Source organism: Coptis chinensis, chromosome 3 (genome assembly GCF_015680905.1).
Source record: "Coptis chinensis isolate HL-2020 chromosome 3, ASM1568090v1, whole genome shotgun sequence".
NCBI lineage: Eukaryota > Viridiplantae > Streptophyta > Magnoliopsida > Ranunculales > Ranunculaceae > Coptis > Coptis chinensis.
The window spans coordinates 36,224,341-36,289,213 of NC_141458.1; the positions used below are offsets into that span (position 1 = coordinate 36,224,341).

A 64,873-nucleotide genomic window follows, 5' to 3' on the forward strand; every position below is an offset into this window, starting at 1 on the left:
GTGCACCCTAGCTGGTTTATTGATGTTTACGTTAGAAAATGTTATTTTGGGATGAACAAGAATAGCTTTATGTACTATTTTAGATTTCGTAAACATAAATAAACTCTGTAAAGTTGCTGCTTATGAGCTCCACCAACCACAAAGCCTAGATTTTAAACTAGGAAATCACACTTCCTTGAAAAAAATATTTCATCCCTCTCACTGATTGTGATCTTCTAAGAGATTTCTCTACATACGATGGAAGCAGAAAATGAAGATAATGAAGAGATATTCCAATTTAACCTACAAGACATACAAACTAAACTCCAAAAAAGTCTTGTAGAGAGTCAATCACACAAAGACATTACCCTCAAACCACAACCACTAGAAGAACAAAAAACTGGAAAAAAACAATTTTTGGAAGACTCTTTGCGTCACGATATGTTACAGAGGAGGATATTGCCGGGAGTTTGAGTTAAAACAAAAATGGAAGATAAGAGGAAGTTTTGAAATCACAAAAATGGCAAAGGGATCCAACTTATTCAAATAGTTTGGAATCAGATAAGGAGTTTGTTATGGAGAATAGACCATGGAGCATCCAAGGCTACCTCCTCTCTTTCAAGAAGTGGGAGCCAAACATCCCCCTAGATCAGTATAAGTTCTTCCTCTAGGTTCAAATCTTTGACCTCCCCCTGGAACACCATAACAAAGAATATTATGGATATAGGGAAGACTCTAGGCCCGATACTAGACACAAATATTTATGGTGAGACTAAATTAAATACCCCATAAGTTAGATAGATACTTGGTGACTTTCAGGGGTTGTTTGTTTTTTTTTTTTTTTAAGCATTGAGCACTGCTGAAAACTTAGTTTTCAGCATTCAACAAAAGTAAGTTGTTTGTTTTTGTTGGGTCTTCAGCATTCAAAGGTATCAAACCGACTTTAGCATTCTGTGTTTCTTTTCTCACTGAACGTTGAATAAAGAGTGGCTCAAGTTAAGTTTCCACATCTACCATTCCATAACTTGATACCCCTTTCCACAACGATAACTCATCTTTTGTAAGAAGCATTGAGTCTCTGGTAAAGCACAAATTCAAGATATCATGTTTGTTTGTTTTTTTCGTGACACCACTTCTATCTAATTAGTGTGTTAATGTTTCTTGGAATAGCATTGGGATGGGTCATGGGAATGGTGCGAGTCTAGAACTCTAGATCAACTCACGAAAATATTAAGAATTAAGAAATGTAGATTAAGGGGGGGTCCTGTTCAACTGTTGGTTGGAGAGGGAGATACATGCCAATCATCTTGTGCGCGAGTTGTGGTTTAATGGAATGGCTTTGGGCCTTTGGCGTGCCTTCTAAGTTATCACTAAACATGTATCTTGTAGTTCACTATTGTTGCCCTGCGTGCATTCTGATGCAATGATGTAGTTCAGGCTTCATGGTTCAGGTGATGATTTTATTTTATTCTCGATCTACTTTTGCAAGAAACATTCAATCTCTAGCTTGTGTAAATTACAAACACGCTACGAGCATATTGTATATTCTGTCTTTTAGCGACTTTTGCCTAATTAATGACTTTTGCTTATGAAAACTTTTGACTATAACTAGTTTCTGCTGCATATATTTCTTTGGTTCACCTAGTAGACATCTCTGACAGTTTGGTAGACTAACTGAGAAGAACTGTCATGAGGCAACAGAGTGCTTTGGTACATCCAATTGACCCCAAACCATGTTATACCATTTTACCTGTGCTCTTGGTGTTCCTAAAGCATCGTCTGCAAACTTTGTAGAGAACTCACAATTAGTAGCTGGAGATAATATAATTTTGTCCTCATTTACATAGTTCTTTATCTCTGTACCCACAATAAGTGCACTTACTCAGTTCCCATTTAGGATATGAAACTGCACGGAATTTTTCACCATGAGTTTCTTCTTAGTGAGTAGACTATGCAAATATTTGTTTTTATTCAAAACTGCATTCGTCTATGCTTCTATGTATTTTTTTATTTTAACTCTTTTGTTTTACAAGTAATCAAGTTAGTGTTCAAAATAGATTGCAAGGGTAAAAATGCCTAAATGATTTATATTTCAGCATTCAGAGTCGTCATTCTGACAGAAAACAAACATGTTTTTCTAAGTTCAGCATTCAAAATGTGGGTCATTCAGCATTCAACATTCAGAATTCAGAGGCTTAGAAAAACAAACGACCCCTCAGTGTTAGAAAACCAATCATTGCAGAGAATACAGTGAATCTAGGAGGGGCAAGAACATGCAAGGTAACTTTTAGATATGAACGTATTCCTTTTTTCATACTTGAAAGTTTGTGCGCCAAATTGTAAAAAAAATATACTTAATTAACTCATAAAATCTTTTGAAAAGATGGCAGGATTTTCCATCTTAAATATGTTTATACGATGTCCACCAGTCGCCGCCACCTCAACCAACTAACTCTAGCAACACTAATCTACAACATCACAATGTAAATAACTGTGTGAAACGACATCATATCACTGGACTATAATAGATTTATGTTGCACGTTTTATAAGGTGCAAACTAGAAGCAAACTCCCATGCCATGCCAAACATAATAAGGTGACCATTTTTGTATAACATTCAAAACTATTTGGTTTTTAAGCTATATGAAAACAGTTGTAACAAAATTGAATACTATCTTTTTAATTTTAACTCACCTGTAGGACTAAGCGTTTCCACTTTCGCCTCAAAAAGCTCGAAAATGCTTTTGATAATGACTATAGTTTTGAAAGTCTATAAAAAGAAATTTTCTAAAAATTCATAAATGTTACAAAACCTAAAAATAAATTTTGGGACTTTTGGAAGGATGGTGCGGTGTGATCTTTATGTTGGGTGTACTCTATTCTAGTTCATTGATGTTTAGGTGAGATGTTACCTTTGATGTTTCTTTTGTGTGGGAGTGTCAATTTTGGGATGATCAGAGTAGTTTTATGTACTATATTCAGACAAGATGGGTGCACACACGTTGTGCGTTTTGTTTAAAGCATAAAAAGAGGTAATTAAAATCATCAATATAGTAAAAGAATAGGGCAAAACAATCAAAACAAAAAAGTGAGATGTGACAACTCACTATATCATTTACATTTTTACCCTTTCTCCCAAATTTAATTACCATTTTTTATATAGTTTATTGTGTTGGAGTTTAAATGTTATTGTCATGGTCTTATACAACTATGACCTTATGGTGACTCTGATATTCTTTGTGACGACTCGACACACTATTTTGTTTTTTGATGAACTTTGGCTTTTCGATAGACTTTTGAAAATAGACATGTTGAGCAAGTTGATTGAAACTAGAATAAAAATAACCCTACCCATGTCTGCAAAAAACAAGAAACTATTAATATTTATTTAATAACTAACGCTGAAAAACCATTAACCCACTATTAACCCATTAATCTTCTACTACTTAATTATTGGAGTTCAAGTATTTTTATCCCATGTTCTTCCAGTTTTGCTAACGCTGAAAAAAGAATGAGATATATATTATTATTATTATTATTATTTTAGCTATATTCCAAAAATTAAATTAAGGCTAAAAAACAAATTGAAAAACTATCTCTCTCTCAAACATTGTCATGAAACTTCAAAGTATTCGGAAACTTTCTTTTAAGAGCCCATTAGGTCCTTAGTCTAAACTTGAAATATTTTTGCTTCTTGTATTTGTTGAATGGTTTACACTTTAGTTGCAAGCTTATAAATTTCTTGTGTGTTTCTATATAAAAGGTGGTAAAGTGATTGCTTGATAAAAAGCGTAACAATCTTTTCTAATTTTTATGTTGTTTTTTCTAAAGGGTGCAGAAGAATAGTGTGACAACCTTTTTCTTTATTGTTGAGTGAAATCATACAAATTATCAATACTTTTATAATTTTGTGTATTTTACTATAGCTCTCCATATTCCCAAATAAACTACATTAATCCCATATAAATAGATTAATAATTCAAAATAAGTTGGTGGGATCATTAAAAAATCAAACGCTACCGAGCAAAAAAAAATCATTAAAAAATCAAAAGCATTCCACTTTCACACGCCTTTGGTTTTCCAATACAAACACTAATTATACGTGGATCTACTTCTTCCAAACATTAATTTGATTGCTAGGCAAAAAAATATACAATAGTTTTTTAATAATCAAACTGCAAGTAAAATATAAGGGAGAGCAACAGATTGTGGGGATTCAAACCACCATCTCTTCAGATGTAGTTGTGATTGATTACCGTTCTCAAACATTTTATTCTTTGAGGTAAAGAAATTATCTGATTATCCAAAAAGATGAATTACATAGTCTTTGAGTTATTTACAAAGAAAGTAAACGATATATACAACAATGTGCAGTGTCAGATTCTATTTCAATGTGGAAAAAAAAACATGAATGAATTGAAACAACAAAATATTCGTGCAAGTGTAGCATAAAAGTAGGTTTATGTTTTGTATTTTTACCAATCAAGTTTATTCTCTACTAGTTGTACCAACTATGCGCGGTTTTTCCAACTTTTCCGCTCTTTTGTCGTCTGGCCTTGGTAGTGTTTAGCATTGTTATCTTGCAGTGAGTAACATTCCCTACATGTTTACTCTTATAATTTTTGTATATTTTTTCTTTTTCTTTTGCTAGGTAATTTGAAACTTGCCTGTGTTCTAGAGGTATTAAACACCTACTATCTTGTCCTTATACCCCATAGAAAAATGGTATAATTGACTACAAATACTGGCACAAATAAAGTTGAGCTTCCTAGAACTATTTTTTCTCAATCTAACGTTTCTCTCAGGGTTGTTAAACACTTCTGTGTTTCTTAATAGACTGCCTACACGATGAAATCAGGATGAAGCACTTTTTCTGTTGTAGAGTCGGCTGCTCTACTAAAGGAATTTCACTTTCTATATACTTGAAAGTATGTGCGTCAAATTGTAAAAACATGTACTTAATTAATTAACTTAAAAAATCTTTTGAAAAGATGGTAGGATTTTCCATCTTAATTAAAAATATTTACACGATTGATGTCCCCCACTAATCGCTAACCAATCGCCACCACCTCAACCAACAAACACTAATCTACGGTAATCATCGTTTAATATAACAACACTTCAAACAAATATGAAATTGCAAAATTTCAAGGGAAAAGAGCCCACTCCATGCTCATGGATCAAGCCAACTAAAAATGCAGTCAAACTAAATTCTGATGGGTTTATGAATGACTTTACAATAGGTATTGGTGGGGCAATACGAGATGCAAATGGAGAAATCTTACTAGCCTATACTGGAGAAGGAGGCATGAGATCCGTATTATACCAGGAACTCCAAGGGATTCTATATTGTTTGCAAGGTTGCACTTTGCTTGGGAAGAAGGAGATTGTGTAGCATCTGACTCTCAGAGTGCCATCAATATCCTAAAGGGAACATAAACACCACCTTGGTACTGTATGAATACAGTCCTAGCTATTAAAGGGTTAACACAGGGGTTATGCATTTCATACATCCATGTTTATAGATAAACAAATAGAGTAGCTTACTACCTAGCCAGCATGTGTAATGGTGAGAGATGTACCTTCTTTATACCTCCATTGGATGAGAAACTCACGATGTATGCCAAATAAGATAAATAAGGAAAAAATTTCATGAGCATTTAATGCGAGGTCAGAAAATATATATATGGGGGTGGGATATAGGCACGAACCTTTGTAGCCACATTCTAACCACAGTCTATCCAAACCCCTCTACTAGATAAACAAATAGATGGGATTTGTTACTGGAGATGAGTTTGGTTGGTTGTTTGTACTACCCATTGATTGCACAGCTCTAACATGCTTAATGGAGGTGAAAATGATGGAGAATATTGGATAGACCTACCGATGATGACCGGAATGGTTTAGTGTTCATGTGAAACCAGCTTTTAGGAGGAACTTTCACCGATATAGTTGATGTTGGTGAAGTTTGGATGTACCTTCTTTATACCTTTCCATTGGATGAGAAACTCACTCAATGGGTATGTGATTTGGAAGAAGATAAATAAAGGTTTAAAATTTTCAAGTAGTCCATTAAAAGAGAATTTAATCTGTACAAGTGCTCTTTATTGTCCTTGAAATCCTCAACCCTAAACTATGTTCTAAAATATATATATATATATATATATTTGAAAAATTGCAAAGATTTTGGAGAGAGAGAGAGAGGTAGAGGGAAAGGAGTGGTTCAAAAATCACACATGGATTCATGGGATAACACTAATAGGTTTACTCTTTCCGCTGTAAAATAATGGGACGACACTAATAGGGAAATGATGGCATAACACAGATAGAGAAAATGCGTACAATTTATTTTTTTATTTTAATATAAATAAATAGAGAAAATGAGATGACTGACGTGGTTGAGTGGGATCAATTCCAATGGCTTGGGCCAATCACATTTTTCCAGAAATTCGCTCCCATGCTTAAATAACCCGCAAGGGTGTACTTAGTCAACAATAACTTAAAATACTTGTTTTTACAAAAATGGAAATTATAATAGAAATTAAAAAAATTAACTGAGTCCTACCAAACTACAAATAGTCAACATTCATCACAAAAGAGCTATATGTTGCCCTTGTTTGAGAGCTTTTGTTTTTGGGTAATCTTTTGAGAGCCCATTGGTCCTTGGGCTAAACTTGAAATATTTTTGCTTTTTGTCTAAACTACGTAAAATGCGGCACATTGGAGCTAACCGTGGAGCTGTCACAGTGTCCGACATTTTTTTTTACCTCTGCTAATGTGGAATGGTTTTACACTTTAGTGGGGTGGGTTAGCAAGTGCTCAATGTGGAATGGTTTTACACTTTAGTTGCATTGTAAATTTCTTGTGTGTTTCTATGTAAAAGGGAGCAAATTGATTGGTTGATAAAAAGTCTAACAATCTTCTCTAATTTTTATGTTGTTTTTTCTAAAGGGTGCACGAGAATAATGTGACAAGCTTTTTTCTTTATTGTGGAGTGAAATCATAAGAATTATCAATACTTTTATAATTGAGAGCGGTTCCTCTATAACCGGATATAGAGATTGATCTCTATACCACACACACACATTTCGTATCTCGGCGCACACACACAGGTATCGAGGCACACACACATTTCGGATTTGGATCAACGGCGAGATAACACGGTTACAGAGATGATTTCTGTACCCGGTTGTAGAGATCTCAACTCCTTTATAATTTTGTATATCTTATTATAGCCTCCATATTCCCAAATAAACTACATTGATCCCATTGATCCCAGATAGATAGATTAAATAATTCAAAATAAGTTGGTGGGATCATTAAAAAATTAAAAGCTTCCACTTTCACATACCTTTTGTTTTCTTTGGGGCACTAAGATGTATGAATCACAATTATTTTATTCTAATCATAGTGATGGCAGTTTCAATGGTCTATATAACACATCTTTACATGTGATTTGTTTAGTGATCCAAGAGATTTTTAACTTTAAAAAACATGATTTTTTTTATTAAAAGTATAAATGATACTTATTACATTATATTATACAAAAGTGCACGTTGGTTTTTAACGAGAATAATAATAGTTTTAATGAAGTAATTATCTGAATGGAAATGGGTTGGAGTCTTGTGGAAGAAAGAGAAAAGACTTGTGTTTAAATAAAAAACAAATCCACGATAAACAACAAATTAATGTGTGTTTTAATATTACCATTTAAAATCATCGAAATTAATTATGAGTAATTAAGAAATAATTGTGTACAAGTGTGGGTGGAGACTGTTTCTTGTGCACCACTCAATCTACTAAACTCAGAATCTTTTTCCTCCATAAATAAATTTCAAAAAAAAAAATGATCCCAACTATTTCTATCAACAAAAGACCATCAATTAATCTCTCTCTGTTCACCAACTTTTCTGATGAAAATGGCTCAAATAATTCAAGCAAATCTCCAAGAAATTTTGAATATGGAGTTGTTGGTCTTGGAATAGTAGCTGCTATGAATGATGCCCATCAAGATGTTATTTCATCTGTTAAGACTACTACTAAACTCGATAAAATGTCCAAATCAGAACCGATTCCAATAGTTTTAAGTAAACCCGTTGTGGAGAAAGATGAGGTGATGGAGTTATCTGAGAGTTATACTTGTGTGGTTTCAAATTTGGGTCATGGGAGAAAGAAGGAGTATTTTGATGATGAGAGGATTTCGGGGAAGTCTGGTTATAGAGGAGGAGGAGTGTTCTTTACGTCGCCGTTAAAGGATACTGGACAAGGAATAATGTTGTTTCAGTCTGCTGATTTTTTGACTTCTTGTTATCTTTGCAAGAAGAAGCTTCATGGACTGGACATTTTCATGTACAGGTATAAAAATGTCTAAAACTTAATGTTTAACCAATTTTTTTTTAATCAATTACTTTCTGATTTTGAGTTGAATGTGGAAAATATAATGTTTAAGCATATTTTTTACAATGCTTTTTTCCATCATGTTCATTGGCTTTTATTTGTTTGATTGGATGCCAATACAATCTTTGATATCAGATTTTGCCTACCATTATATTTAAGGTTTTTTTGTGCCAGTCTGATTATTTGTATATTTGAAGAATCACTACATATGTACTTGCCAATCCCGTTCTTCTTAAGCTGTTTTTGGAAGGCTATAATGCAAACAGAGCAAATTGCGCGCTATTTCAAGCAAGATCTGATTTAATATTTTAATCAATGTTTGATTGTTTATTCGATGAGTTTGTAGCTTGGAAATTTCCACGAATTTGTGGAACTATGAATAAGATTAAGGAATACGTCATTTATTCAGGTTAATACCTCTGTTCTAGTCCCTGTCGATTGTCATGGTTTTAATTGATGTTGAAGTGATATGTTCCCAATCATCCATACACAGTTGTGCTTTCTGAAGTTATTACCCATTGGCATTGACAGCTTATCACTTCCATAAGGTAGGCTGCCGCTTGTCCAAGAGAACGTATCTGCACTTGTTGTTTTTCTACTAAAAAAAGAAAAAGCTTAGTAGTCCGAGTTATTTCGTTGTTTTGCCAGTTTACTTTTCTACTACCGTAGTCCAGGAAAAATGAAAATGTGATCTCTGTCAGTAAGATGTTCTGTTCTTTCTGCCATAAAAAGGCCTAAATTGATTTTATCCTTGTTCTTTAGCTGATTCGCTTGACTCGGTTTGGCTTGGTCCTGTTGCACTCGATATGCCGAATCTTCTTTTTTGTTATTTTCCTATTTACAGCTGTATGATTTTAAACTTCGTTGTTTAGTTATTCACCTCATTGCTAAAGTTCTAAATGAAAGTGTAGCACTTTTTTTTTGGGTGGTGGTTTGGGGGGGATGGTGGGTGAGCTGAGCTCAGTTTTCATTCCGAAGGGTATTCAAAGTTCTGTAATTGGTTTGTTAGTCTTCCCATCTTCAGTTCTTTTATAGCCTGTGATCGATTGGTTTGGAGCAGTGAAACCAATTACTTCATTTCAACAATGATATTCTGTTTGATTCTATGTGAAAGTCTCATTGAGAATACGGCTTCATTACCAAGAGTGCTAGTTGCCTGCAAGGGAAGAGCTGTAAATGTTTGTTAAAAATGTTCTCTTTAACCATATGGTCGCGTGTTATCATTGGACTAGGTTTTGTGAACCTTAGCTGGTTTAGAAATATGGATGTTAGACGGTCCGATTGATTTGAAGTTGAATCTCTATGCTGACTATCATTCCTTGATCCTTGGAGTTCCAGAGATGAATAACCTTGATCTTTCTCTTGCCTCAAGTACTTCAAATTAATTTTTGTTGCATGAAGTAACTAGCTTTCTATATCAGGAAGTAACTAGGGTAACAACTGTTCCTAAATTGCCGTGCATGAAAATTCTAGAAAGAAAACTATACTACTATAGTCACGTGAATGCTTTTGTACCGTGGACATCATCTTGATTCTTGTATTCTTTGTGGACTTATGCTTTTAGATTTGTTTATCAATAAGAGTTGTATCAGATGGTTGATCTTGGTGTGATTCATTACCATAAGATTCATAAATCGACGCAGTGGAAGTTCCAGAATTCTTAATAGCTTAGAATCTTCCTTTACTGAAAAATATAAGCTAGATTGAACGTCTGACGGTCATATAATTTTATGTCCTGATCACAATCTTATCCTGTTCTGTTTTAATTAGTATTCCGGGGTTGGAACATGCAGAAATTTCGTAATGTGCAGTAGATCTAACTCCTAAAGTTCTTTCCTATATCCTTTCTCTTCCATTGCTAACTGGGGTCTGTCATAGTTGGAACTACTTGGTGCTGTTGGCTTTTAAATTTACTTATCGTCAATTATAGCTGGGAAGTTTCTGGATTTCGTTTGCCTCTTCCTCTTCCATGTGTTTTAGCAAACTCTTTAATGTATTACCTATTAATTTTGTTTTTGTGGATATTTGGTGTCCTCTTCTCTCCATGGACACTATGCTAATATGGCTTCTTCTCCGTTTGCAGAGGGGATAAAGCCTTCTGTAGTGCAGAATGCAGATGCAAACAGATTTTAAGTGATGAACGCAGACAGAAGAAATGTGTGTCAGGAGCACTGAAGTCATTTGATTACTCTTTATCTCCTTGCTCAGCTCCAAGGATCTTTTCGGCAGGGGTGGCAGCAGCTTGATTCTCCCATACGTCCAGTACAAATAATGGTAAATAAGACGGATAAGAGTACTTAGTATAATACTCGGCAGTACAGGCATGAATGACAGAGGAAAGGATTTGGTCAGGTTATCTGTTGATCAATTTCTGCTAAGTAAATCCTCAATGGTGAGAGGATTATTGAATTTGTTGAAGCCAAATAGAGGGCATAATAGACTTGAATATAAAGATCTCTATTATACTAGTATGATCGTGTACTTGTCCTAAAATACAGCCTGGCTCAAACATGTGAGGCAATGAGAGGCATCATGGTTATCATGGTTATCTTAATGACCAATCAAACTAATATACATTTCCTTCTATCAATTGGTCTCAAGGATATAGAATATGTGAAATGGTAGGTGATTGAGTACCATACACAATCTGGATATATTCCAGTATTGTTCTTAGAGTGTAAAGGTATCTAAGACCCTCTTCAGGTCGTAGAAAACTAGGTAAGTATTTTGGAATTAAAACTCTGGACAAGAAGAAGCAAAGGGTAGCTAATGCACAAAGCAATTCGACGAACATTGTTGTGTCGTCCGTAGAAAGAAAATACTATGTATAGAAAAACGTTACAGCTCATAATAGACTTAGTAGTACAAGTGTACAACTTCGAGTTACATAATAGAGTAGTTAGTAGTACAGCTTTGAGTCGTATTCATGCTTCACTTTCTAGTTTCTAGACATGTTATATATTTGTAAGCGGAATCTCTTGGCTTGCTGTCACAATTATGAAGCACTAAATATAAACACTCTACGTTAGAGCATTGTTAGAGCATTTTTAGGAGTGATACTAATTTAGCATCAAACAATTTTCAACAATTTGGTGTTTTTTCAATTTCAGAAGAGTCACATGTTGATGAAAACACCAAAAAAACACCAAACCAAACACCAACTCGGCCAATATTTGGTTCTAGTTTTGGTGCTGTATCAAATCACTCACGCGGTTTACCGCGCGGTTTTAGTCGGGCTTGGGCTAGATTGTGGGCTTCAATCACGTGGTTTTGCCAAAACCGCGCCAGAAATGTTTTGCTGGGCTTGGGCTAGATTGTGGGCTTCAATCACGCTAGAGATTGGGAAAGAAAAATAAATAAAAAAGTTGATGCCGTGGTTTTTGAAAAACTGCGTGGGCTTGGGCTTTTAAGATGGGCTTCACTAGCGCAGTGTTGGAAAAACTATGTGGGCTATATGGCGCGGTTTATCCAAAACCGCATTATTTGATGTCAAAAATTTGATGTTGTTTTTAAATATGGTTGGTGTTTTTTTGGTTTAGTGTTTGGTTTGGTTCAAAATTTTAGTGTTTTTTTTGTTGCTATTATAAAGATGCTCTTTTTCAACAAGAAGTAAACTTAAAGCACAATCTTAAAAATGCATATGTTTGGCGTATTTTCAGCTCATAATTCTTTTGTGGCAACTGTTTTAGGCGACAATTAAAAGGGACAATCAAAGTTGACAGTGTCACACTGTCACCTACCGCTCTCCTCTCAATTGTAAGCTATGCTACATATTATTATAGAGGTAACTAATATGAATATTAAATTACCATCGACGCTACTGTGCTTCTCTGATAAGTGATAAGTGATAAGTGATAAGTGATAACCGACAAGGGTCTCAGTGTACTGTGATAATCACTTCTGTTTCTGTTGTTAGATCTCTGATTCTCAGACTGGCTTTCTTTTTCAGGAGGAATAAATAAGCAAAAGGGAGAAACAGTTGTCAGGTCTTTTTTAGTTATAAAATATTATTCCACTTTTTGTACGATTTCCATACTAAGTAAGAAAATGAATCTGCGATTTAAATTTGGAATTGATTTTTTTTAACTTGGAAGTCAGATCATTTTTATTATGAGACAGAGATATTGCAATATTTGGTAGAGATTGCATTTAAAGAGGTAGAGATAGCAATATTCAGTAGCTAAGTATTTTACAAAAGACCACATGGGCAGTAGAATAGATCCCTTAAAATGATATATTAAATAGGGTAGACTTTCAGATGATCACAAAGCAAGAGTAAAGGGTGAAAAGGGAGAAAATGGAGAAAATGGAGGGAGAGAATGAGATCAAGAGCTTAGTCAAGGTATGGATAACAGTTTTTGCATCTCTAAATTTCTGTTACTTTATAGTTAGAAAGATCCCAGCAGGAGCATTTAGACTTGTTTTTCTACTTCCTATAATCTTTTTATTCACCGTTCTCCCATTAAATCTGTCATCTGTGCATTTAGTTACAATTACCTCATTTTTCATAACTTGGCTTTGCAATTTTAAGCTCATTCTCTTTGCATTCAATCAGGGTGTTTTATCACAATCATCTGATTCAACTATGTCTCTCCTTAGTTTCATTTTTATAGCTTGTCTTCCCATCAAGATAAAAGACAAAGAACACACATCTCATCAAACATCCAAAAGAGGCCTCAGATCACCTTTAAACTATGCTATAAAGGTCTTACTTCTAGCTTTGGTGATCAAAATCTATGACTATAGACAATATATTCATCAAAATTTGATCCTAGCCCTTTATTGTTGCCATATATACTTTGCTGTGGATATTGTATTAGCCATGAGTGCTGCCCCTGCTCGGGTCATATTGGGATTCGAGATCGAGCCACAGTTTGATGACCCATACTTATCGACCTCTTTACAAGATTTTTGGGGTAGAAGATGGAATCTTATGGTTACCAGTATTCTACGACCCACTGTATATGATCCTATACGCAGTATTTGTACGCTTATTGTAGGGAAAAAGTGGGCCTTACTGATTGGTATGGTGTCGACATTCATTGTGTCTGGGCTAATGCATGAGCTGATCTACTACTATGCAACACGAGTGGCTCCCACGTGGGAGGTGACGTGGTTTTTCTTTCTCCACGGAGTGTGTACAGCATTAGAGATTGTAGTCAAGAAAGCGTTGGCCGACAGGTGGCGGTTGCATCCGGTAATATCTACGCCATTGACTATTGGATTTGTGGGGATTACCGGTTTCTGGTTGTTCTTCCCTCAGATTGTGAGAAATGAAGTGGACTTAAGAGCAATTGAAGAGTACAGTTTAATTGTTAAAATTATGAAACGCATAGTGCAATTATAGAACAAAAGATCGCAATAAATTCCAATTTTCTGTCAAGAAATCTCGCACTATATGATAGCCTAGTCATTCGGAAGTCATTCGGAAGCCTCCTCAACTTCTGAGTAGGCAAATTTAAATCTCCTTATTTATTTAAGTTTATGGGTCTATTACTGCCGGACCCCAATTTGTGTTGTGCAGACTCCTAAAAATAAAACAATTATTACAAGTGTGCCATTGGTTTCAAAAAATCTATAAAAAAAAACAATTATTACAAGTATGTCATTGGTCCCCAAAAAATTGAATTCAAAACCCCAAACTTAAACGATCCGGCTAGGTCGTTTGGACTAAGTCCCAAATGATTTGGCCACACCGTTTGGGACTTAGTCCAAACGATTTGGGCACACCGTTTGGGACTTAGTCCAAACGATCCGGCCACACCGATCAAGAGCCCAAAAAACAGAATTTTATATTTTTTTTCAAAGTTCAAATCCCAAACGACATGGCCACATCGTTTTTGACTAAATCCAAACGGTGTAGCCATATCGTTGGAGACTTAGTCCAAACGGTGTGGCCATATCAATGGGAATTTTTCTAAGTCCAAACGGTGTGACCATTTTTTTCTAAGTCCAAATCTCAAACAACATGGCCACATCGTTTTGGACTCGATCCGCATCGTGTGTAGCCATATGGTTTTGGGATTTGAACTTTAAAAAAAAATTAAAATTCTGTTTTTTGGGCTCTTGATCGGTGTGGCCGGGTCATTTGGACTAAGTCCCAAACGGTGTGGCCAAGTTGTTTGGGACTTAGTCCAAAACGACTCCAAATTCGGTCGTTTAAGTTTGGGGTTTTCGAATTCAACTTTTTTGGGACCAATGGCATACTTGTAATAATTGTTTTTTTTTAGATTTTTTAGGACCAATGGCACACTTGTAATAATTGTTTTTTTTGTTGGAGTCTGCCCAACACAATATGGGTTAGGGGTGGGCAATGGGCCGGGTCGAGTTAGCCCGGCCCTAAACATTTAAAGCCTTTCAGTTATTAGGGGCGGCCGGCCGCCCCTAAAGTCCATAAAGGCGGGTCGGCCTAGGGTAATAAGTCTAAATTTCAAGCCCTGATCCTACCCTAAGCCCTCTTTAACAGTTTAAGGCCGGGTCGGGCCGGGCCTATATATTTTCTTCTTTTTACTGCATCAGTTTTAAAACTCATTTATATTACAAAAAAATTTCAAAGATTTGCAAACTCAAAGTCCCACCACTTTGAAATTTGAATAACAACCAATCTAGTAATAATTCTTGATAAGTCCAACAATTTAAAATGCATATCCACAATCTAATAAACTGAAGTACATAGAGACTCATATTTATATTTCAAAATTACAGTTAAAATGCACAAGACACATTTTGGAATGAGCTTTCACTAACATAAATTCGTTATTTTTTGTACTCAAATCTCACCAAAATTACATTTAACATTGAATAACACAAAGACAAATAAGAGTATGGAATGAGTTTTTACTGATGTCAACCTATTTTTCATTAGGCTAGTGCCCAGTGCCTAGTGCCCATTATTGTTCTTGGCGACTAGGTTAGACGGGGAGTTGTGAGGTGTACGTGAGTTGTGAGATAGAAACAATTAGGTTTACAAGTTTTTATGATATAAGACAAGTTATTAGAAGTACCCATACGGTAAGTGATAAATTACAAAGGACAATGTTATTTTAATTGAAAATATGTAACAAGGAGTTGGATAGTTTTAGTTGTGTATTTTATAGTGAAATTATAACTAGGGCTTAGTTAGGGTCGGACCTATGTTTCAGAACCTTAGCCCTGACCCTGCCTTAGAAGGCATTAGGGCCGGGTCGGCCCTGTCCTAAACTCTGTGAGGGCTTTAGTTGTAAGGGCTTTATAGGGCTTAGGGTCGGGTCGGTCAGGGCCGGATTAGGGTCGTTAGAGCCAAATTCCCACCCCTAATATGGGGTCTGTCAATAACAAATACCTTTATTTAATTTAGAAATACCGAATAAGTTCCATTTTTATTAATATAATTTGAATAAGGTCTTTTTGTTTATTAATAATTTAGAAACACCTCTCTAATGTCACTTAAATTAAATAATTACTCCTATTTTTCACATTGAAATTAAAACAAGTCCTATTTTATTATTGATAATTTAAAAGAATCTCCCTAATATCACTTAAATAACATAATTATCTCTCATTTTGTTTAAATAAATAAATAAATGAGTGTCTCATATATAATTACGATTACCATTTACAATTAGAATCCAAAAAAACCATGCTAACTATCGACCTGGAGGGACAGGTTTCGAGACTTAAAAAAACCGATGCATAGTAAGGTTTGCATACTTGTCTCTACACTATAACCCACTCTCCACTATCGAGTATGCAAATTGAAATCTCCCTATTTGCTCAATTTATAAACACCTCCCTCACAAAAATTAGAAAATCCCCCTTTATTAATAATTTAGAATAACCCCTAATGTAATTTAAATTAAATTATATAATTATTTTCCATTTTTCTCCTTGAATTTAGAACAAACCCTCTTTTATTAATAATTTGAAAAAAAAAACTCCCTAATGTCACTTAAATAACATAATTATCCCTTATATTAAATTAGATGTGCCTCCCTATGTAATTACAATTAGAATCTAAAATAACCATGCTAATTATCAATCTCGAATGATGGGTTTCAAGACTTCAGGAAAAAAAAAACCTCGATACGTAGCACGGTTTGCATACTTGTGTCAATGTAGTAGTGTAGTACTTACTGATTTTAACGGGAGTTATTTCCCATAAAGCTGGGTGCAATGGCTTCGCATTCCCTTAAAATCGGTGGGAGTTGCGGTGGTTTTCTCCTCCTATCTCTATATAACTTTATATATATTGAGAGTATTATTTAGGAATGAAGAATGCATTCCACGTGAGTTGAAATGGCGTGGTTTGTAAAAACTCAAACGGCACCACTTGAAGTGGCGTGGAATATAAAATATAATTTTATACCGCGCCATTTGAAGTGAGTGGTTTGCAAAGTGTCCCCACCAAACCACATGTTAATTATGAGAACAACGAATTACTACACTACCCCCACAATTTTTATTTTATTACGGATGTATCGTCTTTTGCTAGTTATGTTTAAGAGGGCGCATGGGTAATTTCGTCTTTTGCAAAATTTGGGTTTCTATTCTACGCCATTTGAAGAGATGCCGACTGGTTTAAATTATTATTTTTTTGTTTTCATTCCGCGCTGGTCGAAGTGGCGTTGAAAAAAACTTGGGTTTCAAACCGCGCCAGTTCAAATAGCGTAGGATTTGTTGAAATTGGAATGCAGAGAAACTTAAAGTAGCTGGAAGGAATCTCTTATTTGATCAAAGTAAACTGGGGCTATTTATAGCCTTTACAGAAACAGAAATGAAATAACTAACCACATTATACAAGCCTCTAAATCCTCCTGAAGACTAGGACTTATCTACTGACTGAAAGACTAATTCAAACAATTATATCTAACATTCCCTCCCTTAAGCTAATACATCTGCACTTAGCTTACTTCAGTCACTCCAAGCATTCCATGAAGCTTCTCAAACTGCTCCAGCTTTATTGGTTTTGTCATAATATCTACAATTTGATCTTGAGATTTGCAGTAGCTCAGCTCAACGACTCTCTCGTTCACCAAATCTCTTAAGAAATGGAATTTTACATCAATATGCTTGTTTTTCCCATGAAACACTGGATTCTTAGACAACTGTATAGTGGAGCTGTTATCACACATAATCATAGTGCTTGATTTCTCTTTAATTCCAAGCTTCTCCACCACCCTTCTGAGCCAAACACACTGACATGCACACAATGCTGCTGCTATATACTCTGCTTCCGTAGTCGAGAGAGCAACCACTGGTTGTTTCTTTGAGCACCAAGAGACTGGACCAGACCCCAACATAAACACAAACCCAGATGTACTTCTCCGATCATCTAAGTCACCGGCGTAATCACTGTCTGTAAATGCCATGAGTCTCAAGCTGCTTTCTCCTTTCTTATAAAAAATCCCAAGATCAGTTGTACCTTTTAAGTACCTCAAAATTCTTTTTGCCGCAAGCCAGTGTGATATAGTAGGACTGGACATGAACCTGCTTATCAAACTAACACCATACATCAAGTCAGGTCTAGTTACAGTCAAATACATGAGGCTTCCAACCACCTGCTTGAATAGAGTTTCATCAACTCTAACTCCTCCCTCATCCTTGGACAGACCTTGTACACGGTACTATTGGATTCTTCAACTGCATTAGCACCCTCCATATCGAACCTTGCTAATAATTCTGGTCGTATTATCTTCTCGGCGGATGAAAATTCCATCCGTTACCTTCGTTTAACTTCTATTCCAAGAAAGTATTTCATCTTCCCAAGTCGGACATATCAAATTCCAGCATCATTGAATTTTTAAATTCATCAAACATGCTTCTATCATTCCCAGTAAAGATCAAGTCATCAACATAAAGACTTATCAGTAATATTTTACCTTCTTTCGACTTTGTGAACAGTGTGTGTTCACTGGGACACCTTTCAAAACCTTCGCGCACAAAATACGTTTCAATTCTGTTGTACCAAGCTCGCGGCGCTTGTTTAAGGCCATATAATGCCTTCCTCAGTCTATAGACTTTCTCTTCTTCTCCTTTCTTCATAAATCCCTCGGGTTGCTGCACAAACACTTCCTCCTTGAGCTCCCCGTGAAGAAAGGCGCTCTTCACATCGAGTTGAAAAACCTCCCAACTGAATTGAGCAGCCACTGCAAGTATCATACAAATGGTATCAAATCTTGCCACTGGAGCAAACACTTCAGTGTAATCTACTCCATGGCGTTGTGCATACCCTTTTGCCACTAGCCTTGCTTTGAACTTTTCCACATCCCCATCTTCGTTAAGCTTAGTTTTGAACACCCATTTAACTCCAATAGGTTTAACTCCTTTAGGTAACACAGTGAGTTCCCAAGTTTGGTTCCTCTCTATGGCTTCAATTTCTACTGACATTGCTTCCCTCCATTTCTTGCTTTTAATTGCTTCTTTAAATGAAATTGGGTCATTCTCAGTCACCATCATTGCATTCAAGTTTTCATCTTCAAATGATCCCTCCCCTGTTTCATAATCCGCCATCCAACTTGGTGCTCTTCTTCCTCGTATACCCCTCCCTTCAGCTAATTCTCCATGTACATTAGAGTTTTGCTCATTTGGAGGTGACTCTGTCGGGTTGCTACTCAAACTGTTGGAACTGCTGCTGGAATTGTTTGAACTTTTTCCATTGCTGCTCGAATTGTTTGAACATGTTCCACCATTTGCTTCTTCATTCTGGTCATCCTCTCCATCACTTCCATCTTCATCTTCCCATTCTAATATATCTTGCTTGATTTCTTCCTCCGTTCTGCCCCAATCCCAACTTTCTTCTTCTTCAAACACAACATCCTTGCTGACGAAGATCTTCTTTGAGACTGGATCATATAATCTCCACGCCTTGGACTCATCACTAACTCCTAAAAAAACACATTTTCTGCTCTTATCATCCAACTTACTCCTCCTTTGATCTGGTACATGAACATATGCTATGCATCCGAAGATTCGAAAATACTCCACCACTGGTTTCTCACCACTCCATGCCTCTTATGGAGTCTGGTTTTCAATTGCTGCTGTTGGGCATCGATTCTGAATATGCACACACCATCTCACTGCCTCGGCCCAAAAAGCTTTAGGAACTTTCTTCTCAATTAACATAGATCGAACAGCATTCATAATTGTCCTGTTCTTTCTCTCGGCAACTCCGTTCTGCTGAGGAGTAAAGGCTGCCGTCAGTTGTCTACTGATGCCCTGTGATTTACAAAACTCTCTAAACTCATTTGAGCAGAATTCACCACCCCTGTCTGTCCTCAAACAAGTTATGTAAGCACCTATCTCCTTCTCAACACAAGCCTTAAAACTTTTGAATGTAGCAAAAGTTTCCGACTTTTCATGTAAGGAATAAACCCAAGTTTTACGAGTGAGATCATCAATAAAGCTTAAGATGTACCTCTTGCCATTATTTGAAGCTGGCTTAATAGGACCACATATATCCGAATGCACGAGCTGAAGTCGCTTTGACGCCCTCCACAAACTCTTTCTCGGTACAGGCATTCTATGTTGCTTGCCGGTTAAGCATATAGTGCATACCTTCTTTGAAAACTTCAGAGAGGGTAAGCCAACCACCATCTTCTTATAAGAAAGCATTCTCAGTCCGTTGTTGTTTAAGTGCCCAAAACGACAATGCCACATATGAGCTTCTTTCTCCAATATAGCTTCAGCTTGTAAACACAGAGAATTTCCTGAATGCCATAGAAGCTGACAGATAAAACATTCTAGTTCTACTCATATCAGTTTGCATAATCAACCCCCTCCTAGGATGAAATACTTTACAGGTTCCATCCCGAATTAAAATGGCTAATCCCTTCTCTTGAAGTTGTCCTATGCTTAATAAATTGTTTTTAAGCTCAAGAATATAATAAACATCAGATATTACCTGGGTTATGCCATTCAATTGCACCCTTACCCTTCCTTTTGCTACCACTGCCATTTTCGTGTCATTCCCAAGTTTCACTGTCCGACTGAAATCTTATACCAAATCTGAGAACCATTCTTTGTTCCCTTCATATGATTCTCGCCAGAGTCAAGGAACCATACTTCTTCTTTGTTTGTTTGATGAAGCTCTATATAGGACATTAACAACAGCTCATCTTCTTCCTCTAGCTCAGCATAGTTTGCCTTTTTTTCCCAGGTCAGGACACTCGTCTTGAAAGTGTCCCAATTTATGGCATTTGAAACACTCGATCATTGCTTTGTTTAGAGGTTGTCTCCCTCTGCCTCTTCCACGTCCTCCTCTAAACACACCTCGACCCCTTCCTCTGCCAAACCTATCTTCCTGAGCTACTTTCAACACATGTTCCTCCTCTTGGTATCCCTGCATTCTTTGTTCATGGACAAGTAGACTTCCATGCAATTCATCAATGCTCAAAGTACTTAGATCATTTGACTCCTCTATTGAACAAACAACATAATTGAACTTGGCCGTCAATGATCTAAGTACCTTACTAACCACTGTACTCTGCTCCATTTTCTCATCATTTGCCTTCATCTTGTTCACCACAGTTAAAGTTCGTCCCAAGAAGTTGTCTACCTTTTCTCCTTCTTTCATGGCAAGCAACTCAAACTCCCTTCTCAAAGCTTGAAGTTGTGCTCTTTTCACCTTCGTGGACCCTTGATACTTCTGTTTCATTGAGTACCAAATTGCCTTTGACGTCCCCTTGTCAAGAATTGTTTCCAGGATTTCTCTACCAATCGCCTGGAACAAGTAGTTCTTGGCCTTCAGATCTTTGAGCTTGGCCTCCTCCACAGTCTTTCTCTGCGCTTCACTTGCTGGTGATGTCCCAATTGCTGGTGTAGAGATCCCTACTTCCACTAAACTCCACATCTCCTTGCTCCTCAGAAAATTCTCCATCGTCATTGACCACCAATCATAATGGCCATCGAAGTACGGAATGGACGGTTTCAGAAACTTCTCTGTGGTTGACATTTTTGATCTCTCTGTGACACTTCTCACATACACACGCTCACACTTTGTTTCGCTCACACTTCTCACAAAAGCATCCACTCTAAAAAAAAACTGTTTCACTCACACTTCTCACAATCACTCGCACACACTCAACCGGACCCTTACGGTAGCTCTGATACCAATTGTTGAAATTGGAATGCAGAGAAACTTAAAGTAGCTGGAAGGAATCTCTTATTTGATCAAAGTAAACTGGGGCTATTTATAGCCTTTACAGAAACAGAAATGAAATAACTAACCACATTATACAAGCCTCTAAATCCTCCTGAAGACTAGGACTTATCTACTGACTGAAAGACTAATTCAAACAATTATATCTAACATTATTCACACCATTGATTTAACAAAATCTACTCTCTATCTGTATAACACTATTTTTTGGAGGGATAGACATAGAGAGTTGCGGACCATTGGACTCAGCATAAGTCGACTAGGGGCATTCAGATAGATTTTCACTAGACAACGAGTTACAGAGATCCAAATATCCAATAGCAGATACGGGTTAATGAGACATTATAAACAGTCCTTAATCGATAGCAACCAAACAAGTCATCATAGCCATCTATCATACAATAAATCATCCCAGGAACCATCTATACCAAAACCTCTTGCAATCCGAACTGGCTGATAAACCAAAATACTATGTTTAGAACGCAAAGAATGTCAAAAATGTTGTTATCGTGTACATTAGTGAACGTATGACAAAAAGTTGTTTGGACACCAACCTTTTTCTTCATTTCTCAACATATGATGGAAACAAATGTGTAAATTTGAGAATGCACCCATCACGATGCCAGAGTCCAAACTCAGTGCATAGATTGCACCAATGTTCAATGTCGAGTCTATCTTTTCTCATATCAGCAAATAGCATACCCCGCTTGGCGTCTTGGAGGCGAGGACCCAGGGAAGAAGAAAGAAAAAGGTGGGAAGAAACACACGGAACACCTCAGCAGATGCGAACTTAAAGCGCCAACCAATATATATTTAATAAAAAATATACTGCAGTTGAGTAACAATCGTTCTTCTCTAAAAATTACATAATGTTGACTTTCAGAATACATATTTAAAAATGAATAAGGATCTCATCCTCATGTACAAACACAATAAGAAAACAAAAATTGTTCACTAAAAAAACAAAACACTTGTGTAGATGATAGATATATTCTGTTGACCTCATCCTCATGTCGTTTTAGTAGTACATGAGTTGCTGATTTGATGTGCTATTGGGGTATGCACTGTACATGTTCTGTGATCCACCAGAGGTCAAACCTGCGGAGGCCTGAGCACTTGCAAGTCCCTGCTGTCCAACCATCTGCAGAAGTGATTGGCCTGATAAACCAGATCCAGCAACCTGGTTTAAGGAGAGTTGGCGTTGATAAGCCAACAATTCAGCTGCGGAATACCCCTGATTCATTCCAGGGCCAGCAAGGATCTGGTAAGATGGGACAGGAGGAGGAAGTGGGTTTGAAGCAGTCCCTGCGGGAGTAGGCTTGCTACCCCATGAGCACTGCAAACATAAACAAATAAGCAATTCAAATTTGAACTTCATAACCAAACTATGCAACCAATATTCTTGGCAGGATATATCTTTACTATAAGCAAGCCAATCACATCATTCAAATTATATTATATTCACTAGGATACTAGGACCAAAAACTGAGCAGCCCCAACCCACTCTAGAGGGGATAACCCCAACTAAATATGTTCTTTGTAATCTGGGCTTAGTTGAGAAATAAAACTAAAGTAAGTCTACTAGAACTCAGAGCAAACAACTGCATTACCCAGTTAACCTTGAACCAACACATACATTACCAAATGTATTGCATGGCAACAATCTCTACATGTTAAACAAAAAAAAAGAAGATGATGAGGCGATAAATCAGCATCTACATAAAATGCCTTTTCGCTGAAAATACCCTTACAACTTTACAAGTATAAGAAGAAACCGAGTCGGGCCTGGCCACCTGGGTCCATAATAATAGTATAATATATTAAGCTTAAGTAAGTCCAGTAGACCTAATATTGAACAACTGCATTACCCAGTTAAACTCAACCACAACACATACATTACCAAGTGTATTGCATGGTAACAATCTCGACATTTTAAACCAAAAAAAAAAAGGAGAAGACGAAAAAAAGAAGATGATCAGGCGATAAATCAGCATCTACATAAAACGTCTTCTCACTGGAAGATATGGCATTACAACTTAACAAGTATAAGAAAATCTGACCTACCATTCTACGAAGAATGGACTGAGTCAGGCCTGGGATCGTAGTAGTATAAGCTAGAACCATTTCAACTCAAAACGGAGTGCAATTCAGCTTCTAAACAAAAGTGCCTTCTTGCTAAAAAAATATGGGCTTACACGTACCTAAACGCCAAATCTAACCGAATCAAAAGAACCCGAGTCCGGGCCTGGGTTTTTCAATAGTAGCTCAGCCACTCAGATTTGGTGTTCCTAGCGGCACTGTTGTGTTTGGTGGGGCAAGCTTAGTCATTTACATATTTGGCTTTGCTCAAAGTAGCCTCAACCTGAATCGACATGCCCGAGTAGGACCTCAACAACGGCTAACCATTAGAAGGTTGTGATCATCTTATCAAACTGGATGAACTCACTATTTGCCTAAAATACTGATTTATCACCATTTCAATTCATTAGTTACACTAATACTGTGTAAGAGTCATCTGACTCTCCGCACAAACACTAAGCTAGAAGCTGGATGAACTCACTATTTGCCTTAACTGCTGAGTTATCACCATTTCAATTCATTAGTTACACTAATACTGTGTAAGAGTCATCTGACTCTCAGCACAAACACTAAGCTAGAAGCGTTTCAACTCAAAACAAAGTACAGTTAGCTTCTAAATAAAAGTGCCTTCTTACTAAAAAAAAGATGGGCTTACAAGTACCTAGACACCAAATCTAACCTAACCAAAAGAGCCTGAGTCGGGCCTGCGTTTTCTAATAGTAGCTCAGGTTAGGTGTCCTAGCATCACTCGTGTTTGGTGGGGCCAGCTTAGTCATTTATATATTCGGGTTTGCTTAAAGAAGCCTCAACCTGAATCAACGCGCACGAGTAGGAGCTCAACAACAGCTAACCATTAGAAGGTTGTGATCATCTCATCAAACAGGAAGAACTCACTATTTGCCTTAAATGGTGGTTTATCACCATTTGTATTAATTAGTTACACTAATACTGCACGAAAGTCATCCGACTCTCCGCACAAAAAATATCTCTGATGGCAATGCCACATTGCAACCAGCCATAGAATAAAGTAATAGCTCCAGTTAGGTGTCCGTGTTCTACTGTAACTATTGTGTTTGGTGGGACCATCTTAGTCAATTATAGTTTTGGGTCGGCTCAAAGTAGCCTCAACCCAATCAACACACCCAAGTAGGAGGTCTACAACTGCTATCGTTTAGAAGGTTGTGGTCAACTCATCAAACTAGAAGAAGTCACTATGCGCCTTAATGGTGGTTTATTCAGGCTTTCTCTTAAACGGTTCATCGGAAGCTTATAGTGTCTTCATAAGCTTATGCAGTGTCATCCCAAAACCTTTTAGTTTACGGCTTATTAGCTTGTTTAACAGACGACACTGTATAAGCTTAAGAAGACACTATACGCTTTCGACGAACATGTCCGTCAACGGACATGTCCATTTAAGAGAGAGCCTGGTGGTTTATTACCATATCTACTCAGTATTTACACTAATACTGGAAACGTAATCTGACTTTATGCACAAGTTCACAACTAACATCTTGATGGGCATTCAACTAGTCATAGAAGTGATAGAACAATAGAGAACATGCTGACCATTCATCTGTTCTAGGATATGAAGTTTGCTTAGTGCTTACCTTCATGGATTTTCCACACACTATCCGTCCATTGGCCAATTGAATTGCCAAGGCGGCTTCTTCATGGGTATGATATCTGACAAATCCAAATCCTTTATCTCGCTGAATGCGCACTTCCTCAATGACCCCAGCCCCCAGGCTATGAAACTGACGATGGAGTTCAACTTGAGTAACCTAGGAAAAGACAAAATCATCAGATACATAACGAGAAAAAAGGGATTAACTTGAGAAGATTATGCTTTACATGGAATAGAAAAAACAAAGGCTGTGCTCTCATTTCATTTTCCTTTTCAATACCTCATGAGCAAGGTTTCCGACATAGACAGTAGTATACGTAGGATTGTTCTCTGGAGCCTCCATGTTTGTGTTATCCTGAGCTCCATCTGCATAATGGAATTCAAAGATCTAGAAGTTAGCAGCATGAGCTTCACAAGTGGGTTTTTCACATGCATAATCAAGGTTGTGAGTTGTGACATAGATCTATAAGCAAATCTATAGATACAGGCTAAGTTTTGTGAGTTATATCTACGAATCCTCAAGATAAACTGTCAAATGTGTAAATTAATCACTCATTCAAAGTCTAACGAATTCCTATTACCTGCTGTGCCATTGGTAAGTATGACAGCATTTTGGCTATCACTTCCCTGCTTGTCTTCATTGCCTGCAGCTCCTTTAGATGCCCAGTTGCACCTTATTTGCCTATTTCCTAACCATTTACCTGCAAGACAGAATGTCAATCTAAGGCAAAGCTTCAAGTTTAGAAATAACAAATTGCAACTACGAGAAGTCAAAATTTGCTTAGATGGGTCACCACTCACCAGTCAAATCATTTATAGCACTTTGAGCATCCTGCAATCCAAGACAAAAGGCAATCAGTATGAAAAACAAAAACGCAGCTCTTAATGTTATAAACTTATAATGGCACCATGGATCACCGGCAATAGTCAGCTCTTTCAGTGAGATAAAAGATGATCATGACAGTCATAATCAAAATTTCAGCAAATGCATGAAAATATATTGAGAAATGACCATAAAATTGTAGTTTGAAAGTGGACGGGCAGACATGCTATACGAACATCTGAATTTTTTTACCAAACAAGCTAAATGGAAGAATTTCAAAAGAAATCATTAGATCACCTATGCGGTATGGCACTAATAGCCTAGCAATCAAGATCCCAATGTATTAATTTCATAGAAATTAGGAGATGAACTGGATGATGGATAAGAACATGTAATAGAGGTAGTTCTTACACAATCTAGAAATGTCACTCAGAAAATAGGGAAAAAAAAGGTGGAGTGATACGTTGCAAGTTCAAGGCTCTATAAAGAATGATGGAATGCAACAAGCAATATAAATTAAGGTTGAAAGAAGCTATGAAATCCTTGCAGGATAAAACTGGTCTATCTAGATTCAAGGCGAGTACAAGTATGACAACTATATCTGACTATGTGATAAAAATGATACCTGCTGATTGCGAAACGAAACAAAGCCGAATCCTCTCGATCGCCCAGTTTTATGGTCCCACATGACCCTTGCATCCCTAGATAAGAATTTCATTGTTTACCAAGTAAGTCGACAATTACAAAGATTATATAAATTGTTTCAACAACAGCAGGAAGGAAAGACTTTAAGTATCAACTCTTCGAATTAGGACTGTGATAAAAGAAAGTAGTATACCACATCATAACAAAGAGAAATATCAGCCACAGTTAACGGAAAAAGTAAACATTAGAAATATACATCAAATATTTGGAAGAAAAGGACTTACGAACAGCTGGGATAGACAGAGAAACATGCATAAAGAGTTGCATCAGTAACCTCAGGACTTAAATCACCAACAAATATATTGAAGTGGGCTGAAAAATAAAATAAAAAATATATATATTCAGTAAAAAAAATATAAACAGAGATGCACATAAATCTAGCACATGAAAATCCATACAGGAAACAATTGGGCAGTGCAATTTCAACCAAAAAGATGGAAGACTTGAGATGTAAAAGTTTAATAGATAAATGTACCTGTAGTGTCCTCCCTCTGGCCGCTTGCATAAGCCCAATTCACCTTAATGGCCTGACCGTAGCTGCAAATACCAGAGTGAATAGGTAATCAATTGGCACCCATTTGATAAACGAAAAAAAAAATGGAGAATCACTTTTTTCTAGTTAAACTAAAAAAATCTCTATCACAACTGATACATAAACAGATGCACTTACAGCTGCCTTCCATGCAATGTCATTATAGCAAGAGCTGCCGACCTCCGATCATGGTAATCAATAAATCCAAAAGAAGACTGCAAGAAAAAATGATTGAAAAACAAAAGGTGAGACTATGACCCAATAAGCGAGTTGGAGATTTCACTAAAAGGATTATGATTATCTCTTAGATTTAATTTACTAAAGGAGCGACAAAAGTACCTAGAGGCAACTAGAACACAGAAGGAAGACAGGCATGGCCTCGCAACATAACTCAATCCATGTTGTCACAGCAAAGACTAATTCACAAAACATTCCATTATTCACAAGCACATATGTTATTGGACTTATTAATACAGACAACCCCACCTTATAATCAAGTTTCTCTTTTCGTTTAATCATATAGGCAACAACCCCCCATGGCAATCGATCCTCAGACCTTAGGACCCAACCCCAAAGGCTTGCCCAGCAGGCCATGGGCTGACCTTCACAAACTTGATAAACAAAACTGACTGACAGGCAGTGAAGTACAATCGAGACCAGACTCTATGATGCGGATTTACCTTGTCAGCTACTTAGCGGCAAGCCTGTTTCATATAGACACGTGTATGTTTCCGAAGTCCAACATGGGTGTGAAGAATCAGATAACACAAGTGAAAATAAATCGATCAGGGGCTTTCAGAGTACATAACTACATATTCATACAGCGTTTAAGGGGACGGACAGGAAATGTAATTGCTAATAAAGGAATAGATATTATTGTATTGAAAAGAGAAGTGATAGTTTCTAGTTCTCGGGGACGGACAGGAAATGTAATTGCTAATAAAGGAATAGATATTATTGTATTGAAAAGAGAAGTGATAGTTTCTAGTTCTCTTCGTGTCGCGAACAGATTGGGAGTGATGATCTCCCTCGCCTCAACATGTTGTTACCCCTCTATGTAACTCTCCCTTTCTCCATCAATAAAATCTACTTATAAAGACAAAACAAAAAAATATATAAATAAATGTTATTGTAATGATCATCATTTATTTTTTTTCAGTAAAAGGTATATATTCATTCGAAAAAAAGTTACATTGCAGCTAAACCTTAGCAAGTTGCTAATGGTGATTAATTACAATCCCGACTAGACAACTCAATTACAAGATTTGACTTGCAAAACTAGAGTATACCAATTACATGAGATCTTCATATCTACGTTCCCTAAAGAGATTGACGCCCCTCGACCACGCGTTATAGAAGCTCCATGATGCCCACCATTGTCTTATGAACTTCTCTCTCCTTGTTTTTAGAGACTCTCCGGTTGCGCTCATTTTCCATATCCCCTACAATATTGCCTTAGGAAGGTGCTTTGCAATACATTTAGGTTTTGGTGCAAAGTCCTCAATGACGATATTGTAGCTAGCAATCGAATTCCTAATCAATATCTCAAATCTAGAAACTTGAAGAAACATAAATGAAGGATTCTCTCTCTCTCCTTAGATAGTAGTTACAATTAGAAATGATATGTTAGCCTTCTTCTCAAATCAGTCTCTCTGTTACAATAATGGAGATTTTCTTCGTTCTTACAAATTACAAATCAGTCTCTCTGTTACAATAATGGAGATTTTCTTCGTTCTTACAAATTACAAAAGTTAGTTAAAAGTGAAAAATCCTTTTTTCTCTCTAGTTCTTTTTTTATACTCAAACCCATGTAACCTCAATCAATCAGCGTCTAGCACGTGTCCCTTCCATCTATTCATGTTTGTGATTCATTTCATACCTACAAAATATCATGAAATATCCCTATATATCGGCATATATTTAGTAAAAAGTTATGAAATATTTAACAATAACGGTATTTGGCCACTACATCGCCTCCTCTCGAAATTTTTAGTTGAACAAAGAAATGTTTAATCAAACAGGTTTCAAAATTAACATCTGAGATATATCTAATATATATCGATTCAACTAAATATTTACTTATTCAATAGAAAATTTCGAGAAGTGGCGATGTAGTGGTCAAATATTGTTAATATTAAATATTTAATAACTTTTCTACTAACTATCTGCGTTTATGCCGATATATAAGATATTTCATAATATTTTGCAAGTATGAAATGAATAACAAACAAACAGACAGAAATGGAAGAGACGTGTCATGTGTCATATGTTGATTGATTAAAGTGATGTGGGACTGAGTATAAAAGAAGAACAGATAGAGAGATAAAGGGATTCAGTTCATTTAACTGTAACTAACTTTTGTAAGAAAGGAGAAAACCTCCATTATTATAACAGAGAGATTGATTGATTTGAGAAGACTAGCAATTCATTTTCAATTGTATCTACTTTTTGGGAAGAGTGAGAATCCTCCAATAATGTTTCCTTATTCTAGATTTGAGATATTGAGTAGGAATTTGATCGCCACAGACAACACCCCCCCCCCCCAAAAAAAGAGGTTTATTATTACCATACAGTACATAGAACAAGAATATAACCACTTCCTTGCAAAGTGAACAACCATTATTCAACTTCATACCTCTCATTAAAATAAAATTATCGATCGTTTGGATGCGCCCAGAATTTTCCAACCAAGAGAAAAAAAAAACAATTGGTACTTGATACGGGATGGAATTCACTCATATCTTTTTGTAAGGAAAGTTAAGAATGGTCTCATGCGCGTTAAACTCCTTTAGAGCTTTTTGTTTAGATAACACCCCATATAGAGAATTCACCATGAACACCTCTTTGTCTTGATATATAACTACCAAGAACTCAAAAAACTTCAGATCATTCAGATTCCACCTTGACGCCATGTACCACACCATTCTTTCTATACTTTTAGTGAAGTAATCCTCTACTTTAGCATTCTTGTTTGAAGCCAAATCATAAATAATAGGGAATTAAACAATAACACCCACCACACCCACTCCTCTCCCACCCAAACATCATGCCAAAATGAAAGATTATTGTCTTCCCTAGGATTGTATGTTATACCTTTTCATTATGTGACTCCAAAAGGCCCACTTGATATTTTAGATTTCCATACACTCTCCCCTCTCCGTACTTCCCCACAATAACCCTTCTCCATAGTTGTTCCTTCCTCTTCACATACCTGATACCCCACACTCATTTAGACAATAAAGTTTTGCTCATTAAGGAAAACATAGTTGCAACCTAACCGCCCCTCCTCTTTCTCAATACAAAGCCTCTCCCATTTTACCCAATGAATTTTCTTTTTCTCGCTATCGCTCCCCCAAATGAACCCCCTAAACTCCTACTCTAGTTGGTTGAGTGGTTGACAACACATTGAGGCATAGGAACAATGAAATGGTCTTTATAATTTTAAAACACGAAAAAGATAGAGTTACTTTTTATCAAAGAGTTCCCCAAATTATCTTGTTGTTCAACACGAGATCATCTTGTGTTATGCAAAATAGTGAAACCAGATCTAAAACTATATATGAACTATTAAGGACATAACACCCTAAACAACAGCCATAACTTCCATCTCTCTCCACTCTCCACCTAAGCAACTGTTGTCATAAAATCTCATGATGTGTACTAGTCATGCATCTTTTAATATTGTTTGGGTGCCACCATCAAATATCAAAAAAGCCTTGGGCAAGAGTTTCTTTGCAGGTCCACTCTCTAACAAAGCCAAATGGTTAGCAAATCATATACCTAATGCTATTGTATGGACACTGTGGAAATAAAGCAACATGAGGATTCTCGAATGAAAGGAGAGGGGGATGCATAAGTTAGTAGGGGAGTCGACGAGTTTCTATTTGATTGGGCACTTGCTACTCCATTTATTATGGGTGTCAAGTTTGTTGATTTAATGTGTAATTGGGATGGGCTAGTGAGATGAGCGAGCTGTGTAATTGGGGATTTGGGGAGGTTGAATGTGGTGTGGTCGAGTAGCTCCTTGCTACTTACACTCTCATACATTGTAATATTTATTATGTATCTATGACTACAAAGTGAACTATACCAATCCAAAAAAAAAACACCATCATACAAGTGAAGTTTATTTTTCCCCATCGATTAATGCATGGACATAAATGACTGTTTTCCATTTTCAAAGACTTAAATGAAGGGTTTTCGTCAGTAAATTCCCCTTCTTCAAGATGTCGATCCTCTACTCCAAAATGAGATCCATAAAAATCTTAGACGCCACACACAATTTGTAAGAAGCAACAGAAAAAGGCAGCCACACATATGATTCAAATTTGCATTGATATTTTATCTTCAACTATTTCTTCTAGCTTACAACTCATGAGTAGTAGTGTCCTACGGCCCTCACATAAAGGACTAATCATGCAACACAGGGAACCGCAAATTACATAGTATCCTTTTGACCACATGAATCCATTTTCCAGTTAACGGCTCTAGAAGCCTTAGACATATCATTGTCACCATTGTGTCCTTATCCCTAGTCCCACATGATGCCTGATAATCTTAGTCAATAAAATCAGGTTAAGAGTTTCTTACATGTTATTACTACGGAAAATGAATATACTAATTAAAAAAGAATCTATAGAATAAAAATGAAAATGAACTTCAGTGAATTGGTGGCGTTCTTTACTCAAATTTTTCGTAGATAGCCAATTTAGATCAGAACGGCCATCGTTAAAATTCAAAACCCACAATGCTATGCGGAACAAGACTTGAAAAATAAAATAATGTACCATATCATCATTAAAATCCAGGAGAATCTAATACACTAACTCACTAAGATAATACACAAAACTATTACAGCATAGCAACATAGCAGCGAATTAAAAGGAGTTTCAATAGGAGTAGCACAAACACGAGTACTGTCCACAACTATTTCTAAAAGTTGGGACTGGACTCTCATGGTATAGCTTAGTTTCCCCTTCTTTAACATGATTAATTAAATATCAAAAAATAGTAACTGAAATACCATAAAGTCTATTTTAACAAACCTTATCTTTTCTAATAAGCTTGCATCCTTCAAGTGGACCAGTACTTTGGAAAACCTCTGCCAGAAGGGTCTCAGAGACATTGACATGTATATTGCCCACATACCTAAGTCAGCAGATAAATGTCAAGGTGAACAGTATAGCCAGAAACGTAGTGCAAAAAATACTTGTGTGCCACATCATTCAAAATAATTGATATAACAGAAAAATAAATATGGTTACAATCACTCACACACTACGGCATGAAGATGGGTCAAAACCAGGAGGCAGATTTCCACTTGGAACTGGCTCAATCTGCAAACATTGAAGTAAATAATAAAATTAAAAATAAAATCCCATAGAATCTCCTAAATATAAAAAGGATTAAAAGATGTAAACGAGAATTTCAGTGAATTCTAGCTGAGAAGCCACACACTGAATCCAAAGAATTAAGATAATATGTCTTGGATGATAATTAAACTTTGTGTTCAATTACATTGTGGTATGCGACTATGGGCGCAATTCAAGTCATTTGGATAAATTTTATCGACTGAAAAAGGGCACTAAGTAGTTTGTTACTGCCAGTTTTATGTTTGTTAGCTAGTGCTCTTTCCTTCTATTTGAACACTTTAGACTAGCACACTTCTTGTAGTTGTCACTATTGTCCACATCTTGTAGAATATGTTCACATCACTCATCTTCCTTGCACTTTATATGTTCTTAAAAAAAGGAATTGACGCTACACTCAGGATAGCCTCAGCTTGGAACACCTGACGTCAAACACCTCTAGTAGCCTCTTAAGGATTCCCTAAATCTTGTGCAAGGACAACTCATTTTCAAAATATTTGTCATATTATGCACCATGTTAATATTTATGGAGTCAAACACCTGAGAGCACAATTCAAGAGGGTCTGTCCATCAAGTTTATGTCTCTCAACACATCAAGCACTTCATACTTAGTTGGATACTGGCACATGTTTGAGTCACTGAAAAAAATATCTTAGACAAAAGTACGAGACGAAGTCGCAGCTCCACTTTTACAATACCCTAACCTAACACCACCTAACCCTTTTCAAATTACTCAGAATACTTCCCTTCTTCCCCAACCTTTGAAACATAGAATACAGAAACAGAAGCGGACCTTACCTCCAAAAACTTTTGTTTTGAGAAAAAAGGTAAATCTAGCTATCAAACTTTCTACCCCAGCTCCCCATTTGAGAAAAATTATCTTAAAAATTGTATGTTGCATAGGATTTGAGTTCAAAAAGACATATATAACCTTGCATCTAGCTATAAAAATAATACAATTTGTCAGTGCTCTAAACAATGGCCTAGGAGGCCACCTAGGCCTAAATTGGTTTAAAAATAATTGTGGACCAAGTAGTCGGGTCTAGGAGGGCCGATTAGTCGGGCCTCCAATTTTTTTTTTTTTTTTTTTTTTCGAAAAATGATGACTTGCCCAAAAGAAAAGACCCGAGAAGGCTTAAGAATTTTAAAGACTAAACCCCAATATGAACTAAATGGAAAAAAAACCTACTACAAGAGGCTAAAAGATCAAAACAGAGTATGTTTCACTTCAGCCCTCTCAAAATAGATTGTATTCTTTAGTATTCTCTCTCGGTCTCTCTGTTAAACTCTGGCATCTCACTTGCTATCTTCTTCAACTCTTGTGCCTTCTTTTTAAGAAGTACTTTTGTTTGAGTTTATTTGTATTATGGAAAATGTATGGTTGGATCACTCAATTGCATTTTGGATAAGTACGTAAAATTTGTTTGATCTCTTCATTTCTTAGTGTTGGTGTGTGTGACGACATATAGCTTATATAATAGCAAAAACAAAGAACCGCCTAGCGCCTATCCTGTCTAGGTACCTCCTAGAAGGCGCTCTCCAACTGCCCAGCTACCGCCTCGCTTTTTTATAAAATGCTATTTGCAGCTTAACCTTACAAGGGCATAATAGCTTTTCATAGAATCAAAGCTTATTGGACATTTACAAACTTTTTAGTCAATCACATACCCAAAACAATTTCTGCGGTATGTTTTGACTTTTTAGCGAACAGTCAAATATAAGGAACCCACAATTTAGTACAAAATTTCATGAGACGAGCAAAGCGCGGAATTTACCTTCAAGTGGCTTTCATACAGTATTCTTACACAAATATTCCCCATGCCCTCCCTATGTAAATTTCCCCATCAAAAATCATTCTTAAGTTGGAGAAAGATTACTTTGCCTAGGTCACAAAATTATCTACCAGTAAAAAGCATGGACCAAAATATCGCCGATATTTCCGATATATCCAATATATGTTGGTTTTTGGGTGCACCGATATATTCATCGATATCGATATTTTAGGCCTTGGTAAAAAGAACCTACTGAAAATTGGGTTTCTCAGGGAAAGAATTCCATGTGCACCCAAAAACAAGCCCAAATTTTCTATTTCATTTTCACATAGAATGGCGAATCTATTCTTCTTACCACACCATGACAGCTACAGTACTCTGTAAAACCTTACTTGTGCTCTGGATGAACAGTTGGGAGATCTGGCCACCCAGTTTCCAATTACCAAAGAAAAAATCTTCTAAATTTCTCGAACATTTTCTTCCCCATTGCTCACTTGCAAATTTCAGAAAAAACTTGGCAAAGAAAAAATTCCAAAAACATACAATTGCAAGTAGAAAGACAAACAGAAAATTACATTCCTTCTCATATAAACTTACTCTAAATCTATGTAACTCTAAATCTATGTAACATGGACACGCCATATTTTGAAAATAATTAGTGTCAGATACGTATCCATGCGTCCGTGTCGGACACATATTGTATGTGATATACCTCAATGTTTTATATTTCGGTGTCATGCACTATGTACCCGTGTCAATGTAACTTAGCTCTAAATACAACTGAAGGACAAATGGAATTCCACTAAACACCCAAAACAGTGAGAAAAAAGGCGTAAAATTGATAAATTGTAATGAGTACACTAAAAAATTCATCAATTCATAACCCCTTTCCCTCTCCTTTCAATTGCATAAAGAACAAAAGAAATTGAGAGAAATGGAAACCTAGGGGCTTGAAACACCTTAGGTGGCCTCTTATGGATTCCCTTAGACTTGTGTAAGGGCAACTTATTTTTATGATACTTGACATATAAGATACCATGTCAGACCACTTGATTCATATAACTGCAAGCACAAATCAAGAGAATTTGTATATGATGTTTTTGTCCCTGTATTCTCAATATGTTAAACACTGTACTTTAGCAGAATATATACACATGTTTGTGTCATTGTAAGATAGCCTGACAAAGTAGCAATGAGGCAACATTGCGGCATCATCCTCTACGTTTACACTATCCTTACACTGCCTAAACCTTTTCTGATTATTTTGACTTCTTATGTTCTTCCCACAACTCAAAAGCATATAATGCAGAAAGATGAGCAAATTTTCCAACAAAAACTTTTGCTTTGCAAGAATACCTAATTCTATCTATCTAAGTATCTAAAGCAGCTTCCCCCACTTGACAGAAATAATCATAGAAAGTGTAAGTTTCATAGAATTTGAATTCGGCAGTCAAATCTTGCATATGGCTACAAAACTAATATTTTTTGGAGCTTGACCTCACCAGCTTGGAGTTTCAACTTGGATGTATTAGGTCATGACAACTTTTCATAGCTTGTTAGGCAACCCATTGACTATCTTTTAGTCAATCACCAACTAGCAGCTAATCCTATGAAGATTGCATGTGGGAATTTTTCCCTTGGAAAACCCAATTTATAGTAGCATTTCATGAGACAGGAGTATATAGCATCGAACATTATCCCACGTTGAAGAGCCTTCATGAAGAATCCTTCCATGGAAATTCCCCATCAAAAATGTTCTTTAAAATGGAGAAAGATTCCCTTGTGTGCTCCTAACTCACGAAATTATACACCGATAAAAGAACCTACCAAAATGTTAGGTTTGACAGGAAAAAAAAATCGCATGTGCAATCAAAATACACCCCTTATTTTCATAATATTTTTCGAAGAGGCTCTGTTTGTACTTTCTAGTCTTACTATTATCTCCAGCATAGCTACACTACTCGAAAATACATATCTTCTGTTCTGCGCTTAACTCTCGTCTGTCACTCTGTTAGTCACACAAGTTGAATTTACCAAGCACATACATCTTCTAAACTTCTTATATATTCTCCTGCCCTGTCACTCGCACATTTTCTCTAGAACTTTAGCACACACAATAAAAAACAAAACAGAACAAAAAGAAAACAAAAAACATGTTGCGGCACTTGTCGTATTTATTCACTCTAAATACCATTTCATGGAAATGGGATTTACTTCAAAGACGCCCAACGTGGAAGCAAGGCATAAAAGTTACAAATTGTGGTGATTACAATAACAACAATCTTCTACTTCAAAACCCTTTTTCCCCTTTCCTTTCAATTGCACCAAAAACACACTTTTCGTTTATCGACTGAAAAGGGGCACTTAAGAAGTGTGTCATTGACAGCTTCATTTTTGTTAGGTACTGCTCTGGTTACTCCTATTTTCACAATATCTGTAAGAGATTCCCTAAGACTTGTGTAAGGATAACTTATTTTCGAAAAAAATGTTCATAATAGACACCATGTGATACCTATGGAACAACTAATTTCAAAAAAAAAAAAAAAAAAAAAAAAATCATATTACACGCCATATATAAAATATAATACGTGTCGGAGACACCACAAGCACATTTTGTGTATGCCCTCAATTCTTGATATCTCGCCATGTCAAACGTTTCGTATCTGTGTCGGAGACAGACACACATATCTGTGTCAATGTAACTTAGCAATGGAGTCAAACACTTGCGAGCACAGTTCAAGAGGGTCTGTGTATAAAGTTTATGTCTCTCATCATGTCAGACACGTCATACTTCATTGGATATTGATACACGTTTGTGTCAATGAAAGACAGCCTCAGACAAAAGTATGAGGCAATGTTGCAGGTGATGTAGCCTCCACTTTTACACTACCCTAATGCCACCTACCCCTTTTCTAATTATTTAGACTTCCTTCTACCCCAACCTAAACATAGAATGCAGAAACGTAAGCAAAACTTACATCCAAAAAGTTTTGTTTTGCGAGAAAACATAAATCTAGCTATTACTACCCCAGGCTCCCACCACTTGAGAGAAATCATCTTACAAGTGTATGTTCCATAGGATTTTATTTCATCAGATTGTATATAACCTCGCATCTAGCTGTGAAAATCATACTATTTGCAGCTTAACCACACGTCCACACCAATATGGAGTTTCAGTTTGCACATATTAGGTCATAATAACTTTTCATAGAATCATAGCTTGTTAAATAAACACTATATTTAAGTCAATCACCTATCCACAACTATTTCTGTTGTATGATCTGACCGCACATTCGACTATTTATCTGAGAACCCACATTTTAGTACAAAATTTCATTGGACAGGAGCATAGAACAAAACTTTTTCCCACCTTTGAGGGTTTTCTTGAAGAATTCTTCAAAGAAATTTCCCCATGTCTCCCTATGTATTTTTCTTCCTTAAAAATTGTTTTTAATTTGGAGAAGGATTCCCTTGTCTAAGTCACAAAATTATCTACCAATAAAAAGAACCTAATGAAAATTTCATGTGCAACCAAAAAGACACCCCTAATTTTCTAACTCTTTGTCACATAGAATTGTGTATCTATTCTTCTTACCACTCCACGACAGCTACAGTAACAGTCAGGTGATCGGGGCACCAAAAAACAATCATCTTCTAAACTACCTTCATGATCATATAAAGTTTTACTCTAAATACAACTGAATAACAAATGGGGATTAACAATTTCATTAAACACCCCCAAAACTATAAAACAACATAACACACAGCCCCTTTGCCCCTCTCCATTCAATTCCACAAAAAGAGCACATTTTTAACACAATCCAAACCATTAAAACAAATTCAGATAAGGAGGGCCCAACAAACCTGAGACATGGCAGCAGCAGCAATAACAGGATGATGATACATCTGTTGTTGTTGCTGTTGTTGTTGTTGTTGTTGTAGTAGTAATGTTTGTTGCATCATAGCTTCCCTTTGATGCTGCTGCATTGCCTGTAAATAAACAAAACAGTATATAAAAATCAAAACTTTATTATACAGAAGAGAAAGTTAAAAAAAAGTTTTATTTACTAACGTTAAAAAAAGTCGATTGGTGATGATCGAATTTTATTTGTTTGGGTTTGGTGGGATTTTGAGAGAGAGAGAGAGAGAGAGTGGGAAACGTAAATAGAGTTTTTGAGGTGTGTTTGTCTTTTAAAACTCCCGAGTTAGAAAAAAAAAAAAGGCTTCACTCGGTCACGTGAGACCGAGTGCTGTCCTCTGTACTGTTTGTAGTTTTGTCCAAAGTGACCAGACCCACATATCTGTGCTATTCTCTCGCTCTAGAAATTTATTTGGTACTCGCTATCGGCACAACCTATTTTGTGTTAGGCGGATCCCAAAAAAAAATTAATTTACAAATTTGCCAAAAAAAAAAAAAAAAATTACAAATTTGTCATTGACCAAAAAAATCGTGATTTGTGTTGGGCACCCCTAACTAAATACAAGTAATCTGGAGCCAACCTGTTTAGCTTTCTTCTTCTTCTTCTTCCTCATTTCTAATCCCTAATCTCTAAACTATACCCTAAGTGGAGGAACTTCGAAACAGTAAAATAGAAGACCATAACTTTTTAGAACACGAAGAAGAACAATTTAATGAACACATGAGATAAAATGAAGAAGAGAGAGGAATGAAAAATGACCAAATGAGGAAAAATATTCAAACTGAAAAAGTTGCAATGAAAAGTGAAGCCAAAGATGATACGGATATGGAAAGAAATTCTCGAGGACACAAGGTAAACCTAGCTAGTTTTTAGAATCTACGCGCTAATGTATTTGACCCGAGTCCCCAACGACCCCACCACATCAAAATTGGGTATCCCCAACGACCCGGTCACATCGATAGCTATAAGTTCCAAATGACCAAACTACATCGATTAACTTCAGTCTAAACGATATGACCACATCGAATTGGGTGAGTCCCAAACGACCTAGTCACATCGAATGAGAAAAAAAAAATTAAAATAAAATAAAATTTCACCAAATCGATGTCGTACGTAATTACAATTCTAATAAAATTGTATAAAAAACCATTTGTATAATACATCACTTAATAATTGTTTTTCATGCAGGATCCTATGTGGGATTCTGAGAACCCTGAAAACTCGAATGACGTGGATGATATTCAACCCCTTTCAATTGATACAACAGAAATATTTACTACAAATGAGGTACATATTAGGCATTGATTTTATTTGTTTTTATTTTTTAAATGAAATTATATTAGTGTATTAATTGTTGTTTTCTTTCATATCTTTAGGTATTTCATACACGTAATGAGGTAATTGGTTGGGCAACTGCTAAGGGAAAACAATGTAATATGGTTGTGGTAATTGGGAAATCGTAGTATACTAACGGGAACTGAGTACCAAGGCTGGATTTAACTTGTGAGAGTTCGGGTATATTTCGTTCACACAAAAAGGTGGGTCAAGATAAAGCTAATAAGAGAAATACGGGAACAGTAAAATGTGGATGTCCATTTAAATTAAAATATTGTTTTCAACGCAGCACTGTGGATAGTTGGAAAATTGTTGTTGTTAATGGTATTCACAACCATCCACTGGCGAAGACCCTCGAAGGACATGCATTTGCTACTCAGCTAACCGTTCCACAATTCAAATACTTGTCAGAGATGACTCAAAATTTAGTTAAGCCTAAAGAAGTTTTGAAGTCCATCATAAATAGGTATCTTAAAAACCTATCTAGCATAAATCAAGTCTATAATGCGAGGCACAAGGTGAGGACGTTGGATATGAATGGTCGCACGCAAATGCAGAGATTGTGTGAGATGTTAGCAAAAAAACCATTATTTCGAGGAGGTGAGAGAGGATACGAATACGGATGAGATAACGGAGTTGTTATGGGCCCATCCAGAGGGTGTTAAGTTGGCTCGGACTTTTCCAAAAGTTATCATCATATACGCCAATAGGTATCGGTGGCCTTTTGTACAGTTTGTGGGGATGACTTCAACCTGGAAATCTTTCACGGTTTGTCAAGTGTTGCTTCGGTTTGAAACAACGATAGACTATGAGTGGGCTTTGCGTCAGTTTAACGGCTTGTTAGGTGACGAAAGGCCATCCGTATCGTGTTTGATAGAGAGTTGGCCTTGATGTGTGTCACTGATATTGTGTTCCCCAACGCACACAAGCATCTCTGTAGATGGCATATCGCTATGTGTGTCCTTCATAAATGCCTTGATTTTTTTCCAACCACAAAACTTGTAGAGAAAGGCCAGTTCTCGTGGAATACTGTGGTCAAATCGAAGACAGAGATTATTTTCCAGCATAAATGGGATGCTTTGGAAAAATATTATAGGATTGAGTACTCCAATTTTGTTAGTTACTTGCGAGAGACTTGGTAGCCTTACAAGGATCAATTCATATGTTGTTGGATAGACCAACACATTCACTTTGGGAGTACAACGACCGATAGAGTCGAAGGGTCTCATGCTCAGGTGAAAAGGGTTCTAGGAAACACAAACAGACATGATTTTCTAGGCATGTATTACTTGATTCACCCGATTTTAGAGATTCAAATGTCCGAGATTAGAGGTACTTTTGAGAGGAGTCTGATTTTAACTCAGCACCGCCACAAAATTCCATTATTTCATGAACTCAGAAACCTGGTCTCTATAAAATGTTTAGACTTGCTTTTTGAAGAACTAAATACCTGCGTAATGGATGCTGCTAAAGACTTTGAATTCATTTGTGGGTGTTATTTGCACACCAGCCATAGATTACCATGTGCTCACGAAATTATAGAACTTCAAAAGAAAAAGCGGTTCATATCTTTGAGTGTTATCGATCCCTTTTGGAAAACTTTGTCTGCTTCTCCAAATGTATCTATGGGTGTTGGTCCCGATTGTAAACCTTCGGTGGATATGTTCCATAAAAGGTATGAAATGGCTTCTGAAGAAGAACATAGGGTTATAGTTAGGAAACTTATGGAGATTGTCGTACCAAAAAGTACATGGCTAGAACCGCCTCAGGAGGAGGCGAAAACCAAAGGTCCGCCTAAAAGTAGTTGTAAGAGAAAGCTTCAAACTGAGGATGATAACTCTTCAAAGCGAGATCCATTTGGTTTTGAACATTCCCAACGTGAGCATGAAGAGTGGGTCTCGTCGTAACAATCGGAATGTACGCCAAATTCCAAGCCTTCTCATAAAACACCCACACCATCTAAATACGCTACTCCAAACCTACATGCAGAGAAGTCTTCTCCGAAACCACCTTTGCCACCCAAAAAAACCACACCATGGAATAACTCTTCTAAAAATCACCTTTACCACTTAAAACAACCACACCATGGAATAACTCTTCTCAAAAATCACCTTTACCACCTAAAACAACCACACCACGGAATAACTCTTCTAAAAAATCACCTCAAAAGTTAGACATTGGCATCCTAAGGGGGCCAAAACATTACGGTTTGAATATTCCAGAAGAACTGCACAAATATTTTGTTAAAGTGGATGACCCTGCAGGTGATGGCAATTGCGGGTATAGAACAATATGCATTGCACTGGAAAGAAGTCAGGAAGAGTGGCCGTGGATGAGAAATGAGTTGTTACAATAACTTAATGACAACCTCCCCCTATACTGTACATTGTACACTCACAGTGAGGTTAGTTTTGTGAAACCTACAATTTCACATACATGTGGTTGGGCACCCTATAATAAGTGGATGGTCATGTCCTTTGTTGGATATCTATTTGCTTCGAGATTTAATGTCGTCCTCGTACATTTAGGAAGTACATATTGCCATTTTATCTTGCCACTGAGAACCCAAGCAAATCCTGATAAAGTAAAGAAAGTGTTGGATATCGCTTACGTATAGGGATGTCATTTTGTCTATGTTGAACTTGTTGATGATTGTCCGGTTCCAAAACTGATGCGAAGATGGCGTAGAGCTCGACACTTAATTGTAGATAGTTGGGCTACTTCATTACAAGCAAGATAAGCGCAATTTATGACATTGAACATTCCCAATTTAGTATTGGAAAACGAGCACACTAATGATGGGTCCGAAATACCAATAGTACATGTTATCGAATAAGTCTATTTAATTAATGTTCATGTGGTTGGAATTGTAATTTGGTTTTTGATACAATTTTCTTAAATTTGATGATATTCTTTGGTGGAATTTGATGTATAGATGTATGTTTGCTTGATTTGGATGGTTTGGATGTATATTATTTTATATGATTTTGTTTGGATATGAAAGTCCCAAAAAACCAAATGAATTTTGCCAAGGTTATATCCCAAACGACGTGGCCACATCGCCAAAGCTACTCCCAAATGATCTAATGGGATCATTCGAGAGCCAAAATTCCAGCAGAATCATTTTTTTTGTCTTGAACGATCCCACCACATCGCCAAAGCTACTCCAAAACGATTTGATCAGATCGTTCGAGAGCCAAAATTCCAACTGAATCATTTTTTTGGTCTCGAACGATCGTCCCATCAGATCACCAAAGCTATTTCCAAACGATTTCACCACATCGAAGCACTTTAGTTCCAAACGATGTTTTTGTCTTTAGTTTGAAACGATGTGACCACATCGATAGGCTTTAGTTCCACTCAGTAGGGTTTTTGACATATATATTCAACACAGTTTACGCTAATTGAACATTACAAATTGTGAAATTGATTGAACTTTATAAATTCAATTAACAATACTTAATTTGAACAATAATCGATTAAAACTGATCAATTATCGACCAAATTACATCGACTCAGTGTATATCTCAGTACGGATAGGGTTTTGACATATATATTCAACACAGTTTACGCTAATTGAACATTACAAATTGTGAAATTGATTAAACTTTATAAATTCAATTAACAATACTTAATTTGAACAATAATCAATTAAAACTGATCAATTATCGACCAAATTACATTGACTCAGTGTATATCTCAGTACGGATAGCATATGTATTCAACACAGTTTACGCTAATTGAACATTACAAATTGTGAAATTGATTAAATTTTATAAATTCAATTAACAATACTTAATTTGAATAATAATCGATTAAAACTTATCAATTATCGACCAAATTACATCGACTCAGTGTATTAGGGTTTAGAAATTTCAGACTAAATTACGTACCATAGTCGACTTGACAAAATTTTATTCTATTTGAATTAGTTGTTCTAAATAAATATCTTAATTTCAAACATATTTCATTCATATAAAAATTACTTGCACTGGATTTAGGGTGGGTTTATGGTTTAGGGTTTACGAAGAAGTGTTTTCGTAAGAAAAATTCATATCCAAATTGAAATTTTGAATATATTTCATAGAATAACGATATTAAAATAAAAAATATTCCAATCATAATAATTTTAAATTTTCTAAAATTATTTGAAAATTTGTACAAATATCAATTCATTTGTTAAAGTTTAGGGTTCTGGGTTTATGGTTTAGAAATTTTGGACTAAATTACGTACCCAAGTCGATTTGGCAAAATTTTATTCCATCTTAATTAATTGTTCTAAATAACTATATTAAAATAAAAAATATTTTAATCATAATAATTTTAAATTTTCTCAAATTATTTAAAAATTTGTACAAATATCAATTCATTTGTTAGGGTTTAGGGTTTAGAAATTTTAGACTAAATTACGTACCCAAGTCGATTTGGCAAAATGTTATTCCATCTTAATTAGTTGTTCTAAATAACTATATTAAAATAAAAAATATTTTAATCATATTAATTTTGAATTTTCTCAAATTATTTAAAAATTTGCACAAATATCAATTTATTTGTTTAAAAGTATCAAAAGTTCGAACTAAAGCCCATCAAAATCCCACCTCAAAAGCCCACATCAAAAGCCCATCGATGTAACAAACACCTATTGATGTAGTCACATCGTTTCGAACTAACAACTATAGATGTGGTCACATTGTTTCGAGCTAAAGCCCATCGATTTAGGTCACATCGTTTGAAACTAAAGAGTATCGATGCGGTCAGATCGTTCGAGACAAAAAAAACGATTCTGCTGGAATTTTGGCTCTCGAACGATCCCATCAGATCATTAGGGAGTTCATTTCACAATGTGGCCATGCCATTTAGAACAAAAATTTGGCAAAATTCAGTTTGTTTTAGAAACTTTCATATCCCAACAAAATCATATACACCCTGTCAAATCCAAAACAATAGCGATCCAAAACAACCACTTTACTATAAAACTCAAGACAAATCCAAAACAACCAATTTACTATAAAAATCAAAACAAATCCAAAACAACTAATAAAGATTAAGACAAATACAAAGACGTCCGTTTCGAACTTAAAAATACATCAAGATCTACAATTACATATATCAATTCTCATAATACATTAAACACCAAATATATGCCAACACAACCAATTTCCTATCTAAGATGTATCAATCAGCGCGATATCGTCCACCAAAGAACTTGCACTAGGTCAAATTATATGCATTCATGAACTCGCCCCGTGCTTCCTCTGGAATCGCAGTCCCACTCAATTGTAAGCTTCTCTGGAGCAAGCGAGTAGTTTCATCGATGATGGGGTGCTGCCAAAATTAAAATGCAAAACTACATTAGTATATACATTTCCAAAAGACCAAAAGAAAAAAAAAAAACTAAAGTTCGAATATTAACTCACCATATTATGATATGGACGACTCTGTAGGGATAAGTGAATAGGAAGATCACGGTTAATCATTCGAATATGAGTTTGTTTTTCATACCAATACATGTACTTATTCTCACAATTCCATGGATAAGTAGCAGTAGGTCCTCGATTTTGGGGTTGTATCACGTGATTTTGACATCTACCCCAGTAGGCATGTGCAATACTATATTTCACGTCATAGCCGCGTCCAGAAAGGGTTCTCGTCGAGGTCTTTGGTCTTGGGGGATCTGAGGGTACAAACTGAACATATCCCAACTGACGCATAACCCTAGAAATATTGTAATGCTCCACAACATCAAGAAAACATATAAATCCCTCGAAAAAATCTATTTCATCTACCGGGCGTGTGGCTCGGATATTATTATAGGGATATCATTCAACCTGTCGAATAGCATATGATTGAGGAAATCAATCACTAACCACGTACCTCAATAATCAATTAATAAATATAATTATTTACAAACCCAAATACTTACATCAGAATAAGTCAAATCATCAAGTATCGCTCGAGTATAGTTCAATGCTTCTGTTGTGTTAGCATAGCTCAACTGAGTAACTGAGTGCCTATGAGTACGTGACATGCTCAAGTTATATTTCAAATTTGGGAATGGCCTGAACCTCGGGAAGTACTCATAAATCCATGCCTAGATTAATATAGACACCCGCCCAGTTAACATTCTAATAGATAGATAAAATTAACATTGAAAAGAAAAACGAAAATACTCATACCTGTAGGAGAGTTAAATAACCTGAAACACCCTTCACCTTGGCACTTGTTGCAGTCCCAAAACCCCTGTATAAGTATGCCAGTAAAGCTGCACCCCACGCGTAGTCTCTGATCTCGTTAAATTTCAAAAGCAGCCTCAGATAACAAACGGGAACTGCAGTTCCAGACGTGTCGGTGAATGCGGTCATCCAAAGAAAAATAAGAGATAAGCTCTCACTGTAAACTGCAACTTTTTTTGGGTTGACTCCTTCTTCACAACAACCCCATTTCCATCACGTAAATCTTCATCCGTCACCTTCCCAGCAAATTGCTTCAAAAAGAAATCCATCCTAACTCTGGAAGTGAACTTATTGGCTTTCATCTCTGCATTTATCTTGTCCATGGGTATGCCAAGACCTTTGTGGAGGAGTTTCTTTGTCTGTTCTAGACTCAAATCAGTGTCCCCAGTCACTGCTTTGCCTCTGATCAGTACTCCAAAGAGTTGGGAAACATCGTCCAACGTGATTGTCATCTCGCCCCATGGCATATGAAAGGTGTTGGTCTCTGGATGCCACCTGTCTACAAACGTAGAGACCAACACATGATCCTGATGCATGTATACACCGAATACTATAGCACATAAGCCTGTCCTTTGAAGCTCCTCATGGAAATTTGAGCAATCTGAACACTCTCCGATGATATCCCATTATACCAACTTGGATAAGTGCCCATTGCACTTCAACACTCCTCGATCCGCCTAAAACAACAAAAACTAAGTATTAATGTATGCACAAGGTTTTATAATAAAAAACTTAAATACTAATAGATACTATATGATATTACTTGTCTCTCCCAAATATTACGAGCCACGTGCACCGCATAGTCATACAAAAGATTTGTCCCATAAGGGCCACCTCCATAATTTCTTCTCTGGAACTCCAAGTCATTCTTAGACTTTCTCACAATAGCCTATGGAGGTACAGGGGCTACCTCGACATTGTCCTCCTCCTCCTCACCCTTCTCTTCATCCTCACCCTCCTCTTCTCCATCATCAACCATTTCTTCGTCATCTTCTTCACCATCCTCTTCTTTACCACCATCATCATTATCTACAACTACACTCTTCCCACGATCTATATTTATATCTTCTAAATCTACATCTTCATCTAAATCTATATTAAAATCACTATTCGTATCACTATCGCTTAATTACATCACTTGGAACACTTCCCTTTCTTCTATTTTTCTTTTCTAACTCTACACCACTTACAACTACATTGCTGGGATCATCGGCTTTTTTATCCCCTCTACGGACTGATGCCGAGGTGTTACTTCCCATTTCTCTCTTTTTCTTAGGCGCCTCATCGCAACCTGAATTACTACTCCCCCCACCTAACAACTTCTTAGCACCCGTGTAGAAATTTTTCGCTAAATTCTTTGTTCGAGGCATTGCTACAGAATAAATAGGTAAAAAAAACAAGTATTAGTACATATAACAAAAGTTCAATCAATAGATGGAGAACTAGAATGGCTTCATTTTCCAATAATAATCCACCCATGATTTAGACCAAGTAAGGCATATAACAACTCTCGTATCAATAAAATGAGAAAACACAAAGTAACTCATTATTGACACTTAACAAGTACTCCTACTACAAACTGAGTCACTTTCCCTGTATCCACACAAAAATACTTAAGCCATCTTTTGAGATATTAACATACCTTATTTACATGCTTTGAGATATTAACATACCCTATTTGTAGCTTCTATTCATGATTTAGTGAGTTGCTTCACTGTAGTCACTTTACATGTGTATATAGAGAAGCAAATACAGCTGTAGGTAGGGGTCTGCCTAATATAAGCCTAAGCCTTATTATAACAAAAAAAAACCTATTAAGTATTTTAACTATGGCTTGAGTATTGGGTTAGCGGTCGTGCATTTTGCAATGTGCATTAGGCAAACCTTACGTACTTCCAGACTTACAAAGTAAAAGCTCTTTCTAACAAAACATATCTCCTTATACAGTCAGAGTCTATTTGTTTCGTGGCATCTACTACCACCATCAACAAGAAACATAATGTAATGAATTCTATTAAACTTCACAGCTTAATCACGCTAAAAAGTTTGGTAGAGCTTTGCACCAATTTCATCTTGTCAGATTGCATTTGACTCCTAAAAACAGAGAAACCATAAAGGATGGGTGATATAGCTAGAACTCCATACCCTCAACACCCAGATATCCCACCATACCCTCAACAATCACATCTCACCAGATCCCACCCGAAACAGAAAAGTATACCATCCCAACAAAAACATTCATTACTTTGAATACTTGGGTAAGGCAAGCATTTCCACTCACAAAGAAAAGCCTCCCTTGCCCATTACTTAGTTTCGTAGTAATCAAATAAATCTCAATTCCTCTCAACAACTCCCTAAGATGCACAATAACGGCCGAATAAACCTATATTATACTCTCTACAGAACAAAAACTAATAACCTACAAGAATACTTCTAGTGAACATCCAATTATTTAAATGTGGCACTAGCACACAACTAAACCTTTATACTCCTTTAGCATAAACCTCTAGACTCTAATAGTGTGATCAGTATTTTCCATATAATCCACAAGTAGGGCAAGTTTATCCCACCCCCTCAAAAACTCCCCCTTCTCCCTCCCCATACACACTTTCATGCCCACTGTGTCGCAATAATCTAGAAAATGCTATTGTTGATCCCTAAGTCCTAAACCAATTCCAATGACCTTAACAATTCATCTATATCATAAAATACCAACACAAAGTAATCAACCAACCTCTAGACTCTAGTAGTAAGAATCCAGTATCTACAAGCAAGTATCTGAAAACTTTGCTGTCAATTTAAAAATCAAAACTACTAAATTTGAACAAAGAAGATTTAAAGTGTTTAAATCCCATCACACTAGTTGGTTCGTTTGTCATCACTTGAAAAATTGAGATAGAGAGACACTGCCAACAGGAGATGGTAATCATAGGCGAGATACTTTAAGCATTCATCACTTAAAATCTAACAATAGCAATACCTGAAATAGAGAAACGCTGCCAACAGAAGATTTCTTTAACCTGGTCACCTGGAAGAAGACATTGATAAAGCAAGTGAAGAAGACGATATCTCTAATCTATAATCGGCAAAATATAAAAAAACACTAATTTTTTAGAGAAAATACATTTGAAAGTGCGAGAAGAAGCTTGTGGAGTTCAGTTTTAAATAGACTTCACCGTAACAAACCCAACTATTCACAGTTGAAGTGAGGATGAGAGATCGAGAGAGAGAACACAAACGCAATTTTTGGTTTTTGGTTTTGGTAGGTTTTTGGTGAATTGGACGAAGGGTGGTAACTGGTTATCTCGGGTGTGTTTGTGTTTGGGTTTGGTTACGGGGTCTGCCCAAAACTTTCGGTTGCACCCAACATAAATACAGACCCCAAATTGGGTCGGGGTCTACCAATAACAGGACCCATTTATTTTCCACCTGTTTTGTGTTTTGTATATGGAAAAAAAAATCTATGAAAATGTAGCCACATACAAACTATCAAACTAACGTAGTCCATAAATTTTGACCACAACTACAAATAGTCACTCCACTGAATACCAAATTAATTGCAAAAGAGTAAAAGAACAAGTCTCGGACCCTTGGTTATGAAGTTAGTGGGTCGGACTCAAACAGGGACTGGATTAAGTCATGTGCAGTGCAACCCATACGTAGGGCAGTCAGGGTGGGTTCAAGTCATCAACTAAACCTTTATGGTACACTGATTGACGATTTTGGAGACTGAAATCCAGCCAGGCGAGGTTACTACTATATGGCTTCATCAGAGATATGGTTGAAGCGGCTGATGAGATTGAGTTAACAATCAAAGCGGACATGATACCCCCTACAAAGTCAATTTTCTCCGTTTTCTCTCTTCACAAATCTTGTCATTTTGTTCTGGCCCGGACTTTTTACAAGTGTACTCAGCATATCTTCTCTCATTTTCACATGTCGAGCACCTTTATTTTATTTTTTATTTTTTTATTATTTTTTATTTTTTTTTATTATTTTTTCTATTGCCTCCCGTTTTGAAAATCGAGAGACATACCCCTCTATTTAACGCCCTCCCACCAGTTGGTCAATTGTCAACTAGGTCAATGACATGTATTTTATATAAAGTCAATGGCTAATTAACTAATGAGAGCGCCATTAAGTAGGGAGTATGTCTCTTGATTTTCAAAATCAAGTGGCAATCTCAAAAAACACATTCAAACACAGGGGTATGTATCTCAAATTAACCTTATGTTTAAGTGTTGTGTAATGAACCAATGCGTGTATCGGCAGTATTCTAAGTTTACATATATCTTCAACTAAAAATGAGTTTTTAAAAATTGTCGCAATAAGGCATGGAGAGAATGATCGAGAAATGGAAGACCATTAATTATGAATTGGAATTTTAAGCAAAATTCCAAATTGGAACCTTGGATTACTTAATTGACAATCACTAAAACACTTTGTTAGTCACTTGCGCTAGCACCATTACCTATAAATACGGGTTGGCACCTTAATCACTATTTTCACAATTCATTCTCCGTCATTTTCTTGTTGCCTTCTTTTCATCTTCTTAGTTTTCCGAGTAGTAAGTATTGCTTGAGAGAGATGGGAAAAAATAAAATAGAGATCAAGAAAATTGAAAACAAAGATAGGCGTCAAGTGACGTTTTCCAAGAGACGACACAAAATTTTCAAGAAAGCAAAGACTCTCTCCACACAATGCAACGCCTAAATTAATGTTCATGTATTCTCTTAACATGGTAGGGCATACTTATTTTGTGATCCATCAGTCGATGTTGTTGTGGATCTTTATCCTAAAATTTCTTCGAACGCAAATAAACAAAATCTTGTAGTCGATCTTCGATTCTAGTAATGCCAACAAAGGTATTGAGAGAAGGATGTTGGTGGGAGAACATTGATTTATCAAAATATGATACTTAGGAGAAGTTATACAAACTAGCTAGAATTTGATTTAAAGAATCTCCAAGAGAATATTTCTAGTCGACTTGAAAAACACACATCGTCGTCATCGTCCGAGGTCGTACACATGAAAAGTGCCGATGATGGGAGTAGTGTTAGTAATGTTGTTGGTGAAGATATTGGTACTTGGGATGGTGGAGGTGGAGACTTGAGTAATGATGACTTTTTCTAACATATTTTTTTAGATGATTTCACGTTTGACGTTGATGACTTTGGGGATTTTAGGTATGATGTTGGTGAGTGTAGTTTGGTGAAGGAGAGCGAAAACGGGCGTGTTACATGGATGAGGAGATTGTAGCACCTCTATACGATCTCCCTGGTCCTTCTTACTTGAATGATATTTGTGTTTTTAAGTCGGTTTTACTTTGGGATTCTTTTGCCCTGATTTTTCTGGTTTTAATTGGGTTTTTTTTTTTTTGTACATCATATCCTTTAATATTTATAATTGTTACTGTAAAGGTATTTGAATTATTATTGACTTGTACTTATTGATTCATTCACTTTTACTGTTTTCAGTTCCATGTATAGTAGTACTATGGTTCACAGATAAAAAAAACAAAGAATTGAAGTAGTATTTCTGTTTTGTGCATATCAATGTCAGGGTCCCCAAAAGTGGATATACTACACTGTGGTGAGAATGTGAGATGTCCCCCCTCCCCAAACTTGTCTTAATATCACTAAGGGGTGATATCGGTGCGTACGTTGATTTGTAAGCCACTTAAGCCCTAACAAACAGGGATGTGTTATGTGTGCGATAACATATTCGTGTTCTTAGGGCTCAAATATAATGGCAACGCAATGTTGTTAATAATCCCATTGGAGAAGACTAAAGAGGGTTTGGTGAATTGCCAATGTCTGTTACTCAAATCCTAAATGCACATGGACATGCAGAACAAAATATTTGTTTGTTTAGGACTGATATTACAAATGCACTATGCAATGTCTTTAATTTTACAATATGTGTGTGATCCAAAGGAATTTTTTTACTTTTCAACATTGAACTGTTCCTTAATGATTTTCTTCTCCCACGTCATATCTAAACTTGAACCAAAGTCCAAGAGCTTTCTGGGGAGAGTTGATTGGTATGTTAAGCAACATAGACTATATAGAGAATGAAGCAAACATTCCATGTTGCCATCAACTAATTGCATAGACTCCAATTTTCTTATATGCGACCCCTAATCGTCAACAATGTGTTATTTCATCCCCATAAAATCTGGTCCAGGACTAGGTGATTATTCATGCTCAAATATATAATAGGGAAATAGCTTGCACATGTATAAAAAAGACGATTCAATATCATCTGTGATAGAACTTGAGCAGGCCTGCAAATAGTTTCTCTTGTTTAAGACCCTTGATATAATTTCCTTTGTTTCTGGTTGTACTTGTTTTATATCATAGGTGGAATGGAACACTACGTCACCTTGCAATTATGGGCAATACCAGTTATAATTAAGTTTTGATAGATGTAAAAAAAGTGTTTCTAAAATACTAAATCATGGTAATCAAGTTATTATAATACTCTCTAAGCATGTTGATATACAGGAGTAATCGTTTTCGATCCACTCTTGCTTGTACGTACTTGACACGATTTTAGACTGAACAACTAATAACTAATGAGAAAGCAATGTGATTTATGAAAACAGTAGAAATAAGTGCTAATATAGTAGATATAATGATGATAAAAAGGATTAGAGAGGGGAAATTCTACCACGCGATTCGATTGACTATTAGTTAGTTATCGAATCGCTTGTTTGATCCCTAGTGAACACCAAGGCGGCTCGGATCATGACTTCAATAACATGAGAATTTAGCTCCATCACAAATCTCTTTGATGGTGGCTCTAAACTCTAGATCTCCGTTATGAGCTCTATCTCTAGACACTCACAACAAAAAACTATAAGTTCTTATACAAAACAATAACTAAACTACTAACAAATCATCCTCACGTGTCTTCATTAACCCCCTCTAATGGAGGTTTTAGCCTTGTATCATTGGATTAATTAAACTAAAACAATAATAAGAAGACATTAATAAGAAATAACTTAAATTGAATTGAGGTTTGGAGGCTACAATTATAAACCCTAATTACTTAACTAAACCTAAGCTAAACTAAAGAGGGAGAGAGAGAGAGAACTCTAATTACAACTAAACTAAATAGAGAGTAGCCAAGTTTTGTTTAGCCTTAACCCTCTTTATATAAGAAGATAGTTACGGTTATATTTTCGTTCATGGGCCCAAAAGGGGGACTTTGGGCTTCTAATGTAAGCCCAAAGTCCATTAGGTTAAGTCTAAAGAGGTTACAACTGCTGGCAATTACTTCAGTGCCCCTTTCATTTATTTTGACATCTTTGATTGGGGCAATGCTGAGTCTATTGGAAATCTTATTCTGAACCGGTCATTTTGACATAAAGTAGGCCCAATTCGAGTCCCGAGTCCAAAGATACGTCCATTTGAAGTTCTATTGACTTTTCTGATCTTTTTCTACCCTAATTGACTTTGACATCCCAGCTTTAACTGGACTTGAAAAGGCTTTTTCTTCTTGATTCTTGAGCTTTAAACATAAAACTCTTCTACCAATCATCTTGACTCGTTTTCCACGCAAAATGACATCTTTAAGCACATAAACAATTTCAAGACCTGAAATACACAAAAACACGTAAACAATACTAACTCTTATTTATTATAAACAAAATTGGGCATAATGTAATACTATTAAAGATTTTAAACTACACTTTTGGGTGCTTATCAGCCAGTACAGAGAATTTTGTCCAGTAAAGAGAAGTGGAAGCGCCTTAGTATAAAGATTGTATCCCAGGAAATTAAGTAATTATACGTGGCATGGATCAATCGATCTTGCCATCATCATCCCAAGTTCCCTGTCGTTGTTCAGCTACTAACCCAGTCCTCTAGAATGTCACCTCCATTGTATGGCTTCAGGAGGCCCATTGCACCCTAACCTGCATCCTCCAGGCTTTTCTGATCCCCATGACACTATACTATAATACTACTATATGTGGAGTATACTTTTAATACGACATTTCTGCCACCTTTAATTTTATAGTTGGATACCCTCGCCGAGTTGACTTGGAAACTTGGCCGAGTTTACCCGAGTTTGAACGAGTCTATTCTTGATATAACTCAGCAAGTAAATTCCCCGAGTCGATTTTTGTGTTTTTGAACAATTCTCTCTCACTTGCATCATCTTTTAATCCACTTTATTTACTCCTTCTCTCCTCTTTTAACTTTTAATCGACGTTTCTCTGCCTTCTCTTTCTTCCACATGACACACGAACGCGGGCATGTGGTGTGCGCACACTCTATAATATATATATATATACTAGTTAGATTAGGATTTAAGGCCGGGTGATATGTATTAAATTGGACTTACTCCAACTTACACTTATATCAATTACCTTACTCTCGAATCATGTTGAAATATAGTTTGAGTAAAGGAATCGTCCCATGCCTAACATTGAAGCACTTTTGGTTCACAACTTAGCTAGACTAATCGAGAGAAACCTTAAATGAGAGAAAGCTTTAGGTGGAAGTTTTTACACTGTACTACACTTTACTTCTTTTAATTATAAGTTACAAAAGTTACTATTAACAAATTTATTCTAAAATGACTAAAGAAGATAGAAGAGAGAGAAGTGTGGGGGATTGATTTACCGTGTGATTCAAACTACTAGTAATGAAAGACATATTTCAATTGTTAGTTTTCATATTCATTTTGATTCATAGACAAATCAAAGTGAATAAATAAACTTTGATCTCTAGTAAAATTTCTAAATCTCTAAAGAGATTCTACTAGCATGATAGATTAAATTAGCACCATATCTCTAGATCACTTCTACAACTTCTAGTTTGTTTTCCACTTCTAACTATTTTGTAATTGAAGTAAAAATCAAACTTGTTAAATTTTAAGAAATTGAGTTACATCTTCAGTAGTAGAGTTATCCTCACATGGGTTTACCTAACCCTCCACAAGGGATGAGTTAGCTCATAGTGAGATAACTACAACTAATGAAAATGAAAAATAAGAAGAAGAAGAAGAGAGTGAAGGGCTATAAGGCTACAAATCACAAGTAAATTGGCAAGTTTATTTAGAGCACCACCCCTCCTATTTATACTTTCAAAGGAGTGAAATGGGTGGCCAAGATTACATCTTACATTTTAATTTCAATCCAAAGGTTACAAATTAATCAACTTTTATAATAAAATTTATTTCATCTAAGTAGAGAAAGTAGGTGAATAGTAATTCCCATTACAAGATAAATAATTAGGAGTGGTTTGTGTACTTATTAAGTGGAGAAAGTGGGTGATTACATAAGTTTCCACTTAATAACATCATGATGAATAGTAATTGGATTTTTACTTTGTCTTAGTTTGAACCTATTTTAATTCCCAGTCTAGTAAATTGATATAACCGATATACCATTGTGTAAAGCTTGTTACGTTGATCGTTTTGACATGTCACATTCCCAAAACGGAGTTCGGAGTCAAAAGATATGATTTTCTGAAGTTTCGTTGACTTTTCTACAAGATTTGACTAGGGTTGATCCGGAATTGACTATTTTGACCAGGCTTCATGGGCTTGATTATGATCTTTTTTAGCTTCCAATAGGCTTCTTTTGGACTTGATAAAAAGGTTTTGTTCCCAATTAGCATATTCACCTTGTTTCCATGCCAAAATGCCAGTTTTGTTTAAATTTCATCGTTTACGTGTCGAAACCTGCAAAAGCATGGAAATACAATTAATTTGCATTTATTACACACATAATTAACCAATATATAATGTCTTTATAGGGTTTATATTACAGTTTTGGGTGCTTATCACCCCCCCCCCCCCCCCAACAGTATTTTACTTGTCCTCAAGCAAAGAAGGGACACTAAACAGATAAGTGGCAAAAATGTGTAGTCTAAGCTAATTCTCGTTTCGCATAGTGTAGTTGCATTGACCATATGCAACAAGGCCTTAAACCACTAGAAATTCCCTAGTAGACGAGTTATAGCCTCGTGAGAGTTTTCCAGAGAAGATACTCACAAATTTCACCTATACTACAATGACTCAGTAACAAGGGCTTGTTCCCTTAGTTGATCTCAAATATCTATACATCTCATTAGCGGGGAGCAAGAACTAATTCCTATGAAACTTAAGTTAATAAATTCGCAATAATTAAAACATCTACATATGATCATGTATGTAGTGAATTTTTACAATGAACTATACAAGTAGGGCCGTTTCTGGATCCTTTAGGAGAGCATCCTTAAGTAGGTTCTCGTAGGTATGATTCGAAACACAAATTCTCTCATAACTTTTCTACTCAAGTTTTGCTAACTCCAGTGTGCAGTGCGCACACGTTTCCTCACATACTTAATGATATTTAGAAGAGCTGAGATCGATTGATCACAACTACTACTTATTATAACACTACCTTATTCCTAGTTGAACTATAGGTCTTTATTAGGTATTATAGGGATAAAGTAGTAATGTAGAAGAAAATGGAATGAAAACTCAAAAATATGATAAGTATGAGAGAATAGGGTCTTCAAATTTTAACACTAGAGAAATTTTTTGGTCTTTCTGCTTCTAACTTATGTTTCCATTCTCAGCCCTTTTTGGCTTGTGATTCATTTTGATTTGACTTGGAAGGTTCTAACTTTCTTTTTATTTTCTTTTTGGAAACTTATTTCTATTTTTCTTTTCTTTTCTGAAGCAAGTAACTGATTTTTGTTTGGACAAGTCTTTCTTTTCACTTTTCTGCATTCATCATATTTCTCATACTCATCAAATAGGCGGGTTTATTTTATTTAGGGGTTAATATATGGCTAAGGAAATGTTGGTGAAAATGAAAATGGCTAAATGAAAGGTTCAATGGGGGCGACTAGCGGTAAAATTTGTACAGGTATATGTATTTATGGCTATATCGATCCAAAGAAAGCCTAAATTCTCTTCTAAGATTCGGATGGTGATCAAGTAAGTAAACATGTGATTTCTCTACTCGAACTAACTACTTTTCTGTGTCATTACTCATAAATCACTCCTGTCGAGGCTTTTAGGGTAGATTCTCACTGGATTTGAAATTAAGTAGTCTAACCGTGGGTCCCAGAAACTTACTGCTAAGTACAGTCAATGATACTCATTACATGAATGTTCATGAAAATATGTAAAAACTATTGCCTACGTATTAACCTAAGTTTCAAGGAACAAATTCTCATCCTAGTGCTAAGGTGAGATTTCTAGACAATTTTCATCACAGAAAAGGAAACAAGACTTTATCACTAAATACGTTGAAAAGAAAAGAAAGTAATACTATAAACAAGCTAATAATATGCTAAAATTTTACAAAAAAGGTTCTAACCACCCCCAAACAGAAGGACACTTTGTCCTCAAAGTGTAAGAGAGAGAAAGAAGATACCTGAGAAGCTTGAGCAAAGATTTAGTGAACAAACTGCAACAAAATGTTATTCGAGCACAATATACAATATACCAAAAGAAAACTGAAATTATCACATTAAGCAAAGAAAACAAACAACATACAAAGAAACAAACAAATATTACATAACAAAAAGGGAAGAGCACACCAAATACATATATATACTGCCCAACATGTAAATTTAGGGCGCATCCAATCTAGGATAATCATATGTTTTTGTCTGAATACTCTGACATGGCATTCACGTGAAAGTGAGTAGTTTTCAAAGTGGGTCTTTTAACATCAGATTCCCAAGATGAAGAACAAGTTGTGCAAAAATATTAGAAAAAATAGAGGAAGGTGTCACAATGAAGTTAGACCAACACGTATTTTCTACCTTGGATCTAAGAAAATAGGTTGTTTATTGTCAAATCCCTAAGACGGTGATTCAACGTGTGGGGGGTCTACACAACTTATCATATATCAACAACCGAAAAAGCTGTGGGTCTGTCCAACTAACACATTTTTCACCCCCAAACATATTCAGACACCAATATTTATTGCCTCGAGATTTAGTAGACCGAGAACCTAAATGAGCGTGCACTTTTGTTTTTCTCTAACGCAATGGGATCCATGTAGATGATGGTGAGAAAAAGGATGGTTGGAAAGAGCATTCAGAAGGTAGATATTTTTGATAAAGTGGAGACGAAAAGTATGAGAAAGTGGGTTTAGCACTAAACTCATTGAAGAAGTCAGTCTCTACTATTTCGCATTTAAAAATGAAATGCTCCCGTGGTTCGTTCTTGGGTAAAATGTTCTCACTAGAAAGATTGAAAAACTCGTGAAGTACGGGAGACGCGAGAAAGTCGAGTGCAAACATAACGTTCTTTTTAAACGGCGGAGGATGGAAAACCTTGGTGGTAGAAAACCGGAGGGTTTTTAGAGATGGTAACATGCTGGAATGGCATTTAGCTAGTTCCTGGAGTTCCATATCAGTAGAAACTGATAGATGCTCGATGCAATTTTCAATTGGTGGATCAGAAGGATCAATTGGATAGAGGTTTAGAAATTCCTCCTCTGTCATGTCTTCATAAAAATTGTGATCCTTATTTTCTTCCACCATTGGTGTTGAAACCAATGAGGAAGGTATGACATTATTCGAACGGGTGATCATGTTGATCTCACCATCCATAGTTTGTGGCATCAATTTGAAAACATTTATTTCCACAGTGAGATTTCCAAAGGACATAGTCATAGAACCATCATGGCAGTTGATGAGGGCATTTGCAGTTGCAAGAAATGGACGCCCTAGGATGATAGGAATGGAGTTGTATGCAACTTCCATGTCCAGAATGACAAAATTAACGGGATAGTAAAAATCTTGGACCTTGACTAGGACATTTTATACAATGCCCTTGGGATGCTTGATGGAACGATCAGCTAATTGCAACGTCATGGTTGTAGCTTTGAGTTCATGGATACCCAGTTGTTTGAAAAGGTAGTAGGGAAGTAAGTTGACACTTGCTCCCAAGTCTAACAGTGCAGTAGCTGTATACTTGTCTCCTAAGGTGCATGGAATTGTGGGACGGCCAGGGTCCTTATATTTTACTATTCTATTGAATTCGGCGATAGAAGGAAATTGTTTTGTGAGGAATGCTTGTTGAGGAACATGCGTTCGCCTTTGGTAGTGCACATGTTTTTAAGAAACTTAGCATGTCGTGGCAAATGTTTGAGAGCATCGAGAAATAAAAGATTTATTGTCAAATTTTTGAAGGTTTCTCGAATTTCATCAAAATTGTCATCAGGTTTGTTCTTGGCCAATCGTGCTGGAAACGGTGCTTTTGGTCTGTATTTTTCAAACGGATCAACTTGCTATTTGTCCTTAAGCTGGGATTGAGACTCAATGAGGTCTGTCGCTTCAGTTGTCGACTCATTGGCAGATGTAGGTACATGTTCTATGTCAGCTTCAAAAGGTTGAACTTCTGGCATATGGATTTGATTGTTAATAGTTCTGCCAGAACGAAAAGTGGTGATTGCATTCACCTCACCCTGATTTGGATTACTAGTACCTAGAGGATTGCTAACTTCAAAAGTTGTGTTTGTGGGTTTCGGATTTGGAATCGCTTGTCCAGAAAACACGCCTTTCAGAGTTTTGTCTTGGCCTAATAGCTTAAGGGATTGTTGAATTGATGTCAGTATTTGAGATTATTGTTGCATGTAAGCAAGAAAGGTCTCGCTTGTCTTATTTGTTGAAAGATGCACAGGTGGTGTTGCAGGAACGAGGTCACGATAGTTGTTGATGGGTTGTTGATCTGAGAAATTGGGATTTACAAGCATAAGGTTGCGATTGAAATTAGAGTTAGAAGAACTTGGAAACTGGGTTTGTCCTTGCTAGAATTGCTAATTATATCCCTGCTGATATGAATTGAAGTTTGGAGATGGCTTAATGGGTTGATTGGTGAAACCTGGAGGTCCTTGCTGTTGTTGGTTGTTACGTCAAGAAAAATTTGGATGTTGTCACCACGGTGCGTTAGGAATGTTGAAGGCACAAACTTTTTCAGCTTGATATGACGTGGATTCATAGAGCAACGAACAAGAGAGTTCAGTATGGTTTAGGCTCTGACAAAGATAACATGGGGAACCTGGCGACGCTTCATCATGACTTGTTCATGGTTTTTATCATTCACTTGCACGGAAAGATCATCTACCTTCTTGGTCAGGGACTCGATCAAAGTTTTTAATTCTGGATCAGGTTTGACTTCAAACATAGATGTGGCTTTTGGAGGATTGACGTGCGATGAGCGGGAATCTATTCTTCCCCAAGAGGTACTTCTCGATGCTTGCTTTTCCAAAAATTGGAATGCTTCAGTAGCGCCTTTATCTAGGAAATACCCGCCGTTCATGATGTCGAGCGTTTCTTGTTGATGTTCGAATAAACCATTAAAGAAATAACGGACGAGGACACCAGTGTCGAGTTAGTGATGAGGACATTCGAGAAGTAGATCATTGAATCTTTCCCAGGCTTCAGTAAAGGATTCTGAAGATGCTGTCGAAAGAATTGAATCTTTTGAAGCATCTCTTTAGTTTTCTTTTGAGTGTAGAATTTTATCATGAATGATTGCACTAGTTTTTCCTATGTGTTGTAAGAATGAGGCGGTCGTAGAATTTTATCATGAATGATCCGACGAAGATGATGATATGGTTTCTCATGTTCCAAACCATGGTAAACGGGTAACAAATTGAAGACGTTTGGCGGGATTCAAAAATCCACATTAAGGTCTGCAAGTTTGATACAGGAAGAAGGTCCTTCCTTTAAAGCAGTGTAGAAGTCCGAAAGGGGCTTCTCGACTATAGTAGTTGTTGCAGCCATAACCAGAGGAGTTAATGGCAACGGATTAAGCTTTTGAGGTTTAGCGGTCGTCGGAGGAGTAGCTTGTTTGAGGTGATAATTTACATAATTTCTTATCGTATTTTCTTCTATGATATGTGTGTTCAAGTTCCTTATTAGTACTAAACCTTAATCTCATGCAAGCATAAAATTAGTTAAGGCATACAAGGAATGAATTTTTACGTGATTAATTCAATTACGTGAGGATGAAGATGGACGTCCAACGTAAGCTTGAGCCTCTGCTAATGATAACAGTTGAATAAGGATTACGTTAGCATAAACAAACATCTAGGTCACTTGACAGATTGAGAACCTCAATTTTTGCAAGCTTCTTAGACACTGTTTGAATATGAAATATTTTATGATTTTTTTGTTTTTTTTACAAATACTATAATACACATGATTATTATACGTATACAAGGTCTAAACAGGTTATATCATGCAAGAAGTTACTCCTCTAGCAAGTAAGTCGAGGAGTGGTAGAAAACGGAACCTGAAAAGCATCCCGCAACTCCACCTTATAGATATAGAAATGATTTCGGAACTTCCTCGCAAGATATGGAACACTAATATCCCCTCCAGGAATAGGTTTCACTGCCTCGGGTAGGCAAAGCGATATCATATGGATTTTGGAGGACTTGATGTTCAAACGTGGGAATCTAATTCCCATAACAAGAGGCATGACTTAAAACAACAACCCTTTAGTCGCGTCAGACATCGATTAAACGTTAAACGGGTACTTGCACACGCCACCTTTTTATTCGCATCCCGCCACTAGAATCTAGTGCCAGATATGAGAACCTATGACAAAAAAAAACAAAACAAAAGTTAAAAAATAACAGTAGACAAAATAAATTAAAAAAATAAAAAGAAAAAAATGGAAAGGAGAGAAGAGCGGGGATTCCCCGTGACGTAGAAGAGCTCCGTTGTCGCGCTTCGATAGATGTTAGGATGGCAGCGGCACTATTTGATAAGAATTAAATTGGACGTTACTCCAACTCACACTTATATCAATTACCTTACTCTCGATTCATGTTGAAATATAGTTCGAGTAAAGGAATCGTCCCATGCTTAACATTGAAGCACTTCTGGTTCACAACTTAGTTAGACTACTCAAGAGAAACCTTAAATAAGATAAGGCTTTAGGTGGAAGTTTTTACACTACATTTTACTTCTTTTAATTATAAGTTACAAAAGTTATTAATAACAACTTTATTCTAAAATGACTAAAGAAGATAGAAGAGAGAGAAGTGTGGAGGGTTGATTTACCATGTGATTCAAACTACTATTAATTAAAGACATATTTCAATTGTTAGTTTTCATATTCACTTTGATTCATAGACAAATCAAAGTGAATAAATAAACTTTGATCTCTAGTAGAATTTTTAAATCTCTAAAGAGATTCTACTAGCATGATAGATTAAATTAGCACCCTATCTCTAGAGCACTTCTTCAACCTCTAGTTTGTTTTCTACTTCTAACTATTTTGTAATTGAAGTAAAAATCAAACTTGTTAAATTTTAAACAATTGAGTTACATTTTCATTAGTAGAGTTATCCTCACATGGGTTTACCTAACCCTCCATAAGGGATGAGTTAGCTCATGGTGAGATAACTACAACTAATGAAAATGAAGAAGAAGAAGAAGAAGAAGAAGAAAAGAGTGAAGGGCTACAAGGCTACAAATCACAAGGAAATTGGCAAGTTTATTTAGAGTACCACCCTCCTATTCATACTTTCAAAAGAGTGAAATGGGTGGCCAAGATTACATCTTACATTTTCAATCCAAAGGTTACAAATTAATCTACTTTTATAATGAAATTTATTTAATCTGAGTGGAGAAAATAGGTGAATAGTAATTCCCATTACATGATAAATAATTAGGAGTGGTTTGTGTGCTTATTAAGTGGAGAAAGTGGGTGATTACATAAGTTTCCGCTTAATGACATCATGATGAATAGTAATTAGATTTTTACTTTGTCCTAGTTCGGACCTATTTTAATTCCCAGTCCAGTAAATTGATAGAATATATATACCATTGTGCAGATCTTGTTACGCTGATCGTTTTGACAGGTCACATGCCCAAAACGGAGTTCGAAGTCAAAAGATATGATTTTCTGAAGTTTCGTTGACTTTTCTACAAGATATGACCAGGGTTGACCCGGAATTGACTATTTTGACCAAGCTTCATGGGCTTGATTATGATATTTTTCAGCTTCCAATGAGCTTCTTTTGGACTTCATAAAAAGGCTTTGTTTCCAATTAACATATTCACCTCGTTTCCATACCAAAATGCCGATTTTATTGAAATTTCATTGTTTACGTATCAAAACCTGCAAAAACATGGAAATACAATTAATTTGCATTTATTACACACATAATTAACCAATATGTAATGTCTCTACAAGGTTTATATTACAATTTTGGGTGCTTACCACCGGGTTAACAGCTGTAAACAAAAACTACTATGGTGTAATAAGAGAATTAAGATAGAAAATGGATAGAGGCTTATTGAGGAGCCTTGACCTCCGATTACCCCAGTATGCTAAAAGATATTAGATGATAACTTGTTTTTTTATTCATGACTTGCCTTTTCTTATATAGGCACTTGATTACAATATCTAACATACTCAACCCACCCAATAAGGAAAAGAAGTTACAAAGTTCACTTCCAGAAGACTAGATATAACACCCCGTCTTTTTATGTTATTTTTTCTAGTATAATAATAATAATTATTATAATGGATAATAGATAAAATAAAATAGGATAAGTGTTAGTGGAAATAGGAGACGTGGGTTTATGGGATAGACCCTCTTCCCTATTTTGGGGGTTTTGAAAAACAGAAAAGAAAAAGATAGGGTTGGGGAAAAAAACGGTGAGTTTTACAGAAAAGAGAGTTTCACAGAGAGGAAAGGGAGGAGAGAAGTTTCTTGTTGGAGATCTTGCTGACAACAGGAGGAGCAAATAAGTTCTGTATCGGTGAGTAGTTTAGTTTTTATTTCACGTCTATATAGAGATAGTTTTACTGTCCAAAAAGTTTTCCGCACAGTATGTTTTTCTGCTTATCATTCTATAGTTATTCTATACTAATCTGTGGTCTCAAAATTGGTAAAAATGGTTCACTGTTGGTTTGGTATTTTGTTTTGCTGGACTACTACGGAAACTCTGTTCTGGGAGTTAATGGTGGCATGAACCAAAGCCAAAGAATAGTTAGGACTGTTAATTTATATTGCAGGTGGTCCTAATATAGTTTGGTTGGGTTGAACAAATAGTTGGAGGTAGTTAGGTGTGTGTGGGTATGGAAGAATAGGGCTGTCGAAGCTTTGGAGAAGGATGTTAATGGCGTCACCTGGTTGGATTGTTGTTTGAACTCTTGTGTTATTAAGTTGTATTTCTTGGATTGATGTTGGTTGTAGTGGGAGGGTTAAATACTAGATTGGGTGTGGCTGTTGAAGCTCCGGAGGAGCGTTAATGGTGGCGAGAAATTCTAGATCTAGTTTTGGTTGAAGGATTTCGAATTTTAGAATTGAGGTTCTTGCTTTTGTTAATGTTATAGGGGTTTTGAAGGGGAGTATTTTCGGTTAGGTGGGAAGGGCTGGCGAGTGGCTGATCGGTGGAGAGAGTTGATGGCGCTGGTGAGGGAGACGACCCTTGGTTGGGTTTGAGATTGGGCCGAACCACTCATAGTGTTGTTTGGGTCCAACCACGAGTCTTGTTAGATGGCTGGTGGTGGCTGGAGGTGGAGGAGAGGTGCTGTGAGGAAGGAGAAGATGAACAGTGAGTTTTGCTTGGACTTAGGTTGAAACAGGCTAGTGGGCTTGAGTGTTTTTTTGGATATTCACTCGTGGGCTTAAGTAGATTGGGCTTGGGAAAGGCCAAAGGTTTTGGGCCTTAATCTTTGGGACTTTAGAGGGATTAACTTTAGGACTGGTTGACTTTGACTATTGACCTGAGTTGACTTTGACTATTGACTAGAGTTGACTTTAAACCCAGTTGACCCAGTTTGACTTTTAACTCGGATTATGATTCGGTCTATTAGGATAGGTCTAGGGCTATTAGCATGCTTGGCTTTAGGCTAAAACCTTTCTATATATACGTGTGTATTAACTACTATGTGATATTTCAGTCTTTGATGATATACAATGCTATGACACTTAGACATCAATCTAATTAATAACGCGTAAACCAAAAATAAATGAAAC

General features: G+C 36.3%; 3 protein-coding genes and 1 pseudogene across 5 annotated transcripts; 2 read left to right on the forward strand and 2 right to left on the reverse strand.

Annotated features, from left to right (window-relative positions):
* Positions 1-7,446: 7,446 nt before the first annotated feature.
* Positions 7,447-10,966, forward strand: LOC147509418 (FCS-Like Zinc finger 14-like). Its single transcript, XM_086601721.1, has 2 exons — positions 7,447-8,334; positions 10,460-10,966. The coding sequence occupies exons 1-2, from the start codon at positions 7,826-7,828 to the stop codon at positions 10,620-10,622; spliced, it is 672 nt and encodes a 223-aa protein (XP_086457847.1). The 5' UTR covers positions 7,447-7,825; the 3' UTR covers positions 10,623-10,966.
* A 1,029-nt stretch (positions 10,967-11,995) lies between these two features.
* On the forward strand, positions 11,996-13,763 carry LOC147509419 (putative long-chain-alcohol O-fatty-acyltransferase 5 pseudogene; annotated as a pseudogene). 2 transcript variants are annotated; one of them, XR_015218489.1, is made up of 2 exons: positions 11,996-12,132; positions 12,326-13,763. The product of XR_015218489.1 is annotated as a putative long-chain-alcohol O-fatty-acyltransferase 5 pseudogene, transcript variant X2 (transcript). The 2 variants fall into 2 exon arrangements; XR_015218488.1 differs by having other exon boundaries at positions 12,008-12,160.
* A 6,658-nt stretch (positions 13,764-20,421) lies between these two features.
* LOC147509420 (uncharacterized) lies at positions 20,422-21,657 on the reverse strand. The gene has a single exon (XM_086601724.1). The coding sequence runs from the start codon at positions 21,302-21,304 to the stop codon at positions 20,483-20,485; it is 822 nt and encodes a 273-aa protein (XP_086457850.1). The 5' UTR covers positions 21,305-21,657; the 3' UTR covers positions 20,422-20,482.
* A 637-nt stretch (positions 21,658-22,294) lies between these two features.
* LOC147509421 (RNA-binding protein 208-like) lies at positions 22,295-38,654 on the reverse strand. Its single transcript, XM_086601723.1, has 13 exons — positions 38,488-38,654; positions 38,280-38,405; positions 32,549-32,610; positions 32,320-32,422; positions 27,413-27,489; positions 27,218-27,279; positions 26,967-27,054; positions 26,663-26,738; positions 26,016-26,046; positions 25,796-25,915; positions 25,495-25,580; positions 25,198-25,371; positions 22,295-22,847 (listed from the first exon to the last, which is right to left on the reverse strand). Exons 2-13 carry the CDS (start codon positions 38,400-38,402, stop codon positions 22,530-22,532), a joined length of 1,320 nt encoding a protein of 439 aa, XP_086457849.1. The 5' UTR covers positions 38,403-38,405; positions 38,488-38,654; the 3' UTR covers positions 22,295-22,529.
* Between the last annotated feature and the right edge of the window lie 26,219 nt (positions 38,655-64,873).

What these genes read in the sequence shown, in the direction of transcription:
- LOC147509421 (XM_086601723.1), bottom strand. Translation starts at nt 38,402, where the DNA reads ATGCAGCAGCATCAAAGGGAAGCTATGATGCAACAAACATTACTACTA. An exon ending in TCTGTCTATCCCAGCTGTTC is followed by an intron (nt 26,739 to 26,966) that starts GTAAGTCCTTTT and finishes ATTCTTATCTAG; the next exon opens with GGATGCAAGGGTCATGTGGG. An exon ending in ACTTACCAATGGCACAGCAG is followed by an intron (nt 25,581 to 25,795) that starts GTAATAGGAATT and finishes TCCATTATGCAG; the next exon opens with ATGGAGCTCAGGATAACACA.
- LOC147509420 (XM_086601724.1), bottom strand. Translation starts at nt 21,304, where the DNA reads ATGTCAACCACAGAGAAGTTTCTGAAACCGTCCATTCCGTACTTCGAT.
- LOC147509418 (XM_086601721.1), top strand. Translation starts at nt 7,826, where the DNA reads ATGATCCCAACTATTTCTATCAACAAAAGACCATCAATTAATCTCTCT. An exon ending in CTGGACATTTTCATGTACAG is followed by an intron (nt 8,335 to 10,459) that starts GTATAAAAATGT and finishes CTCCGTTTGCAG; the next exon opens with AGGGGATAAAGCCTTCTGTA.